Source organism: Labrus bergylta, chromosome 9 (genome assembly GCF_963930695.1).
Source record: "Labrus bergylta chromosome 9, fLabBer1.1, whole genome shotgun sequence".
Taxonomy (NCBI): Eukaryota; Metazoa; Chordata; class Actinopteri; order Labriformes; family Labridae; genus Labrus; species Labrus bergylta.
In genome coordinates, this window is record NC_089203.1 from 15,098,440 (window position 1) to 15,163,984 (window position 65,545).

At 39.2% G+C, this 65,545-nt stretch overlaps 3 protein-coding genes across 3 annotated transcripts; 1 reads left to right on the forward strand and 2 right to left on the reverse strand.

Annotated features, from left to right (window-relative positions):
* Positions 1 to 4,173: 4,173 nt before the first annotated feature.
* Positions 4,174 to 41,466, reverse strand: chrna8 (cholinergic receptor, nicotinic, alpha 8). Its single transcript, XM_020637127.2, has 9 exons — positions 41,215 to 41,466; positions 24,806 to 24,945; positions 21,059 to 21,103; positions 20,538 to 20,647; positions 12,732 to 12,979; positions 11,507 to 11,701; positions 10,621 to 10,707; positions 8,085 to 8,194; positions 4,174 to 7,973 (listed from the first exon to the last, which is right to left on the reverse strand). The coding sequence occupies exons 1-9, from the start codon at positions 41,282 to 41,284 to the stop codon at positions 7,350 to 7,352; spliced, it is 1,629 nt and encodes a 542-aa protein (XP_020492783.1). The 5' UTR covers positions 41,285 to 41,466; the 3' UTR covers positions 4,174 to 7,349.
* Positions 41,467 to 47,142: 5,676 nt separating this feature from the next.
* On the forward strand, positions 47,143 to 48,921 carry LOC136179957 (uncharacterized protein C3orf85-like). Its single transcript, XM_065958854.1, has 5 exons — positions 47,143 to 47,271; positions 47,456 to 47,491; positions 47,685 to 47,809; positions 47,896 to 47,981; positions 48,304 to 48,921. The coding sequence occupies exons 2-5, from the start codon at positions 47,458 to 47,460 to the stop codon at positions 48,377 to 48,379; spliced, it is 321 nt and encodes a 106-aa protein (XP_065814926.1). The 5' UTR covers positions 47,143 to 47,271; positions 47,456 to 47,457; the 3' UTR covers positions 48,380 to 48,921.
* A 139-nt stretch (positions 48,922 to 49,060) lies between these two features.
* On the reverse strand, positions 49,061 to 56,150 carry LOC109986466 (neuronal acetylcholine receptor subunit non-alpha-2). Its single transcript, XM_065958853.1, has 6 exons — positions 55,804 to 56,150; positions 54,317 to 54,468; positions 52,488 to 52,532; positions 51,855 to 51,964; positions 50,580 to 51,495; positions 49,061 to 50,493 (listed from the first exon to the last, which is right to left on the reverse strand). Exons 1-6 carry the CDS (start codon positions 55,907 to 55,909, stop codon positions 50,329 to 50,331), a joined length of 1,494 nt encoding a protein of 497 aa, XP_065814925.1. The 5' UTR covers positions 55,910 to 56,150; the 3' UTR covers positions 49,061 to 50,328.
* Positions 56,151 to 65,545: the final 9,395 nt, after the last annotated feature.

Consider the following 65,545-nt stretch of genomic DNA (forward strand, 5'->3'; position numbering starts at 1 on the left):
GCAGTATATAACCATGCTTCGGTTGCAATATTAACCATCAAACGCTGCAGAAAAGGAAAGTGTATCTGTTTGGCTCATAACTTTTTGATTCCCTGTGAGGCATACATCAGCCCCACGCTGAGCTCAGCAATCTGACCGTTTGACACTCTCTGAATGTGCAATCTGGTGTCGCTCAGGCCCCCGCTATGCACAGTGTGCGTGAACGTGTTTATGTTGATTAGCGTGCAAGCATGTTTTTGTTGTGTGACTTGCAACTTTATACATGTGAGGAATCAACACACAGCGTGTTGCGCTTCGTCTTGTCAACACCATATCATCAAATCTACACATTGGAGCTGGCATTAGAACAACAAAAACAACTACTACAACAACAACAAACACAACAACAACAACAACACTTGTTCACATGTTGTCATTCCATAAGTCTCTTGACTGCCGATGTCTGGCTGAATATTTCTAGCCATCGAAGATTAGCAGTTGCGTCTGGCAGCAGAGCTGTCTTACCTCACAGGGGGTTTGTTATGTATACCAGGCAGTGTTGATGAGATTGGGGTACACACATCTGTTCCAGTGGTTTGTTTTCCCCAAGACTCTTCTAATCTAATTTTCATAATGCAAAACATAAAACAAGACGTGCAAGGAAAAGTGCAGGAAGATTAAAACTTGCCAAATTATGTAAGAATGAAACCATTAAGGTCAAAGGGAAACAGTTTGATCCCGATAACATGTTTCTTCAGGAGTTCTCTGAATTCTACCGTCATTCTGCCTCAAACCTTCACCTTCCTGACCTCACAAAGAATAAAAGGTCATCCATGCATATCATGCTCACCACCAATCAAGAATGGAATTAAAGCAGTACATACACATATATTTTACTGTGCTATATTTTTGGAATCAAAATTTTAGATTCTTATTTTGAAGTTGACATTTTTGTTGTTGAAGATTTTAAGTGTGTCAACCCGTATTAAACATTATCAGCATAAAATAAAGCAAAATATAACTTATTGTTGTGATGTTTTCTGTTTTTCTTCTGCATAGAAATTTGTACTCTATATGTTTAAGTCCTTTCTTTCAAGTGCTTCTACCTTCTCAGCACTGCTGTGCTCTGCTCCCTGATGAAATTCTCACATAAGTCCCAGAGGAATATTAGAGTGAGCAGATTTCTAATTAAACTGTGTGTAATGTGATGAGTGACTGATGTGTAATCCCCAAATTGCTGCACGATTGGACGGTTCAAAAGCAAGATGTGCAACATCTGGCTCCTCCCTTGTGACAAACACAATGTGTTCAGGTTTACTGCAGTCATACATAAGCATGTTTTTACATCCTTTACCCTATTCTGTTTTTGGTCAATAGCTGCTTTTTATAACTGCAGCTCTCAGAAAAGGCTGCGGTGCAAAATGTGGATTAATATTAAAATAAATCAGTAAACAACTGTAGACCAATGTTGAGGGTGTGCTAATGCTGTACTTATCTGAGACTTCTCAAAGCATTTTTATTTCTCTTTGGGTTTATTGTAGGGGGTATTGTGTAACGTTTGTATGCATTGAAGTCAGTTGGTTCGGTATATATCATGTGTATATTCTTTCCAGATGCTACTCTTTCATATTGAAGCAAACATGAATCCATAGAGGGCTGAAAAACAAATAGGTGACACAGATGCACTAGCAGCTGAGCTCAAACACACACACACACACACACACACACACACACACACACACACACACACACACACACACACACACAGTTTCAAACATACCATCCCTCACTTTGTTTTTGTCTCTTTCCCCCTCTCCCTTCTTTATCTTCTGCTTTAAAAAATCATCCCAGATGTAATCTAAGTGTGTCGGTGCTTGTACTGATATACAGCAGATTTTATCATGTTTTACAAAATCTAACATTCTGTAACCCTTAGGCATATAAAGTGCAAAAACAAAACTGAATGGCACATAGAGTTTCTTAATCATGGCTCCAATCTTTGGTATTAATCCCAAGCATAAAACATAAAAGACCATTTCATTTAGTCACTCTTTAAGAATTTCCAGTGATTCTGTGTAATGAGAGAAAGTTCTGTGCAGCTTAGGTTCAGGATATTTTTAAGATATTTTACAATGCTCTTCAATGCTTTGACAAAGTTTGTTTCTCTTCACAAACACACATGCACACACATAGATGCTAACACACAAAAAAAACTCAAGGGTGTAGCAAAGGCATGCAGAGAAATCAGAAGGTGCATGCAGATACACTGAGAGGAATGGATTAACCCTCGGATAACTCAAGAGCTACACACACACACACACACACACACACACACACACACACACACACACACACACACACACACACACACACACACACACACAGTTATGAACATATGGACTGCCAGAGACGACCCTCAATCACAAACTCTCTTTCCTATCCTTAAACTGTAATCTATCTTTAAAGCTGGCAATCTCTGATTATCCCCACTTAATATTCTTTACGGGTTGACGGTTTCAACCAGTGAGAGGTGGGGGGACCTCTGCTTCTTTCCACTTCAACATACAATTGAAAGTGTACACAATTAATCTAAATGATGTATTTAACCATTCCTTCTCAATCAATCAATCAATCAATCAATCTTTATTTGTATAGCACCAAATCATAACAAATGTTATCTCACTTTACAAAAGAGCAAGTAAAAGACCTTACTCATTGTTAAATTATTTACAAATATACCAAATACCCAACATGAATCCATCATGAGCACTAAGCATAACAGTTAACAAAGTTACAGTGGCAGGACAAAAACTTACTTTTAACAGGCAAAAACTTCAAGCAGAACCTAGACTCAACAGCCATCTGCAGAAACTGTGCTGGGGTTAGAAAGTGGGATAGAGGGAGATGAAGGAGAAGGACAAGGACAAGGATAGAGACAAACAGAGCAACAACTACAGCAATGAATGAAAAGATATATTTTTAGCTACAATGTCAGTAATAATAGTAAAAGAATGTGTGCTTTTAAGTCTGATTATGACAGTAGCAACTGTAATGATGAAGAAACAGGAAGAACTGATTATGTTAATTATAGAGGTTGAAGTTGAGCAGCTTTAAGATTCACTTTAATAATTATATTAATGTCAATATATGTAAATCTGATAGATGTAAGGCTTTTATTAGTAGTTGTGGCTTCACTTACTAATGCTCATTGATTCATCAGTCCAAATCACAGTTTGAATAACTATATAATAAGTTCTACACAGTTTTTGTTTGGTTGGTTCTGGTAGTATCACTGTTAGCCATGTAATTTAACCCCTTTTATCAGGGTTGTGTATAGTACCCCACTCTGCAGACCTACTGATATTGAAAACATATTTCTCTTGAAGAAATAAATGCATCAAACGCTTTGCCTGAAAGGTGGTCCCTGTCTTACTGGTTGGAGCTCATCCACCAAACATCAAACAACAGGAAGTTGAGTGGGAGCCTTGTTGGCCACACAAAAGACATCAGAGCTGTATCGTAGAGCACAGAAGAGAAACATGTCCCACATTCTCCATCTAGTACAGTTGTTGTTGCTTTTTGGGCATATTCCAGCTCAGATTTCTCACATTATTATTTCCCTTCTTCGTTTGACACACAAAAAATGTGTTAAGAAAAAGCTCCACTAAATCATTTGCAAGTTTCTACTTGTATTTGTCCTATCCTGACCATTTGTCCTATTTATCCTGATTCTTTTACTTTTTGACCTGTCTAAAAGGTTTTAGCCCCCCAACCCCCATGTCGAGGTTAGCAAATGATGTCCCATTAAACATGATAGCTTTATGAACATCAGTTATAAAAGTCGAAGATTAAGAGCCTTCTGTGACACACAAACCAGACACTTCAATGTCTCATTACTCTTCCAAATTACCGTCGAGGACACTGAAGCTGACACTGTTTGTGAATGTGCTAATCTTTAAAAACGACATACAATCTTGGAAGCCATCAGCTTTCGTCTAACAATGATTAATTTGCAGACTTCTGTTTATACGGATTTGGCTAATATTACCAGTCATATTACTTATTCCCACTTTCCTTTGTATTTTTGCTGAGATATTTGGCTTGCAAAAATCACAGATTTCTTCTGAGACGGAACAAAGCAAATCCCCTCCCATCTCATTGTATTCCCAAAGATCAAACCAGAGTCTGTTATACAGAGAATAAATAAACCTTTATTAACATAGAGCAAAAAAACCCATACTTAATAGAAAAAGAGATACAAAGACCAATGGCCACTAACACAAAGAGTTGGCTTGAAGGTGGAACGAAACGCTCTAAAGACTTGGTTGTGATAAACACCTGGCAGAAATTACAAACACAGACAAAACTCACTGACACAAGGACAATTTTAAATCTACAGTATATTCTCCAGTGATACAGTGGCAGATGGGACAGTGTAGATTTCCAAGGTTCAAAAGTCTAAACGCTCAGCAACGTCAATGGCCATCTATGTTTAGTGAATTCCAACAAGTAAATGAATGCGAATTATTTTAAACTTCATAAATATAAACCATTTAAAGTAGATAAATAACTTTTATTTGACTTGCTTCATCAGTGAAACTTACAGTGTTTTAATGTACCATAGATGGACATGTGTATATTTTTGTTAGTGGTCAACACCAGTAAATACCAGTCAACACAGTTCAATTGAATACAACATAGTGGATGTTTCATCATTTCATAAAAACAAACTGTTCAAACATGACGGATTGTATTGCAGCTATAAAATAATACAAACAACCCAAAGTTATCCTAATTTAGCATTTCTAATCTCATTAATAAAAATACATATACCTCTACATTTGTGTCAAAATAATCCAGTTATATTTCATTCTCTGTGAAAAAAAGTGAAAAAAAAAGGTAGAAACATCTCATTTGACCACACAATGAGGAGTTCTTCTCTTCAGTTATGACTGATGCCTCTATATGACACACAATAGCAAACCAGACGATTTCACAGTCAGTAGTAAGTTAACCAGGTAAAACAAAGCGGGGGGGGGGGGATCGTAACTAGAGACTAGTACCCACATCTGTAGCTACAGAGCAGGTTCAGCAGTGATGAAAAGTGGAGAATTGACGGTTTTCTTCTGAGGTCATTATCAGATCTGGAAGCTCAAATGTTCTTGTTGTGCTGCTGTTGTCTAGGCTGCATGTCGTATACCTCTAGAGAATCTGACAATAAGTTCATCATTACACTGCTTTGAAAATGAAACGGGAGAATCTGGCCAATTCAAAAATAAACAACAGATTTTAAACCAATAAGCTACATTGAGGTAACATCTAATGTTAGCATCTAGTGACTTGTTAGCTAATGTTAATGCTAGCTTAGAAGTAGCTGAACCTTCTTGAATTCCATATCCAATTGAAAATCTATATTTTCTTTGCCCGTGTGACGTTAGCAAGGATATTAAATCCTAGCTTATTGTATTGTTAGCAAGGAAGTGGTTGAATGCTAACATTAACTGCTGTAAAACGGTAGCTAATTCGTTATCAAATTAGTTGTTATCCTGAAATAGCCTTATCTCTCTCTCTCTCTCTCTCTCTCTCTCTCTCTCTCTCTCTCTCTGGATTTTTAATATCCATTTCTATTAAGTTGCTCATTATCTGGAAGTAGTAGAAATATATTGATAGTCAAATACACTTTATTCATACAACAACATATAACCTGGAACACAACATGATGACTTATAGCATCATTTGAGCTTGCCAGACTTAGCATGGCATCACAGTAAAATGGCTGCCGTGTAAACAGTGAATAGACCAAAGAACAAAAAAGGTCAAATGGACAGACTTAGAAAACAGCAAAAAGGAATCCAAATTTGCTCTCCTTCTCTTATTTAATAAGTGAAGACGGAGCTGAACGGTGTACAGACCTTTTTCCTTTAGGCCTATCTAATATTTAATAAGTAACATTGCAATTTATCTATATTAATCTGTTGGCTTATATTATAATAAAGACTTAAATTACAGGGGCTTGCTGATGCAAACAAATCTGTTTGCTGTTGGCTTTGTGTTTGAAAAGTAATAAAAAAAGGTTTACAAAATGTCATCATAATTATTTCTTAGTTAGCATACTAATTACATAGCTACACATAGATTAATCACTTTGCATCTTGCTAACAACTGTGTTAAAAAAAAGGAAAAAGAATTAAAAAGAGGATGTGTCTTTCGTTCCTTTGCTTCCAAGACAAAAAGAGATGCTAGCAGGATCAAGATCTCAAACATGACAAGTCGGCTACTGCTTTTGTCCAAAGGGCCACAAATATCAGCAGAAAATAAATGTTCCTCAGAGCTGTTTTTTGACAAAAAGTGGAGATGATCATCTGAAAAGTCTGTGAAGTCGGATTTTGGGTTCAGAAGATATACAGCTGGTGTATGAACTGGTGTTGATTTACACATTAACAGTACAAGACAGCGACAGCTTGGATGACTTAAATGCACTGGAGAGAAGAGTGGTATTTGTAGGACAAAAAAAGCAAGTTTTTAAAACAAATAAAGCTGATAAAACAATGATAATCCATCCAAGCCCTAGCCCCTCAGTACCTCTCCAACCTCCTACACCCACACACCATGTCCCGAAACCCCCAGTCCTCAGACCCTGGCCTGCTCTCCACACCACACTCTGCACCTGTGGAGACAGGGCCTTCAGTGTCACAGCCCCCACCCTCTGGAACACCCTTCCCTCAGACATCCGCAATGCCCCATCATTGACTCATTCAAATACCTTCTAAAACTATATCTATTCTCCACAGCCTACAACCACCCCTTTACTCTGCCTCTCACCAGTTTTGTTTTGTTCTTTGTCTGGTCCCTCCACCATGTAAAGCGTCCTGGAAGGCGCTATATAAATTCAATCAATTGTTATAATTACTATGAATATCATTATTATCATTATACTCATACTGTTGTCAGGGTAAAGACAATATGCAGCAAACACTATATAATACTCCTTATTAATATTTTGACAACAATTTAGAAAAGGAAATCTATTTTACACTCTACTGCCTCTGTGATTTCCAACTCCAGCCTGAGGGCTCATTTGTCTGCAAACCCAACCTGTTTTCCTTCTGAAGACAATAAAAATTGGTCACTGATGTAAATACAGTTTCATTAAGAATTTACAAATATAACACTAAAATGTGTCTAATCACAACTTGTTTATCACTAATAGATGTTATTGGCCAATAGCTTTGATTACCTCTTTGACATCAGGTACAGGACCACATATTGCATTCTTTATAACTTCCCTCCCCCCATCCACTTTCTCTTATTCTCTTCTCTATCTCTAATATTTGAATGGTCCTTCGCCCCTCTCTAGCTGCTGAAACCAGCTATGTGAAGTCCTTGGAGACAGCCTCAATGAAGTTGGGTGCTGACATGAGGATGGTGAAGGTGCAAATGATGGAGAAGAGAGAGAAGGCCACCAGACACAGCCGGTCCACCACCGCCGCTGCAAACTTCCACTCGCTGCAGATAGCCTCAGCCACATCCTGGTCCCGGAAACGCTGAGCAATGTATGAAACCTCCTCCAAGATGTGCTGGATCTCTGGTGGGGGGATGCCAACACCCATCCCAGCTCCAACTCCCATCCCCAGACCTCCAACACCACTGCCAACCCCTCCAGGTGGCTCAGCCTCATCACTGGGCGAGCCATGGGCACGTCCTCCTAGTGCAACCCCAGAGTCGCTAGAAGGTGGGCAGTGTGGGCTCTCTATGGGGTGGTAGTTACTGAAGTAAAGGCTCATGGAACCGTTGGAGGTGCCTGTGGGGCATGGTGGGCAGGAAGTCTGTGAAAGGGGCACGCTGAGGCTTGGTACAGCACCCATCTCTATGGAGCCGGTGCTAGAGTGGTGCTGGGTCGGGTGACGGTATTTGTAGCCAGGCCGCTTGCGCTCTTCACCAGGCTGTTTCATCCGGAGAAACCAGGCGCACCAGTTCAATAGAACCACACGAACCTGAGAAAGAGGAAGAAGGTCAGTGGTTCACACATATGATGACACACAGTTGTGCTAAGTGGTACTGACAATAGGCATGATTATCTGATTAGATCAGTTTCTGTCACTCACCAACTTGGGCATCTTGCCTCCCTGTGGGTCATGGTGGTGGAACTGCAGGACGATAACAGTCACCACCACAGACATCCCCACAATCATCATGGTGCTGGCAAAGTACTGAGCTGCAGAGTACAAAAGGAACATCAAGAATGATTTCAGACGTACATTGTCAGGCAGTTTATTACTTGTTTTTGCAGTTCTCCCTTGACCTTCCCTTAAGGTCACATTCAACAGCATTCAGTAAAAGATAAAACATTGAGCTTGAAATAACTAAAATAAGTTGATTTCACACCTAAACATAAAAGGAAAGTAAAGCTGATCAGCCAATGAAAAGACATATTGCCAGAGGGAAAGGATGCATGGGGGGAAATATAATTCAGACAGAAAAAAAGGAAAACAGTAGAGATCTTTTTACCCTCACAAGGGAAGAGTAAGACAGGATAGGAGCATAAACTGAACGCTGTGCTCTCTTTACACTTGCGCACACACAAACATATATCTGAGGGTCTGCCCTCATTTCACTTGTTTGCTTGTGACTGTAAACAGAAAAGGGCTTATAGCTTGACATGACTACACAACTGCTGCAGTGCCAGAAAAGTCAAACTCCATGTGATAGTGGCAAAAGAGTTGTGACCTTATTTGTTATGATATAAAAAAGAGAGATGGTAAAAGGCAGGGTTGTTTTGGAGGGAGAGAGATGGGAATTCATTATTTGTTTATTTATTTTATATAGGGAGAAGTAAACCGAGGCCCACAAATAAGAGATATTTGTGTATCATTATTGTTTGAAGCTCAGTCATTTATGACAAATATGTCCTTCTATATGGAAAAAGAGGAATCCAATCTAATCAAATCCAACTTTGTTTGTTTAGCTCTTTAACAAAAAAAACAACCTTAGTTAACCAAAGTGCTGTACAAAGTAATGTCAATTTAAAGACATAAAACATGAGTAAGGCACGCACAAATGAAATCAAATAAATAAATGAAGTCGACTTCCTACTAAGTGGGAAGGCCAGGGAAAAGAGATGTCTTAAGAAGAGATTTAAAAACAGACAGAGAAGAGGCCTGTTTAACGTGCTGAGGCAGATCATTCCATAATTTTGGAGCTGCAAACGCACGGTCCCCTCTGAGCTTCCGCTTGGTTTTAGGCACCCTCAGGAGCAGCTGATCAGCTGACCTGAGAGAGCGGGTGGGCGTATACGGGTTTAGAAGCTCAAAGAGGTATGGTGGGGCAAGAACAGGAAGCGTACAATAACTCAAACCATGATGGGGACCATGGCTGAACTAAATGTAAATACATTTGAACTGAACTGAAATAAAATAAACACTTCAAATGATCTTAAAACAGATAAGCTATGTCTTCAAAAGCCAACAGAAATAAAAGGAGCATTTTATGCTAATATGGAGATAAAGGGCTGATAATAAAAGACATATGGCCTGACTCTGGTAGCAGTGTTGAACTTGCTTTCCACATTTACAGCTGAATGCATGCAGCTACTTTACAACAACTCACATCAACATTCAGCCACTGTGCTGTGCATAAGTCATTTTAACACGGCTACTAAACGTGTCCTGGTCGGCCTTGTGTTGAGGTCACGAGAATGAAAAAAGATTTACAGATTTATCACGTCACTGATGATGCATTTATCAAGCTTTTCTCAGTGCGGACAGCTATCATACATTGATGTAGTGGTAACCACGTTCAGCTTGAACGCTACATCACTTACAATGACATAATGTACAGTTGATATGTATGATACATTTTCACTTTGACACATTACATACAGGGATCCAGTTGTACTTGAAAGCATGTAACACACTCTCACAACCACATGCCAACATATCTGCCTGCTCACTTGCTTCAAAAACCTTTTTAACTCTTTTTAGGGAGAACTGTGGCCTAAAGGTTACCCTTCTCTTCCCTTCTTCATCCATTATTTCTTTGCTACCTTTCTTTCCTCTCTTGCCCAGCGGAGACTCATTTCATAGCCTATTAATGTTACTGACAGCTTTAGTTCTGGCCACCAAACGTACCTCTCACACCGCCAGGGGAAGTGTGAATGATGTATATAGGTGCCCTCGGACTGTCGTCCACCAACATGGGAGTTTATTTATTATTTTTTGAAGAGACCATATACAGCATGTACAGCACAGGCAGGCTTATGCTCCGGCTTTCAAAGCAACAACTAATGCATGTTTTATATGATTGTTTACTCAAAGTGCAAGAATTACTCAGAGGGACACTTGAGTTGTTACTGTGGAGAGGTCAGTAATGCCTTTGTGCTGATTCTGATCGATATTACTGTCACTGTAGTTTTCTAAGGACATTTGTAACCTTTGCTTTTTCACAAGAGGCGCACATGCATTAGCAGTATGCAGTGTCAGGAATCTAAGAAGAGATGTACTGCTAATGTTCTAATCCTAATATCCTATCTGCAACGATGCCTTCTCTCCTGAGGCGTGCCCACTGCAACTTCCTCTAGGATATTCAAATATTATGTTGCACACTTAAATATGATGCATGTAAACACATAACATATATACCCACCGATGAGAGGGACAGAGTCAGACGTGGCAGGCATGATCTCTGCCACCAGAAGCATGAAGACAGTTAGCGAGAGGAGCACGGTGATGCCTTGAGACAGAGATAGAGAGAGAACACGAGCATTTACATAACGATGTGATCAGGGTCACTGGACTATGAAATTATTTTTGTAATTACTTATGTATGTAATCAGTTAGCTTCTCATGACTGCAGCTATTTATCAGCTGCTGGCTCCTCTGACTCGTCTGAAGGTAGGTAACATCTCCAGAAATCTCTCAAACAGTCTTGGCTCTGTAACTCGTGACTGCTTGTGCACAGGTAGCTATTCATCAGAACTGGTGGAATTCCTGGTGGTTTAGTAGCAAGCCTCTTATTTTGTCATTCAATTTTTTCAAGGTGATTTTTACAAACGTATAGTATTCATGGCTTCTTACATGATTGATAAGGACATGCATGAACAAACACTTGTGTTTATGTGATGGTGTACAGTTGAGTCTAGATAAGCTTGAACAACTTCAATGTTTTTTTATGCAAAACAGTTTCTGTGCTTTTTAGTGAACTCTCCTTCAAGGTGTCTTTCATTTGTAAAATTTGTCTCGTGTTTTTTTGAGCAACTGCCTTAGGACTACAGCTGAAATTTCGCTATTGTGCTAATTCTAGCATATTTATAAAGATGCATATTGTTGATAAGTTGATTATTGTGAACTGTCCTAATTTATTAAATACAATATTGTTATGGTGTTTAAAAACCTTTCAAAATGTATCTTTCATTTTGTTTACACTTACCAAAGGCTGGGGAACCAAAATATTAAACCAATCTTCAATGGTTTCTAATTCATTTCATGCCAGGAGTCTATGTGTTTGTGTTTGTGTTTTAAGGCTCCCTCACCTAAAGAAATCTTTTCTCCAGAGTCAGCAGGCAACAGAAAGACCAGCAGGGCCAAGCCGGAGATCAGCACACAGGGGATGAGCAAATTGAGGCCATAATAAAGTGTCCTGCGGCGCATTGTGACCGTGAATGTCACGTCTGGGTAGGGCTCCTTACAGCAATCGTAATACAGCTCGTTGCGCTTGGCTGGCACACCTGAGGGAAGAGAACACACACGTACAGATCAAGTAGATCTTTGTGGACCAACAAAGGGATTCAAGCGGAAGATTTAAATAACTGGGAAACTGTTGTTATTATTAGTCTACTTACTTATCAGAATTGACTCTAGATCTTATTCCATAAGCTCTTGACTTTGATTTCTTTGTCGCAGTATTTTTTTTTCTCCAAGTACAAATCTCTCAAAACAAACCTACCCTAGTAGGACGATTCTTTAAATTAAATGAGGTGTCCCTGTCTTTGGGTAGATAATTGATGAATTAACTCAACCCCAAGAAATGATTGCATATGAGTTTGAGTACTTTTTTTATTTTCATGTTTAGCATTTTGGATTTTTTAAACCAAACATTCTCTGTTTAGACTGTAACTGGAGGGCTTGGACTTGCTCTTCTAACACATGGTCTGGCTACACACCTGCCAGTTAGTCAAAAATTTATATTACATGCCATATGGTGCCGTCTGACACTCATTTCTTGTTAAATGCCAAAGGCAAACATGCTATAACTGCAAAGTCTGGGTTTGGTAGATTTATTTCTTTATAAAATGTAGCACAGACGGTTTTAGCTGATGTTTAGTCCTTGCTGGGAACCTCCCACTGGGGAGCTCTTCTAATCCCGCTACAACCGTCCAAAAGATGTCCCATCATGGAATTATTTACACAACTGGAATTCAAGTCCATTTTGTACAGAGGATGGTGGCAAAGCCAGATCCCCTTACAATGAGCAATGTTCCTTAACAGACTTTGAAGCATTGTATAGGTTGGTTATGCCTGAATATTGAGCTTTTTCAAATAATTAAAGCTGTAACTACAGATTAAAGGAGACTGAGGTTAAACTCACTTTGAGGGAAGACCAAGCAGCAATTGATTGTACCGTATAATTATTAGCCTGCAGAGGATAATTTTCTCCAAAGTTAGCTTTCATTTCCTCTTAGCATTTAGATGTAAAAATCATAGGAGACTCTTATGTAAAGCCATATATTCTGAAGAAAAACAATGTGCTTCTCTTACCCACAAGGTCCCACTCCCCATTGGATATGTAGGTGGATATGTCCACATCCAACATCTGGAGGTCCAGCAGCCAGCCGTTGTGCGTCCAGGAGCCAAACTTCAAGTCGCACTTTTGCACGTCGAAGGGGAACCAACGCACATCGATGTAGCAGGTGCTCTTGAGGATACCAGGAGGGATGTACTGGCAGTAACCTGATGCATTCACCAGTACATTGGTGTGGAAGGTGGCGTCAAAGCGCTCGTCCGCACTGAGGAAAGAAAACAGAGGAATGGTCGTGCAACTTTAAAACATTTCATCTTAGTTTAAATTAGAGTGAACATGATGTGAAGGTAAGCAAGAAAAAAGTTTGAAATTAGTTTGTTACTTGAACATTTTACACCGCGAGAGAGAGACTCGTTAAAAATAATGCGAATAAATGTGAAAGATGAATGGAGGAAGTCACAGGAAGGTAATTGTGTAACCATGAACCCTTGAACAAAAAGGCAAATTAGTCAGCTCATTAATACTTATTAAAGTGTAAAAGACTCTTTTCTTTTACTCTGAACTGTTGCAGCAGTTAACGGTGAATACATATATTCATAAACCCATTATTGGACCATCCAGCCTTCCACTCTTCTACTTAAGCTGCATATTTAAATTTAAAACCCAGGTGAAATCCATTAAATATTCAATTCCATTGTCAAGTAAAATCAGTTGAACAAAATAACACCACACCTTTCAAGGATCTAAAACTTAGAGCCCGTTTGAATGATATAAGGTCGGGCATGGACAGGTTTTGAATACCGTAAGTTAGGCTCAAATATTTAAATCGTGAGGGTCTTGCAAGTGAAGCCAAATTCATCTCACCCAGCACAGGGACAACAAAAACAAAAGAATTTGTATTCTATGAAAGTCTTGGGGTAGCAAACATGTCTTCCGGGGACTGATAGCTATAGCAAAGTAAATGCCTAGAGCAGCTAACCTTCAGCTCTTGCACTTCAGTTGAACTCTAATTAAGTATTAAAGAGTTGTTCCTCTGGTGTCATTTTGAGTGTGAACTCTAAAAAGAAGTGCCAGTGGCAAATCCCAACTAAGAGACTTTAGGCAGTGCTTCACAGTTTGTTTTCAGTACAGTTTATGGCTCAAAATGTTCCCTTTTTCCTGGATTATAGTAATTTATTTGTAAGAGATTATCCTTTCCCCATTCACAGAGAAACTAATGTTATTTTAATGGTTGTCTTAGATAAAATGTGTCTGGATTTACTGGCCTCCTTTTACAGTAACATAATCATTTTCTCCTTATTTTATTTAGCCAGCCGATTCTTCCTCAGTCAGACAACAGTGTTCCCAACCTGCTGCCTGCTTGGAAGAAATGCAATAAAAACCATTTGGTCAATTGTGTTTGAATGGGATGGAAAACCTATCATGGGGAGCTATAAACAGGCTGAATGCAATGACCAAGGCTTGAAAGAAGAAATCTTTCCCTGTTTGTAATAAGGACATCGCCTGGCTAAATTGTCGTCAGATGACAGCCTAAGGGATGTGAGATTGATGTATGACTCACAGTTATTTGTGAATGAAGCTAACTTGTTGGTCAAATACATCCATAGTAGTAGAGAGAAATGCCAACCCCATCCAGACACTGGGTACAGAAAATAGAGAAGGATAATGAAACTCAATAATGAAGAAGGGGAAATGATAACAAAAATGCATGGAGCCCCTCTCTCTGGTCTAGTGACAGAATTCAGTAGTCAGAAAAAAATAACAAATATCAGAGTACTGTAGAGTTTTTATTCATTGCATGAAATGATCCCAAAATACACACATGTACTCAAATGTCTCTCCGCCAAGTTCTAAGCCCAAAGCTTTAGGACTCAAACCCACATACTGAACTCAGCACATAAACACATTTACAGTATCACAGGCACACACAATACACCTATTCGTGTACACAAATCAAAACCACCACAATGGCAATTCCTGCAAGAGAGATAACGTCAGTGTGTCTGAAACGAGCTGGAGCCCCATTCAGCCTCTCCAAAGAATGCTGCTCCCATCTTAACAGAATTTGTGGATAGACCCATTTAGGCTGTCCCTGCCTTTGCTCACATTGAAGATTGATCTTTTGTCCCGGGGTTAAGTGTTGTAATTTATTTTTCCTCTGTTAAGAGTGTGTTGCTATCAGCTGTGGTTTGGAGTACTTGGGCAGGGAAGTGTGTGTGTGTGTGTGTGTGTGTGTGTGTGTGTGTGTGTGTGTGTGTGTGTGGGGGGGGGGGGGGGGTTGGCCAAGGCAGAGTTATTTGATGAATTATTCAAGGTTTCGTCTTATTTAATCCGAAGGTGTGCACTTTCTTGCATTCAGCGCTTATATACATCACAACAGATTAAGTTCTGGACTCTGGGTTTGTACTGTAGGGAACATACTGTGCTTATTCAATATACTATAATATATATAGTACTGAAAAATACAATATTTTTTGGATACAGCTATCATAACACGTGCAAACAACTGGATAAGTGATAGCCCTGGGAGAATGGGAAAAAGTTGTGATTGTACAACACATCCTCTCATTCTTTCTCTCTTGAACACACACACACACACACATATAGAAGAAAGAGCACTGTGGATATGTGAGAAGGGAGCAAGGTGGAAACAGGGACTGACCATCAGAATGACAAAGGTGGCAGTGACAGGTTCCTGCACCATGGGACATTAGTCACAAAGCTTCCTCTCACTCACTCAACACCTTCTGCTGTCCACACACACACACACGCACACGCACACGCACACTTCACTGACAATAAGAAGGCAGCTTCAAAGTAAGGAGAGTTCCTGAGGCAGAAAGAGATCCATGTAGTGGAGAATAAAACATCACATGCTGTTATAAGTGACATTTTAAAGTTCAAAATCATACTGTCATAAAAACATTTAGTTTAGCTTTAATGGCATTATTGAACTGATATGCTTGTTTTTGAAAGATGAAAGAGCATCAAGGAGGTTTACAGAATACATCTTTATTTGAAGCTTTTATATTCCTTCACACAAAGTATTAAATTCTTAATTAGTCAAATCAGAAGTATAAAAGAGCTAGTATGTGTATCAGAGAAGACTTGTGTCTTTCACTGAAGCTTTCAGCCTTTTACAGTCAAAAGCTACATACATGTTCAGCGCCTACTTTGACTACATTAAGATCAGACCTATCCAGCCGTGTACCATATCTCAGAAGCATAGCTTCAACTTTACAGCCTTGGGCCTTTTGTCTGATTACAGCTGTGTGGTTAACATGCTGGTCAGCAACGCTGCAGGCAAACAGTGCACAACATTTCCCATGTACAGATGGATGTTTATTTCTATAGTGGGCTAAGCTCATTCCCAGTGTACATCACCCATGACAAACGGATGTCTTCCAAACATCCTCTGTAAGCCAACAGAAGGCTTGGAAGCATAACGCTAAGAATATGAGTTGTTTTTTTAAACTCGTGCATGTGCATTTCTTGTGCATCATGGAGCTTCCTCTGGTTGTTCTCCTTCTCTAGATTTAGTATCAGATATGCAAACACTGCAGGCTTCTGCTAATCATTCTGTCGTTGACTTAGCCATTTGTTTCCTATTTGAGCTGGGGGTTTTTTTTGTCGGAAAAGATTTAACCTGAGAATGTCACAATTTTACAGATACATGTTTTTACAAACTTACACAATGCTTACATATCATTCAATTACATTCTGAACATACAGTAAACTTTCCATTATTTTCTTTGTTTAAGTGACCACAGAAAGGTCATCCAGTTTTTCCATCTGTCCATTCATTTAACCATCCCTCCATCCAGAGATGCAAAAAAACAAAATGCCTCCCAGTATCCATTTATCTGATTAATTCCCTTTTCATCTTCATGGCCTGTCAAAGTGCTCTGGCTGTTTTGAAAGTCTCCCTACCTTTCAGGCAGAATTATGATTCTGTCTGTGGCTTTACCTGAGTTGAACGACCTTCATGTGCTTCATTGATCCCCAGTCAAGTGAGACTGTTGACTTTTCCCTCTAACGAGAGAGGAGGTCAAGGGCTCACAGAGCAGTTTTTAATCTGGATATTCTTTGGACAAACATAATTACACACACCAATTCTGCTTCTCTAACACACACAAGCAAAAAAAAAAAGGCATATGGCCTGCGCCCAGGCTTTTATGGCAGACAAACTGGAGCCAATATAAAGATTACAGTTTGTTCTCATCAGGGAAGTGGGAGAACTTCATTTTTTATCATGCTTGTCAATCTAAGCCAATGTCATATACTACTTATATTTAGTTTTGACCTTTTTCTTCCTTCTTGTTAAACTTCTCTGAATTTCATTAAATAAAAATACAAATATGAAATTGATAACCAGAGCTGGGTTTTAAAAATGTTTAAGTGTTACTGCAGTGCTGGCAGCACGTTAAGCTCTTTGATGTTGTTTATCATCCAAAAGGAAAACCTTCAAATATATATGGTAGACATGTTTTCCCCTGTGGGCAGTATACTGTACATCTGATGGGCGAGATAGTAAATCCTTGACTCAAGGTATAGACTACCCATGCGTGAAGTATCATTATTGGACAGAGTGAGTCAGTGCGAGCACAATGATCTGAAAATATGAAAGATGATTTGAGAGAGATATCAAAGATTTCACACTGGGATAATATGAGCTGAGTGACTCATCACCTACAATATCTGATGTTTTTTCTCCTTTGCGCTCATGTTCTGATGGCATCCGACTTCAGCACTTCTAAACATCATTAACTTGATATTAAACAACAGAAGCGAATGGATGCATTTTTGGTGAGCTCTCATCTGAGCACTGTGCAAATAAACCTGAATGTATCTGCTATTCAACACAGTAAGACTAGCATGTTATTGGCTGTGCACTGATGGCCCACTGTGTAATGGTGTGTGTGGAGCCATTATGGTCTGTAATTGCGTGACAGAGTAAGTGTGTGTAAGGAAGGCCAGAGAGGAGCGAGTTGAATGTATAGTTATTTTTGTGCATGTACACATGTACTGACTGTAAAACAATGAGAAGAGCACTCAGAGGCGTGTGTGTGTCATTATTTAGGTGTGCTGTGTGTGTTTCCAGCAGCCTCTGCATTATTATTGAAAACTGTAATATTCCATCTCTCCTCAAGGGGGATATTAATCCTCTAGCTCAGATGTAAACAAAAATCTTTACCTTCAGCTGTACTTTACCGAACTTCATATTCAACTTCAACAAGTAAGCAACCTCGGCAGTGTTTTTAATTTGTGATAACACAGTCACACCAAAAACATACAGCTGTTTCCTATAGGTTACAATTAATACTTTTTTTTCCAACCAGTCAAAGGGGTTTATGGTTCTTTACAAATAATTTGCATTTCAAACAGGGAATTAAGAAACCAAGTATATTTAATTCTGCAAACTGTTTGCAGATCAGTTGTCCTGATTTGTTTCCCTACAAGCATAAAGTTTTTTTTTCCCAGGTAATATTAAGTCAACTCGGAGCAATTGGTTAAGGTACAGAAAGGCATGGCACAAGATGTAATGACATGACTTTGAAGTTGCACTCTACTGTTCGGGTGTGTCAATGTAGGTAAATCGATCTGTACACGACTTTGGTCTACACTTATACACTACATATTATTAATGATCTCAAGAAGATTCATCCTTGTGGTTTTGTTGATCACCAAATCTAAGTAGTTAACTGGAGAAATATCTCAAAATCTGGAGAAAGATTTTTGCCTCAGGATTAACTGGGATATCTTTGGTGATTCTCTAACTTTTCAGCTATATTCATAGTATGCTCTTTATCATTAGCTGTCATAAATATTAAGTTTTAACATGCTAACAGACTTAACTAATAAGGGTAACGTGGAAAACAGACATGCTGGCTTTCTCATTGTAAGCTTTTGGGCTAATGTATGCAATTAGCTCAAAAGACTTTAGCATAGCTGTAGAAACCTGATTATGTGCCGAATTAACCTGACAAACAATGTCAATCCATTACCAAAGTGCTTTTAACACCAAATTTGGTGCTTAAATATTCAAATTTTCAAAACACATTTTATCTCTCCGGAAAACAGTTTTAATGTGTTCATGTGAGAACAGATTTGCGCAGGTATCCGAGTAATACAAGCACAGGAGAGCTCAGAAGAAAAAGAAGAATTATATCAAACAGATATACTGTGAGAAGAAGGGCAGGGTAACATGCTGACACCTTGACAGACAGAGACAGGTGGATGGGATGATTTATAAAGAGGGGTTGGTGAAGGCAGAAACAATAAAATATGGAGGGAAAGGGTTGATTGAATAGAGTGAATTACAGAAAGACAGTGAGTTATGAAAGAGAGACAGAGGGAGACACAAATAGAATGAGATGAGAGGAGAGATGGTAAGGCGGGGTGGGGGAGTGGAGGTAGAGGGTAAAAGGCAGAGACGGGTAAAAAGAGGGGTGAGAGCAGGGAGATTAGGATGGGTAATCCGGGCAGGTCTGAGAGCTGAGCTTTTAAAATTTGGGTTAATACCCCCAAACCTTTGTCCTTGTGTACATGCATGTGTGTGTAAGCGTGTGTATTCAAGGGTAATATGTGGGCAGGAAGCAAAACATCCTAGGCTCCACCCTCCAATCACACAATAACATCACTTAAAATAGACTTAAAAGATGTCTTTCTCTCTAATCCAAATTCGTGTTCAAAGCGTGTGCTTTGCATTATTGCCCAACATTCTAACTGTGTCATTGTTATCCTCTTTGTGATTAAATCTATCCATCTTTTTGTCTCTCTTTCCTTGCAGTCTCAGACCAGATCATCCGTCTGTAGCCCAAGCATGCACACGCAATGCAATTAGTTGTTTCAGGGAGAAAAAAAAATGGCCTACATTTCTAATTGACTTGCAAAAGCCTTGCAGAAAAGTGTGAAGAAAAGTGAATAAGCAAACAGCAGCAGCCTGACCTGAATCAAGAAATGCAATGAGCTCGCTCAACCTCGTTTATTTTAATCAGGGCCTCCGCCTTTACGTCTCTTAATTGTTACAAGACAGTAGTAACTTTATTGCTAACACACTAGTCCAAATCAAATCACAACAGAGATGAACAGCCTTTTTCTGCATTTTAACACGACTAATGGAAGGTTTGAACTGAGACAGAGACGATGATGCCAAAGTGAGATAGAGGACGTGGTACAACACCTCTTCCAACACCCTTAAGAGTGTCATGGCTTGTGAAGATTAAAATCAGAATTTAATAAAACAACGCTGCATCAGAGGGATTACACTGGTATTTCAATCACCTCTTACTCAAAAACAAAAAAAAAGTAAGAAGGCATGCTGTCCCAGGAGGATTTGCAAAGGTGGATTAAAACACTTTGTTTGACAGAATCAACAAAGTATACTAAACTAAAAAAAAAAAAAAATACATAAAAAGAAGAGAAAATGCCGACAAACCTTAAATGTTCAATATTGACTCTCATTTAGTTCTGTATTCCTCTAACTCCAGAGTGAAAGATTTGGCTCTGTAGCATATAAATGCTCCTCTTTATTTACTAGTTAGTTGCTTACTGTGTCAGTCTGCTGTTTGGTGCCGAGCAAGTTGTGTGGAATTGTTTTTTTAAATATTTTATTTGCTAACAGCTGCACTGTGCAGATTAAACTACTCTTACATCAGTGACTATCCTGAAGTTGTCGGCCACACAGCTCAACAGTGAGCCTAAACTCCCTATGAGGCTCCATTGACCTTTAAGGAGCTCAAAAATGTTTGTTGTTGTTGTTTCATCACTAGTACAACCTCTGTCACATTGTGACACTGTTTTGCATTGTCAGGAGAACTGACCTGTTGTAAAGAAGGATGTCAGGGGTCCAGATCTGGTCTGAAGGGAATCTCAGGTTCTGGACACCAGGGAAGTTTTCTGGATTCCAGCTCAGGTATATGTCGGTCCAGTACTGACACAGAGAGAAGGAGATAATCACTCAAGACTTGCATGGGCAAAACTTGAAAAGTCCCATTAAGAGTACGACCAATCTAACGCAAACTATGGGCAAATCATATGTGAAATAGCCCCCCTCCCCCCCAATACAGGTAAAGCAGTCTTTTTAATCATGAACAGTAACACTTAAAATGTATCTGCATGTTGAAACTCATCTTCTCCCTATATCATCAAGTCAAGATGAGTGATGTTACTTCTTTGAAGTCAGCAAAAAGCAACTCTTTCCTTCTTGAAAATTCTAAGGCCTTTAACAGTAGACCCATTAATGATCAAGTCTTCAGCCATCTTCTGCACTCCCTCCCTTTCTCATCGCGCTCCCGCGTAGAATAAATTGATGATAATGCATCGTTCTTAAAGTTAGGCTCACCAGCTGCAGCCAGGCGTTGGTCATCAGCACTTGGTTCTTCTCATCCTGAAAAACAGAAAACAAGAGTTGGCATTTTTCTTTTACATTAGAGAAGACAGCTAGCCAGACCAATACTTAATAAATAAGTAAAGAGGGCCTTTTCTCTCCACCAAGTCAGTGAAGATGGTTTGCATATTTAAAGTGTAGTTCAGCTGAATGGTTTCACAAATTACACAACACACACAATAAAAACAGCTAAAATGTTATGACCTAGTGGATTGAAACAGCTGCACATAACTGTGAAATGCTTTGCTAGAACCGATACAGATATGAGACATAATATTAAGTACAGCAAATAAAAGTGGAAAGAAATACTTTTAAACAACCAAGGATGAAGGCTATAAACCTTACATATAAAGTTGTTGCATTTAGAAGAGGGAAATTATCATTTATCTAGGCATCAAAAGTCTGCTCCAAGTGCACAGTGGAAAAAGTCGAAGCAGGAAGAATGCACAAGTCCTCTGGTAGAGAGGAGAGGAGGAACTGCATCTGTTTACAAGTGTTTTTCAAAAACCTTGTTATCCCTCTTCTAAGCTTGGGGTTGATAATACTTGAACATATGGTACACCCTTCTATAATGTCTCCTCCCAGTGCAGATGACCCAGATGATTGAGCAAAGGTCACAGCTGACAGTAATTATAGTCTCTTCAGGGATTTCAAACACCCAAGTGGTTTGTGACTGTGCACCTGTTTGTGTGTGTCTCTGGTTGTGTATTTGATATTTTGGCAAATTTGATATTTGTAGAAAGATAAATTCAGGATAGATGTTATCAAATGTATAACCTGTAAATAATAACCTCACTCAAGGTTCAATTCAAGGTCAGAACACTGGAATGCCTGCAGCATCATCTGGACAGTGAGCAAACATTCAACATATAGACACTGAAGCAGGCTTCACCTTGTTTTTATTGTATATTCTTAAGTACTCTTTAAAGATTTTGAGTCATACTAAAGCCAAAAGGTCACATCTCTAGCAGTTGAATATTAAAATGTGTTTAATTTTCCTATTGATTTAGGCCTAATGCGAGTCATCCTCAGTGGACAGCACAAATAATGTACCAACCATTTTTCTGAGTTGTCAAACATGTTTAAACTTTAATCTTCAGTCTCAGTCGTTTGAGGGTAAACTTGATTTAAAAAAAGAAAATAACCACAACAATTGTCGGGTTAAACCAAAAAGTTGGCACTTGGTCTATTTGCAACCGTTTACTGTCATTTCAATATGATGAGAACAGGATGATTTTTGGTTGAACTCTTTCATTTGTCAGTGTAACAGTAAATGAACACACCACAGGGTCTAGGCACCTCAGTTATTGCTTCATAATTTCAATCAATCAAAAATAAAATTGACAAAAGATTTTCTTGGGCTTTTGAGAAGTTTTTCAAAAAGATAAAAAGCTATCAATATCATTTCTGAGCAGTATATCAGCAGCTTGCCTCTAGGTTATAGGGAAGAAGCAGGAGTACGCTGCAGGTAAGAGTCAAGCTGGACAGAGAAGAACAACCCCGGCAGGAAGTCAGACAAGAAAACGCACAGAGTGTCTGGTCAATAAAAAAAAAGTAAAACATTATATACGGACTCATGATCGTATTTTCATCCCTTTATCAACATTACGTCAAAACAGGCACAAAACGAAAAACAAATCAACCTCAGAAAGACAAAGACAGAAAGTAGTTCTCTTGTGATGTGTGTACAGCTGCCCATGGCTGCGCTCCACCGCTCATGTTCCAAAAACTAATCCAGTGGGGCAGGGCGTGTTGCTGTCTGACAGAGCAATACCGTAGCGCTGACGGACTGCGGCATGGTGTGGCCCTTTTGGAAGAACACACTCGATCTTGGAAGAGCAGACATCTGATTGGTATGAAACTTAGTGCATCTAACATACTAACACTTCCTTCTTTTCTTTAGGAGGGCTGACTGATTAACGAACTAGCAGATTCCCAAATGTCTCAAGGGTTTTGGTCCTCCGTCGTGGTTAATGAGTCAGGGATCGATGCCAGATGCATCAGAGCAGAATTTTTAAAAATTAAACCTGGAGAGATTTTCAGGTCACCATCTGGAGGGCAGAGGAGGGGATGGTAATTTTCATAAATTGTGAATTTGTCAGGGGTGTCAAAATCAGGCCGACGCAAAACACCATCAAGACAGTTGCCCTTGGAGAGAGTTTGTCACCTCTTATCTTCTGTCCAAACAGGGCGAGGAAATGTGGATTGGGAAAGTAAATAAGCAATATTTAAACCTCCCCTGAGGAGAAAGACACTCGGCAGGTATTCAGATAGAATATGGCAAGGAAGCAGAAAGTCCCAGAGAGGCAACATATTCATCTAAATTGTGATTTTTACAAGCCATGACATGTCTAATGGCAGAAACTGGTTTATCCTTTGTCACAGGAGTTTCAAGAACAGTTGAAATATGTTGTTCACACGGCAAAGAAATCTAATAGGAACATGTGCTTTCGTGTATTTGATTGGCCCCCTCAGTGCCTAGCTGGAGTTTCATTGCAGCAAAATATTGAGCCAGGTTCAATCCCACTCTGCTTCAGTGGAGCAGGAAGCTAACAAACAAACTCAGACAGCGTCCCTTGATGCGTAAAGATAAAAAAAACAATGGAACACTGACAAGACAATATAAAACATACTATGAGTCAGCTGAGGTAAGGGTGCAGCTGTTTTGTTACCTTTAAACACTATTGTATTAGAGTTCTGTTCTGTGTGTGGTTCATGTGAGTTATTAAGCATCAGAGTCTGAAGGGTCTCTAGACTTCTCTGAAGTCAACTAGTAGGAGTGCATTACTTCTTCCATCACCTAACACTGATCCATTGCCACAACACACTCATAGAAACACCCGACTGATATGGGTCATGACTCAATTTTTTGAAAACTATCATGATTTTGAAAATAGCATTCCCTCAGTGCTCCGTCTGCACCCACCCCGTCCCCTTTAAAGCCAAGCCCCTCACTTACATGCACAAGCGCCATTGGTCCAGAAGCGTAGCTCAGCTGAGTGTGGGCTTGTGAACGCATGGGGTAGAGAACGAGCAGGGAGAGAGGGAGGCGTGATTGGTTCATAAAAATGGCACCTCGTGCAGACATTGGTTGACGTTTTTACGTGCTTACAACTGCTACAGATGATGCATTTTCTTAGTTCCTTTTTCATTTTACATTTCTTTCAGGACTTAAAGACAATTTCAATCAAAATCTAAAAAAAAGTGTATCTGGAGAAATTTACCAACCATGCCTTTAACTGGAAAAAAATGAATTTACATTGCCTTAAAAGTGGTACTGGTTACCAGGTATTGGTGATCAGTGGTGACAACACCAGTGTGGGTCTAGCAGAGATTTTGATGCTAGAAAAAAGTAGCAATTCATCAGCAACCAGTCCATCATTGTACATTTTAAAATTGTACATGTAATGGAGGGGTACTCTGTGTCGGCCACTGTTCGAGACGAGGCATGAAAACGGATACCGTGAGTGATAAATGTATTGAAACATCGCACTTGCTTTTATCCAACGTGATTCTGACCCCCAGCACAAGAATTGCTACGCTGCTATGCTATGAACTGTCCTGACTGTGTTGTGGTACTTAAGCTACCTTGTAATCACCACACGCAACAGTCCCCTAATGTGGTACTAAATAATGCAAGTATCCAGGCAGGTTTCCATTTAACATTGCACCGTAATCCCAAGTGAATGCTATCTATCTCACCACATCTATGATCTGCAGTAGTGTGAGGCCCAGCTCCACCAGGATGGGGGCTGAGTCGTTGACCACAGGTCTCTCCAGTCGGTTGTAGTTAGCCATCAGTTCCTTGTACAACCTCCTCTGGTATTCACCCTGCAGGGATCCTGGATGGAAACAACAGAAACAAGAGACAACACAGTTTGTGGCCTGATAGGTTTATAAAACAAGTACTTGAGATTCTTCAAATCCAAGCACCAACATAGGAGGATCTGGGAAAATTAAGTACTGTAACTCTGAGTGAGACAAATGTCATAGGAAGTGGATCTTCAACATTATTCAGTCACAGTATGACTTAAATGAGTAACCACATGTATTTCAAAATGTGAAGGTGTATCCCTCCAGTTACTATTAAGGGTTTCTGAAGGTCACTCCTTGAATTTTAGGCTTAGTGATTGCAGTCATTTTGTCTGCATTTAATCCATAAACTTAACCTTGGATTGATTTTGGTCCAGAGCAGGATTGTTTAAAAATAGTTTCAGCATTTTGGCTTTAGTTCTCCTTTACTTGCAAATTGTACTTGGGGACACATTATTGTGTACTGAGGCTGAATTTTAATCCAAAAAGTAGCTCAAATGGAATTCCTAACCTTTTACCCTTCCTTTGCTGGCACCAGCTTGGAGACCGATTATATTTTACATGGTGGAGATTCAAACACGCTGCTGTGCCATTAACAATGACCTAAACAGTCTGTACAATTGTGCTAAAACAGTAAATGTACAAGAGGAAGGTCTGTTGTTAAGCTGAGAATTTTATGAATAATGTATAAATAATCACATGTGCTGACATCAGCATTTACATCACCCCTACACACACACAAAGAGACACACACACGCAGCCACAAAGCAGCAGGTCTGCGGGTTGGCGTTGTTTTAAGGTCCGGGGTGATTAAAATGTGTTTGCTGGCGCGACTCTCATCACCAATATTGATCCTTTATGCTTCACCTTCCACACATATTTAGCACGGACAGTTTGTCCCAACATAAAGGGAGACAGAGACACACAATCACCCATGCACACGCACACAAACAATCAGAACCTATTTTAAATCACCATTGAGTCACTGCTCTATTTTTCTTTTCTTTTCTCTTTTAAAAACAAAGGACATTGTGCAATAGGGTTAAAACTTCTGCAGAAATGATTTACATGAACAAGTAATTTTCAGTCTTCTCATAGATCCAAGCAAAGTAGTAAAAGGTTCAACATTAATATAGCAGATATCAAATAAATCCTGCACAAACATCTTCATACATGTTCCATTCACGTGAACCCCTCGCTGTCAGCCCTGCCACCATAATATCCGATATACGCTACAGTTATGCATTTTGACAAAGCCGCTCAATTTGGCACAACACACGATCTTTTTCAGACAGCTTCCATTAGCATTAAAACTTTTGGCATATGAGCACCAGTGTGAGTCTAATGCATCATCCTTGTTTGTAGCAAGTAGGAATGCATTTCCTACTCGTTATCAATAAGATGTGCAGTGATTGTCACAAAGGGCTTTGTGGCCGGTGAAGTCTTCAGATGGAGGGTGAGTTCAACTCTCTCTGCTTGCAGGAGTGCATCTTTCACGTTTCCTCTTGTCACAGCATAAAGAGCTGGAGGCACCTTTTTCTGTCTAGATTTTTGTTGGATTTGAAAGTGGCAAACGCATATTTTAAATTATTTTCAGCACTGGCTGAAGCAAGGTGTCTTCTTCTACTCTACACTCCATTCTTGTTCGGCCAATTAACTTCCCATCACGTTACCTTTACTCATGTGCCACTACGAGGAGTCATGAAGTATTGACATGGGTGAAATTGGCTGGGAAATCTGTTAAGACAGCCATATAAAACAACAAAAAAACATTTGGGGCCAGTATAGCGATAGTTGGATCACAAATCAGGACAATATACGTATTGTATGCTATATCAATATTTTGTACCACCCTATGAGTGAGTGTAATGTTAAACCAAACCAACATATAAAATGACTTACCAATCATTGGCCATCATGTGCATGACAAAATCAGTTGAGGAGAATTCCTTTTTTAGACTTTAAGATTTCTCTTATTACACCATTCAAGGGTTTTGAAGGTGTCTTGAATTGGTCAGCAGCATGCATGAACCAGAGGTGTTCAATACAGAGCAAACAGCAAACAGATTTGTAAAACACATGAACCTGTTTGACACTTTATATGCACATATACCATAGACATACAAACATGAAACAATAATCCAATCTGTACCAGTTTCCATACACGACCAGTCAATGATATGAAATGTGTTGAAGTGGTCACCCATCATGCACAGACAGAATAATGGCTCCCTCCTATAAACATACAGCAGACAATACAGGACGTAAAAGTGAAAAACAGACTGTCAGAGATGGCAATGTGTGGTTGAGAAATAAGGGTCGATGATTGGAAAGAAGGTGTTACCAGCATTAAGCTATGAGGAGTAGAGAAGTGTGCCTTTGGCCATGCGCGGTGTTGATTGGCCCATTAAAGCTGTAATGAGGAGAGTTATTGCGGGACTGAGCATGAGGTTGAAGACAGACGAGCCATGAGAAGCTGCTGAGCAGCAGAATCCATCTGACTGCTTGTAATGAGTCACACCAACTGAAAAATACATCCAACCTTATTCTCCCTACACATGCAGCCATCTTTAAATCGATTTTATGTGGAACATGGATTAATGGATGCATGGATTTTACTGAATTATCTTTTGTTCCTTATTGTTTTTCTGTTTATGAAACTGTTTAAATTAACACCCAAGCAAGTGCCCCAAGTGGCTGTTACAGCATTAGCAAGGAAAACACACAAACTCAATCAATCAATACAACAGCATCAGATTCATAAATCTGTCCATCTTTGCACAGTGTAATTTGCATAAACTCATGCACTCAGCTGTAACTACAGCCTCATCAACAGCTTCTGTCCCGTGGACCTCCCTTCTGCATCTCTCCTGTTTCTTATTAATTTGAGTTGTCAACTGAGGCCCAAACAGACAAAATCAAACTAATGGAGTCAGTGAAGAAGAATTGAAAGCTCAGTCTCTGTTACTGCTCGTCTCATAAAACCGTGTTTGGAAGGGATTAAATAATCAAATCAAATAAACCTTTGTGCCAACTTTAATTCGCAGGCACACGTGTGCAGCATACACCAGGGATGATGGGAAACATTCATTAGTGTTTTACAACCTTCTTACTAATGAAGCTGATATGAGAGGCTCGCAGAAAGATATAATTTTCCAGTCACAATGACAGACCTCATCAAAAAAACTCTAACAGAGGGAGGGGATGAGAGCGGGAGATGGGGGAATATTTGTTGTTTGTTGATCACACTTTTCTCTCAATGTTGTCAACCTTCTTTTTAAACAGGACATGATATGAAAGGCGGTCTTTAAAGCAGGGATGACAAAGACTTACATGCACTACTACGGGTGTGGGGAAAAAAAGGGTTCAGATCAGACAGTGAATTATTATTAATTATAGTTTCTACAATATTAGATCAATTCAAAATCAGCAGCCACTTCAAGAATGGAAAATCTGCAAGCTAGTCAGGTGTGCTGTTAACATTAGCTAGCTCTTAGTCTTGGTAATGAATGGTTATTCCGACAAAACTAATGAACTGCCTGAACTGTCTAGGACGCAGCAAGACTTTCAGCTGCTCCTCATTGAAGACAAGCTTGTACAGCTCTGACTTTTAGAGCAGAGCCAAACGGTCCTACAAGCTCACTGACCACAGGGCTCCTCCACCCTGTGTCAGAGCGTCAGTGTGAGTATCAGTGTTTACTATGAAAGGCTATCTGCTGAAACGGCTTGACCCGCTGTCACTTGAGCCCAGTGCTGCACGAATTTGCATCTCCATTACAGCGGGTCTACCTGCTGAAGGTGTGTTTAAACTGACGTCTTGCTACCTTAAGTCTTAGATGATCCAAACAAGCTGGCTGTGGCAGTACTCGTGGTCAGAGAAGAATACCGTTACTGCTGACACTGTTATCGAAAATCACAGAAAAAGTGTAGCTCCTTTAAAGATCAGCTAATTCGATTATAAACACATTCCATTTCTGGCAAGTTCATTACAGTAAAATATTTTGCAACTGCTTACATGACCACAAGTCTAAAGCCTACATGGTTGACGAAGCGGTAGTGGAAAAGGTATGGAATCAAATTTATGTCAAATCTTAGGAGAGCAATTAAACATCCCAACAAGCGGAACAATGGCCAAAAACAGCTGACTTACGCACCCGGCATCACTTCACCAATATGAAAGCGGGCAGATTTGAACGGGCAAAAAATAGCAAGATTCATCATCTGTCTATTCAAAAGATCTGTCTCCTAACGATGTCGTCAACAATGAAGGCTTTCGATCAGTGATCAAATAATTCATTCACCGGCATACTTCTGATAATTACAAGTTAGCTGGTTAAAGCCCACAAATAATACTCATATTTAGTATTTTGCAAGGTAAGCATTAGTAAATGTTATCTTTGTTTATTTTTTCCTCTATGTATTTACATGACTGCAATCAGCTGATACAAAGGTTTCACATAGCTTCTTAGGGCACAGCAGGCTGGTGTAGATCCATGAAATCCTTTGTGACTGATAGTTAGATTGCTATTTAACTGCAGCTAGGTTGACCTTTTATTGTTGCACCCTCACAAACACGGACAAACTTCACCTCTGTTGAGCTTTGATGAAGGAAGTGTTCAGATAAATCAATCGTGGGTGTTTGTGTTAAACTGTCTCCTGTGATGACGAACACAGGGGTCATTATAGTGAAATGTCAGGGGTCAGTGGTGGGTCTTGTTCAGGTCTTTGAGAAGGTCGCTGATAAACAGGGTTATCGAAGTGATTAATTATGAGTAAACAGGCAAAACCACAAACCATTAATTTGTAACACCCTGAAACATTGGTCAAGCCCTTTACAAGAAAAATCATGAAAAGCCTGTAGAATTGGGAAACGCCATTTTGAGTCCAGAAAAGCAAACTACACAAGAAGCTATAGAGAAACTATGAATAAATGAAGAGTCAGACTATGTCAACACAAAGTAAAACTGAAAAAGTAGTCTCGCAGCCCAATCTACAAGGGTAAGATAAATGCCCTTAGAACAAAAGCCATTCTCAACAGTGCTGTTGAACTATTTTGACCACAGTAGCACAAACTGTAAAGTAGTTTGACACAAGTGTCTAGGAAGGTGATAGGAAGGCCAACTCAGCAGATGACGTTTTTTCCAGAGGTGAGTATTTATTTACAGTGAGTATCCCTACATGTGTTAACTAAATAAAACAACAAAAGTTCAACAAAAAATAAGGTAAAGTACTGCATACTTAAATCAGACTAAGGACCGTGTTATGGCAGCACATCCTCACCTCTTCCCCGGCAGGAACAAATGTCTCCTGGTTTTATAGACTGCCCCATTAACAAAATGGCCGCAGCTGGGTTCAGCACAACTCCAACAGGGAGTTTCACTTTTCTCTTACAGCAAAGAAATACAAATAAACCTTTACATTAACATCAGATCTTTTACTAAACTAAATGAACTTAGAATAATTCAATTATATTTTACCCGTAACTTACATATGAAAGAAATGATAAGACAAAAAACATTTCTCAGAAACAAAACCCCTTCAGATGGTCTGCCCCAGTGATATCAGCGATGACATCATCAACCTTATAAATACCCAGGAAGTGCTGGGCCAACCCCTTTAGCTTCATGGGACCACATGGGGAACTGGACAACATAACAAACAAAAGTAAGTATGGATAACAGACAAACAGTGATATTTTGCAATTCCAGAAACAAAAGAAAAATGACTGAACTAAATCAAGACTGTGTGTTTGCTTTAAGTTGATTTATACTTTGTGAACTGTAACTTAATGCTAACACAAACAAACCCGGGATAGTAAGTGCTGCAATGATACACAAGCAAAAAATACATTATAGCAAAATACACAACTGTAAAGAATAACATGATTTGATATTAAATGAAGATTTAAGTGACAAGTGGTGAATAACAAAAGAGCATCTCACCCACTTTTAACTATGCATGAAATGAAGGAGTTGGTGCAACCCCCCCCCCCCCCCCCCCAAAAAAAAAAAAAACCCAAGGGTTTATTGCACAAAATGTTCAGCAACTTGTGGCGGTCTTGTGGCGTATCCTAGAGGCATGTGGTAAAACAATTCACCAGTAAGACATCTGTAAGTATGAGCCAGTGATGTGAAGCCTGAATCAAAGAGCTGACACCTAAACTAAATACACTGATGATGCCTCAAAACATTTATAAAGTCGTAAGTTACCAGCACTTTGATGAAGTTATTATAGTTTGCCTTTCCCGCTTTTTTAACTCTATATAAAGCCTGTAACGTGTTTGCTCTCAGCTCAGGACCAGACAGAGACAAAAGTCGAAGACAAACTAACTTCATTTAAAAGTAGCATTACACTAAATTCTTGATAGCACTTTCAGGATGCAGAGTAGACCGTATATTTTGTAAACATTTTAATCTGTAAATTCTGCACATTAAAAATCGTAGTTATGAGTTGAAGTGCAAAATGTTCCAATGCAAGTGCCTTTGTCAAATTATTCAAATGAAAGTGTAAGACTTAAGGTAACACTAACTCAATATATCAAACCATCCATCCATTTTCTTCCGCCTTTCCAAGGTCGGGTCGTGGTGGTAACCCAGACTTCCCTTTCCCCACGCAATGTTTTCCAGCTCCACCTGGGGGATGCCAGACAGTCAGACGGGATATATAATCCCTCCAGCATAGCAGCATTTCTACTCCGAGCTTCCCCCAAATGTCTGAGCTCCTCACCCTATCTCTAAGGCTGAGCCCAGCCACACCACAGAGGAGATTCATTTCGGCTGCTTGTTTCAACGATCTCATTCTTTCCGACACTACCCATAGCTCATGACCAAAGGTGAGGGTTGGGACGAAGATCGACCAGTAAATCGAGAAACCTCAGGATATAAATATAATAAACCCAGTATACCACAGGATATAGACAGACATGATTGAGAATTGGGTTTTGCCTTTCTTTGACTTCTCTGTGTTAATTTTCCCCTCAGATAAATTAACTTTAAAGCAAGTAACGTGTTTTTGTGGGTTTTTATGTGTCTGTGTTTTTGTATGCACTGGTATGTAGATATAAAACTGCTCAATGATATAGTACCCTGAGGTTCCACCTAAATTCCAGTATTACTGCGTAATGAATTATTTCTGGTAAAATAAGCAGAGCCAGACTGCTTCTGGGCAATTCAGGGACCCTGAGGGCAGCAGCACCCTACGGGATCATTTATTTCAGCTCGGCAGAACCCCTCAAAATATGAATATATTGCAAATATTCACAGTCTCCTTTGAGACCAAACCAGTTTCTCTTGATGGGTTTCCTCGACTTCAACATTTATTGGAAGAACATTGAATGTGAAAGCCTTTGTGCAGTTTATTGTCACCAAGAATCAAGAGGAAATAGAATCCGAGACAAGTAAAGATGTAAATTTGGTGTGTTCATCTTTATGCATTGAGCTAAGTGCCCTAGGTGGAAAGACAACCATGCAGCATCCAAGAATATGTCACCCTGTTTGAATCACTTCATATTTGGAGAGGCTCCAGCCCCTGATGTTAAGGTTTAGAGCTGTCCTATACTTAAGGCATAAAAAAAAATATCGGGTGTGTTTTTGAAATGATACCTACTGTTTCTGATAGGATTAAAATGAAGACATTAAGAATTGACAATATCAGGACAAGGACATGGTTTGGGAAAATTAAGACCGACAACAGCGACTAGTACTTCTCAGGATGAGCTGGTTGGAGCCATGAATCTGTTATGAATAAGAGATAAGGATGATTCTGCTTAACATCAGCAGAAAGAAAGTATTTTAATAGTGTGTGCTAGGCGAGGTATGGGGAATCACATTTCAGACATGTGGCTCATATGTAAAAATGTGATAGATGTGAAGATTAAAGGAAGACTGCTGAAGACTGCTTTTTCGTTCACGGCTGTTGTGTACCATCACCAAGCCTCTTTCTTAAAAAAAAGAAAACTATGTCTGAGATTATCCAGGTTTACAACCCGGATAATCTTGGGATTATCTCCACTGAGTGTTTAAGTTCATTCCATCCAATCCTAAACCATTTAAGATAAACTTTCATGCATTTTTACAGACCTTCTTAAGAACATATCAACATATCAGTTTCTGACTGTTAAATATGGATGTTGAAACTTAATAAAAAGATAATTTAAGTCGTCTCTATTTGTAATCAAATGGACAATCAGGTTGGCCAACATTGTTGTAACAAATACATACATGTCTGTTTGGGTAACAATTTGAAGAACTTCTTTTCTCACACATTAAGGATCAAAAATCCTACTGAATGAGATAATTCTGTACAACCTTCAACATTTTGGCTGCACTGTCCTTTGCTTGGGAGTCTAATCTGCTTTCTGCTAATGGAGTGAATATAAATCTACCAGCCAACAACGCAATGTTTGAACAGATAGATACTGCATGGAGAGACAGACAGATAGACGGATGGACAGTGGGATTGTAAACAGGAGAGGATATTCAGAAATACAGAGGGAGATAGTTTTACTACTTTCATTCTTCTACATTTTGACTGCACAGATCTCTATGAGCAGCTTTATCCCTTTGCAAGCCTTTCCAAATCTTGTGATATCCGTATTTTTAAAACCTCTCTCTATACATCTGTCTTTTTACCTCTATTTCGTCTTTTCAGTCTCTCTCGCCTTGTCCTGAATTTGCATTCACTTTTTCTGCTTTCAGCATTTTTGTTCTTATATATAAATGAGCGCACACTAAAGCTGATTAGGCTGTGAGGAAATAAACAAAAAGCTTGAAAAGCACGGTCATGATCAGTGCTGTCACTGGTATGTTAGCACCACCTGGAAAAACAAAGGGTGGGATTTTTTTTTATAGAAAGTCCTTTAAGGTAGAGGACAAGTGTGAACTGTGATGCCAAAAATGTACGTCATTTTTTTTTCCTGGTAAATAATCAAGCTCATCATTTTTTCTCGCTCAAACACCATCACATTCTCTCTCTCTCTCTCTCTCTCACACACACACACACACACACACACACACACACACACACACACACACACACACACACACACACACACACACACACACACACACTAAAGAAAAACACACACACAACACACATTTTAACATATACTGAGAAATTCAGCTAGGCAATTCTGTCCCATCTGAATATCTTTTTTTGGGTCAATGCGTTCAGATGAGGTTTCCAAACAGCCATCAGACACAGGCTATCTAAACACAGACGGTCTGGGGAACACATTCTCACTCACTCTTCTTTACACACACACAACCAACAGACACAGAACCAAAAAACTAACAGGACTGCTATTTTTGGCGGAGCACTAAATGACCACCTCTTACATCAGGGTGTTTTAGTGCCTCTGATGAGCCCAGCTAAACCCACCCAGGCTAAGCTGCACACACACACACACACACACACACACACACACACACACACACACACACACACACACACACACACACAGAGCTATTAGGATGAAAGCATGTAGAGTAATGATCATGGGTTTGTTCTTCAGTCTCGTTCTGCCATGATAATCTAGCATACTTATGCAGATAAGGTCATCTATTATCATGTAAGAGAGGATTTTATCACTATTATGCTTTCGAGGAATCTAAAAATGATGTCACCAATCAGCTCTTTTTTTTTTAAACAATTAAAAATTACTAGAGACTATTTAATGATTGAAAATTTGCCAGTGGCAGTTTTTTATTCATTTTCTTCATCATTTGAAAAAGCTAAATATAATTTCCATGGCACATAACCTTCACTACTTTAAAGACGTCTTTGATTCACATTAAGTTATTTGTCCATTGTTTGTCCCCCATCCTGCTGGGACCTCAGGTGGGTGCAAAAAGTCTGAACGTCTTTGTTCGCATTGCTTTTTATAGAGTTTCTTTTCTTTAAATGTTCATTTACTACACCATATGACTAACAGAACCAGGGAGCTTATGTACCAATGGCAGTTCTAATGTTCAACATGTGTTTTTTGTGCACATATTGAATGCATTATTGTTTTGTCTGACTCATAAACGCTGCATGCAGCCAGTGCAGACAAACACACCAATTACATGAACTGGGTGTGTGTTACTTTATCAAAACTATCAAAACTCATATGAGAAAAATAGATCACAAAAAAGTTTTCTAAGTGCAAACTTGTCATTCACAGGTTTTGTTTGTAAAGTCAATGTCCCTGATTGGGGTTATAAACACTGTTATTGGAACGATGCAGCTTCTTATTTAATAGTCTGTTGTTCTCAGATTTTCAAAAGCACTTTCTAAATAAAAAGAAAGTTTAGGTTTATCTAACTGCTGTATTACCATTTTCATAGCAAAGAGTTTATAGTGAAAAAAAATTGACCATGTGATTCCCTGTTAATATGCATGGAGATGCATTTTGATTTGAAGTGCTGTTAAAATACACCGATTGACTCATGGCTAGCTGAGAGGAAGAAAAGTTTTACAATAAATATCTTTATCTTTTTTTGCAGATCTAAAAAATCCATTGCCGATCTGCACCTTAAGAATTGAACCCGATCCGCTAGTGGGAGCATTTTTGGTACCCGGTAGAGACAATAAAACACAAACAACATGTGAGCAGTGACATTCATTACAGGATTACTAGTTAAACATATTTCGTCATCAAAGTTTTCTGAGAAATAGTGTTAAACTATCGTCTTGTGAGTGTTCTTAATGTAAATATAACAAATGATCAATAATAGTTTGATGACCTGTAATTACACCACCCAAACACTGGGAAAAGAGGGCGCTAATGCTAATGTGCCTTAAATGCTGGTTGCCACCCGACAGAAAGAGAAGACAAAAAGACATCAAACAGCCAATCATGTGGCAGAGAGATGGGTGGACAGACTTGCAGACCTTTGGAGCGAAATGGAAACACAGTGGAAATGAGCGATGGTGACACTGCTCGAAGCAGCAGAAAACATTGTCGAAAAGACGACAATGAAGGCCCCTCCACTTCAGGAGTTTGGAGATATTTTGGCTTTTTACAGTCCAAAAAACAGAGCAGCTCTGTAAACTGTGTCAAAGACAAGTGCAGCTAAAACGGGCAACACCACAAACCATTTCCACAATTTGAAACAGTATCACCCGTTAGAACAAATCAAAAGAAAGAAATGACCAAACATCCCATTGGACCCTCAGCAAGCACCGGGCCAGGAAGTGTAACACCCCAGCATCGAACTGTTATATCAGCGTTTTCCAGCACCGTGCACTGAGCTTATAGTTTGCCATGCTCTAACAATAAAGAATAATTCAACCACAAATTTATCGTGATAATTATCAATATCAACGGATATGACATTTTTTAGTGGAATAACATTGTTAGTAATATTTCCCAGCACTAGGTGTGTGGCAACATCTGGCTAAAATGGTGTAAAGTACAAAAGTAGTTGTATGAGTGGTCCTGTGTTTGCGTCCACTTTAGTACTTCTATGAATACATATAATTATATTTGTCAGATTACCTTTAAAATTGTTTTTTTCTTGATTAATATTTGTCTCGCCTATCATATTCATGGTGTTTGATGCTTCCCAAAAGTTTCTAATCATAAAATCTAAGATCTACATTTAGCTGGCTCTATTTGAATAGTGTGACAAACCTTCTTGCCAGCTAGACTTCTCTGTAGTCAGGATTAACATGGGGCCTTTAATGTGGCTGAGATCCCTCAGGTCCTCAATGATGTAACATGAAGCCTGAGGAATTAACAGCGAGAGGGCTGCGGGGAAAAAAACTTTCAGGAAGATAAGAATATGGGTAAAACACTTTGATAAAGTAATCCACTTCAGTTCAATTTAACATGAATCTACACGAGACAGCAAGCTCTGTCTTTTGATTCTAATCCCTACGGGGAAAAAAACACAAATCCAAAAATGAAATTCAGATCCATGACACAAAGCCCTGATTACTCATATGATATATGCCTGATATCATATGCTAGCAAACATGCATTTAGTTGCTGAAAAAGTAATGTAAATATCCAAATGTCCTATTTAGTTTAAAACACAACAGGGCTCTGATACCTGAATGCTTTGGGACAGGGTGTCCAGAGTTATGAACCTGAAGCGGGATAGCACTGCACAAAGAAACGGCTGACAGATGCCCGCTCCCTAAGGGTCTGCACAGTCGACACCACCACAAATGCGACACATCTACAGCCATTTCGGTGCAAATATCTTGTGTTTGAGTGTGCAAGGGAAACGGAAAAATTAAAACAAATCGAATTGCCTTCACAAAATCTAATAATGATGTGGAAGGAGCGAGATGTCCAGGCCAAACAATCATGATAACTTGTTCTGTCTATACAGTGGGACTTAATGGCAAGCTACAACAACAGTTATAAACTCAGTGAAAGCAGTTTTGATTCATATCAAACACTTATTTAGTAGTTCTTGCATGAAAAGTGATCTCTGACTAGGATTGTTTTACTTTCTAATTTCTCAATCAGTAGATACAACAAAAAGGTACAACATCTGCCAACAATGCTGTGATTTGGGCGGCAGTAGCTCAGTCTGTAGAGACAGGGAACTGGAGGGTCGCCGGTTCAAGTCCCGGTGCGGACCAAATATGGAAGTTGGTCTGGTAGCTGGAGAGGTGCCAGATCACTTCCTGAGCACTGCTGAGGTGCCCTTGAGCAAGGCACCGAACCCCCTTCCCACCATCAGCTCAGGAGCGCCCTGTGGGCTGCTCCGGCACTCTGGCTTCTCTCCATTACTGCATGTCCATAGGATCCTGTTTCTGCATGTATGTGTATATTTCAGCCTGTGTGTGTGTTCATGACTTACAGAGTGTAAAAACTGAAAATTTAATAAAGTAAATCTTAATCTTAGTTTCATTTGCAATGCATCAAGCAAAAATCCAGCAGATATAAATGGTATAACAAACAACAGCTATAAATCAGACACTCTGGACCATAGGGGACAACCTCTTATTATCAGGTCAAAAAGTCTTTGCCAGATATAAATTGTGCCACTGTCTTTCTCAAACCTGTACACGGGTGTCCACCTCAACAGGGACCATCAATCTACACTGCAGATCATAGTCTAGACCCTGAAACTTGCCATTAAACTGTCAGAAAGAAAAACACCCCAAGAGGAAAAAATAATAAGCCTGGTGGGCTGCATCAAAGATTTTGTCTACAGTATGTGTGTGTGCATACATGTTTTTGTAAAAAAAAAAAAAAAAAAAAGAAGTTTGCTTTGTATTTGTGCTTAAGAGAAACAAGTGTCCTTCAAAAGACAGTAAATCAACCAGGATACTTGTATTAGCTCCAGAGTCACTGTGCATGGATGTGTCAGTGTATGCATCCACCCATTCTGTGTGTGTATCGTTGACACACAGCTTCACCTCTTTACACTAACCCAGTGTGCATTGATTAAAATCAGGGTCATTTCTTCATTGGTTAAGTACCTCATTATTTCACCATCAATCATTTAGAACGAGATGAGTCAGGGGAGGTCAGTAGTGAAGCACCCAGATGTTCAGCAGATATAAAACCTACATCTTAACCAAGGTGGCTGGCTTAAGGCCTAAACTGCTTCAAAACACACATCTAGGTAGTGCTGGAGAGAGGAAGACAGATTCAGCGATGACAGGAGACACAAAAATGAGGGAGACAGGTTGTAAAAGAGGGGCAGGGAGATGTAAGAGAAATGGGTTAGAGGAGGGAAAATTAAGAGAAGGTGGAGAAAAGCTGTGGTCATTCATTTGGCATTAAGGTACCCGAATAAAGCAACAAAGCATCCCTAATACAAAATAAGACGTAAGCTCTACAAATTGTGAGACTCTTCTAAGGATAAGTTGCGAGGAAATAACTGTGAAGCTGAAACCTTTGTATTTCCGTTCATTAAGTTGTGATGATGTAGTGTCAGGTGAGTTGATTTGATTTCTGCATGTTGACTATTGTTTGATGTCAAAACATCTCGTTTTATAATTCTGGGCCCTTTAAAATGGAAATGGAGTGTTATGTGGGCTTTTAGTTGCGTTGTTCATGCTGTGAAGCTTCAAACCCGATTCTAGCTGGCGACACAAAATGTAAATCGGGGCCTCTAAAATCTGCAGCCACTTTAATAGACGAACAAAAGAAAAGAGAAGGGCAGCGTGTTATTGACAGAAAGTAAAATGTAAAATGATGGGAAGGAGAGGTTGTGTGAAGGAGACATGAGGGAGACTGAATAGAGACAGATGAGGGACAGTAAAGAAGACCAGAGGGACATATTTAATACTGAAGCAGTTTTATACGAGCCATTTCAACCCTCTGCACTTTCTCTAACAGATGGTTTTTTTTTTTACTTCTTTCTGCAACTCTGTTTTCAGTGCATTTTACTGAAAGAAGAAAGGTGATGATGTGCATGTACACATGTTCGTTACCACTGTGTGTGTGCGTGCGCGCGCGTGCGTGTACGCGTGTATGCATTAGAGATGCTTATTGAACAGACATGGACCCATCCATCAACCCACCTTTTCCAGCATCTTGTTGACTCGACAGTGGTGAGCAGAGAGCTGAGCGTATGGTGTTGTGTGTTAATGGGGTTTCAGATGTATTGAATCCTATGGGAGAGCTTTATAATCTATGGTAGAGAGTCCAGAGCCCTTAAACCACTGGAATTTTTAATCCTAATCCAGGAGCTAAGACCTTCTCCATCATGCAACACAAACTGCTTGGCCAACACATCTTCTACCATTGTTCACCAATCCACTATGATGTGTGTTGCTTTTGAAAACCTCAAACTGAAGAAAGCTCCACAGGTGAGCAGGAACGGTAAAATGAGAAACTTCAGGCATCAAAGTTCAGCTTCTCAGTTTAAACCTTAAGGTCATTTAAATGTAGCCCAACCGCAGCTAACTCAAATGCTGAACTAGGGCATGAAAAGTCCATTTATACATCAATTTCATGATTAAAGAGCGTAGCGTCTGGGAAGGTTGTAAGTATTGCTGAGCATGAAAAACCAAGAGGCAGGCATCGGGAATGCCTGTAAGAGTAAAAGAAATAGAATAAAATAAATGAGCCATAGAGAACTAGATGAGGCATTGCAATGTAATCAAGCAGATATTATTATAGCATCTGTGCCAAGCTATTTCACTCTGACTATTGTCTCTGATCCTCTGAGTGAAGGTCAGAAATTAAATACACACAAATTGTATTTTTGGTGCACTTAAATATGGGGCTGTTGAGCCTTTTTTTCTTTTTTTTTTTTTTTTATTAAAACCATAACAACATTCTCAATTTCCAGAGGAGATCAGCTTGCCCAGTTACAATTTAGCTAAAATTGCAAATTCTTAATATACTTTTAAAGACTGGCAATGAAATACAGATTTTGCCTTGAATTGGATACAATGCCGTATGCAGCTGCTTCTTCCGGACTTCCCGGGCTCAAAGACTAAGAAGCAAACCTGCTGCAAGTCATTTCAGCCCCCTTCTCCTTGATTCCCAAAAGATAACTGACTAGATTGAGATGAGGACAGTTGAAGGCAGTTTACACAAAAATAAATACACAAAACATAAGAGGGATTGAAAGCAGATCTTCAGCAAAGCTGCTGTGTCACAGACTACACAACCCAGATGTTACAGAAGCTGATGGTAATGTTGATGATGGGATAGAGCTTAAACCAGAGAATTATACTCCTGCATGCGCATCTCATTGCACACAAATAGCAAAAACAATGCCCACTATAAGCAGGCAGAGGTGCACACATGTTTAAAAATAACTATTTAAGGATTAAATCAGCTGTTTACCATGGTACACAAACTGGTTGGTCGTAAAATTAACAGAACTGAAGAGAAGAACATGTTAGAAGATAACTGATGCCGATTAGATTAACTTGCATTTGTCATTTTGAAGGTTCAGGAGCCAGTGATTTTGAATTCTAGTGAAAAAAAAATTATCTGGTGGCAACAGGAAACAAACTACCATGATTCAGTCCACTGAGCAAAACAAAAGCAGCATACATTTCCATCAATTTAATTCAGATTTAAATCTTGCCTTTATATTTCACTTGTTTGAAATGCATAAGAACAAGCTGGATAGTCAAAGGGAAAAAAAGGTTTTACAAAGAAGACAGCAGAGCAAGTTGCTTTCAGAGCAACAGATAAAAAGCCAATAGCTCACTTCTTTTGACAAAACCTCTGCACGAATTTTGGCGTTTTTCATTCAATATCATCCGCATTTTATGGACTTAGGCCAACTTATAGGCTATTGAAAGATCCCTCCACTCCCTGTAGGAAGCTGTTTTTTAAAGAAAATACAACCAACAACCTTATTAGGTTTAGACCTAAAAAGACCTACCTTTGAAAAGCATGGTAGCACAAATATAAAATCCAACCGAACATGGTCCCCAAAACTTGAAGTACCGCATCCTGGGACCGCTGAGTGGACTCTGCCTGCCCCCGGCAGCGAGCTCTCAGTATCGGTTAGACAGGGTATCTGCTCCTGCTTGTCGGTGGTTCGAACATGAGACTGAAGATAGACGAAGAGGCAGACAGTGTGTGTGATAGAGGAAAAGGGGGACTTACGGACCAGAATGAGAGTGGAGTTGAGATTGGCGCGTTCACGTTAATCACATTCCCTCACGCAGAGCTCAGAGCTGAACGAGGACGCGCTTACCGAGCGGGACTTCACACGAAATATGGCTGCGTGCAACTTCACAGGTAAACAGAGTCATGACAATAACGACACAAAAGTTTCCGTAATATATGGGACTTATATGAGGCCTATTCAGTTTATTTTTATTTTTATATAGACCTTGTTCAATTCATGTTTTCAATCCAGTTGCCTGCCAGGCTGTATCATAGCTTACCTTTGTTTGATTTGAATTGTTTTGTCTGAGTTCCAAAGTACTCCAATCACTTTTCCGAAAATGTTCAGTTAAATTTCTTATGATATGACTAAGCAGTAGCCTAATGCCGTATGATTATTAATCTCTAGTAACTTTATAAAGTCAGTAGGTGTGTAACAGACTTAAGGAAGAGCAAACTGTTGGAAAGCTTCCAATAATTCAAAATAAGTGCAGGGCCAAAGTTTTCTACTGAAGGCTGATTCATTATTTAACAAACCTCAAGTTGTTTAAAAATAATTGAGTTTTTCTATTTTTATTCAACGCCTTTAGAATAGCAAGGGCTCACAGAAAAGAAGCCATGAGGCAGGATTTGCTTTTACGTAGCCCAATGATGAATGATGAAAAATGAATCTAGGCTAGTAATCCTCAGCACTGGAAAGCTTTTCATTTTCTTTTAGCTCATTGTTTAGTTTTTAGGCTAAAACTTTTCTCTTTATGCTGTGTACACACCAAATGCTACAAAAGTACATAGAAAGTCAATGGAATGACGTGGATCGCGTGGTGTGGCACAATGGACTCGTCGCGCAACGAAATAGACGCCAAATGTCGCACGAGGTACGCGAAATTCGCCTCCACCGCGGCTTCGCGAGAGTTCAGAATATTCAACTTCAGCAACAAATTCACTTGATGCCTTGACGCCACAGCCAATCATCATTGACAGAAGACGATGACAAGGCTGACGTCAGGAATGGAGGAGAAACTTCTGGAGCTGCACAAGTCTGAGCAGCCGTAATTGCAGTTCCTGAAGAAAACAGTGAGCTGCTCCAAAGTATGTTGTAAACACAGAGATGGTGTTTGAATCTACAACTTGTCTGACTTCGGTCAGCAGGTAAAAGGCAGTGATAACATTTGTGGCTGATTATAGGAGAAGGAGTTCACAAACAAACATGGGTATCTAGGTGACAAGCCCCTCCCCCTCGACTTGCCGCTTCAGGGTCAGGCGGGCGAAAATTCGCTTCAATAAATTTGATCAACACGATGACATTCGCACGATCACGCGACGCGAATATTATTTTTCGCATTTAGTGTAGGTACTCAGCTTTAGGTTCAGTGTCAGCGCTGTTATGGGCTTCTTTTGTAGCACTTAATCTACAGTCCACTGAACTGTACCTGCACTGGGTTGCAGCAACTCGGGGTACATTTAAATGTAGCCTAGTTTGTTTAAGTTAACAAACTGCTAACACTTAAAATGTTGCACCAGCTGAGATAGTTCCAATGTAGGCAGATGTTACAACTTAAACCTTACGCCTATCGATCGACGTGGTAAAGAAGGGCTGAACTAGACGAAACCCAGAAAAAACACTGTAAACAACAACAACAAAAAACGGTTGTTGCCAGAGCTCGACAAACTTTTCCTCTGTCTCATATTCCGTCAGCTTTTTCATTCTTCTTTCGCTTCGCCAAGTTGTTTGTTTTTATGTGTGACTTATGCGTTATGTTGTGTCTCTGATGTCTTTGAATATTGTTCTCCATGAAAATTAATGAAACGTTGATTTTAGGGGCTGAGGGGTCCCGAAACCCTATGTCTGCCCTTTGGGCTATAATCGTGATAATGACATATATTCTGACCTCATCATAGGTAGTTGTGAAGTCTTATGTAAAATAACGGTTGTCATGGTTTAGAAGTTTTTTTAAGGTGTGATAACTTGGGGATGAGGAAGTGTGAAGAGTTTCACTGGCTGTTTGGTGTCAGCAGTGTCCTTAAAACGTATGATGACTTTGATTTGTACTCCCCCTTAATTTCACCAAGAGCGTAGCCGCAGATAATTTCATCCGGCCAATGATATGATGATGTTAAATCACCTTTATTACCTTATGTTGTAGTTCATGATTCCACCGCTTGATATCACTGTTGTTATAATACACTAGCTGTATGTGGAGGGTGTAGACTTTAGTTATCATCTAATCATTATGCTTTGTCATATTTTTCATACATTTTCATTGCTGTTTGTTGACTAAGGGCACTTACTGACAGTTATACAACCAAACAATGTCACATCTTAAGTTTCAACGTAGGGGCAGGTGTGGACTTTACACAGAATTTACAGATAGCTGTCAGACGGACAAAGTGTGTGACTGTTAAACCTGAAGCCTCCAAAAAACAAAAGAAAAAAACAGAGCAATGTAGAATTATGACTTTAATTCATCATGTGGAAGAAGGCACAACTGAAAGTTGTTGAACTTCACCCCACAATCCAATACCGTCTGAGACTGTTTCAGATTAAAACACAAATAGACTCATCTCACAGTTGATCGTAGTCCTTGACTCGACCTGGACAGGAACTCTGCCTCCATAAGTGTGTGCAGATCATTAACCAACCCTCCTTCTTCCACAGCTGTAGACTATCATCCTTGAATATGATGTGTGTACCGCACTGCAATTTCCTACTTCTGGATGTCACAAAGAGGTTCATCAACTGCCTTTTTGTCATATTTGTCACCTTTTTGTGCCAGCATGGCTCATAATCAAATGACCTATTTCTCCCAGTCCATAAATAATTCCAGTAGGAAATAGGATCAGTGGAGCGATGAGAAGGAACACTGCAACAACTCTGCAAATGTTCTCAATTCCTTGCTCCTATTTTCTTCTTCTCTTCCTCTCAATGAAACAGGGTCGTATCACCGAAGAAGTCTTATATTATAAGACCTGGTCTTGCTTTTTTTTAGTACCCCGACATGTCTTGTGGAGCTCCATTTATGCTCTGAGATGTGATTTGATGTAGAATGCCGTATCAGAAGCTCAGTGAATTCTCTGCTCACAACCTTTCCTTGTATCTCCTCTCACTGGGCAAACTTAGCCATTGAGGACTCTGCGACATTATGCTAATCCTTATTTCACCAAGGGAACCATATTGAGCCAGCACTATTCTAAAAACTCAGTTTTCTTAAATCTTGAAACAATTTAAGAGCTGAACCCAACAGCAGCACACATATTAATTATTCAAAGCTATTTAATAAGAAAATGAAAATAAATACTATTTATTTATTTCAACAGTAAAATTAAGAAGACATATCCACCAAATTAAATGTGAATTTGGTTCTTGGTCTTAAAACATCAGTATATTTTATTAACCACACAGACAGGCTATTTCTGTCCAGCAATTTTTTGAATTTCCCTTGGGATCAATAAAGTATCCATCTATCTATTTCTAAACTCTTGGATCTCTCTTTCTTTAGAAGTGTTGGCGAACGTTTCACCCCATTTGACAAAACCAAACCTTTAACAAGACAAAATATCTAAACAGTTTCCAAACTCAAAAAAAGTGTTTAACTAAGTATAAAACTTTGTCGTCATTATCTTGAAAATGATCTCGTTCATTGTTGTTGTATTTAATTATAATCCCTCTAAGATGTATCAATATGCTTACAGTAAGTAAATGTATTGATTCTGTGTTTGCATCTCCTGGTGTCAAACATCAGTGAACTTCTGCAGAAAAAAATGCAGAACCTCACCAACACTGATTTAAAACTGGTTGCTTTAAACTCACTATTTTAAACTTTGAACTCTCAGTCTATTGGATGAAACATCAAAGCAAAAAAATAAAATAATGATTCGGAGGCAGCACAATCGATAAGGTAATGTCAGGAAGTCTTGAGCTGTTGGGTTTGTTAGAATATGAACCTGAAGTTCATCATCCATCTCTGAATAAGGACACAATGAATCTTATACATTGTTAAGTGTGGTTTAATGCAGTGATCCACTGATACGTGGTGATAATTCCATGGAGAAAAGGCTGAGCAGGAGAAATGGTGCGGAGAGCAGAGGGGTGACAGACAAAATAGTGAGTGCTATGATATATTGATCTATGTGAACACAACTTCATCAGTAAAAGCTAAAACAGATCAATTCAGCAATGCCATGCTGACTTTCTTCTTGCTCTGACTGACACTTGTTCAAAAATGACAAAAAAAAGTTGAGTTAGAATATTCAATCCTGTACTTTGTTAAACATCTTCCTCACCCCAAATCCCTGTTTCTGAATCAGATATTTCAAATGTTGACATGTCCCAGCAGGGTGCATATGTGTGTGTGTGTGTGTGTGTGTGTGTTTGCGGGTGCATGCGTGCGTGCGTGCGTGTGATAGAATGGGGTCGGATTAGTTTTAGTTTCTCTGTACCTTTGATGTGTGCATAGCTTTTTGCTGTGGGAGTGAGCACAAAGGTCCCAGAGCTACCCAAGGTTTGTGTGTGTAATTTTGAATCTGTATTTTCATGTGGGCTTGTATTATATGTATTTCGGATGTTGCAGAATTATGTGTGAAAACTGTCCAAAAACAACTATTGACATAGGATTTTCTGTACTCCAGTACTAAACACATTTGAGAATATCTGCCCACATGGTGGAGTACTTCTTGTCCTGAGAAAGCTCTTCCTCTGCTACCCATAACACCAGTTAATAGATGTTCGCTCAAATTTAAAAACATTTTTTACTCTAGTCACACTTTGGATTAATAAATGTTTTCACACTTTTACACCTGATTAAATATCCATGTTTAACGCACCATACTGTACTTACATAATCATGCATCTTTGTTTTTCAAATAGCCTGCTTTCTTCTGCATTCAGTCAATCATGGATTCTCACAGCTTTCTGTAAAAACAAAAACATATTTTTTATAGTCCTTTATGTCTCACACATCTGATGTAGAACTATTGACTACTATTCACCTTGGACCAGATAAACCTATGGTTGGACCCCACCCAGTGGAAGAAATGTGGAAGTACATGAAATGATTGCAAATTCTATCACATCTTCTAATTCCTTGATGACCTCCAAACACATAAAAAATTATAATCAAGATCATGTCTGTTTGACTGCAACATGTTTCTGTGTTTAAACAGTTTAACTATTAAGAGGTTAGCAATATGGTGTCAATGAGTTAGAGGTCATAATTACCACAACAATATAATTTTTGCAGGGAAAGGTTTTCTAGATAGATAAAGATAAAGAAAAGGGCATAGACAAAAAAATCTAATTTTTAAATAAGCATGTTGTGTATACATTAAAAAAATGATACAAACAAACACATTACAACAGAAACTTAAAAAGAAAAGGCCAATAGGAAACTGAAAGAGGATAAAGGCGTATTTGTTTTGAACATCTCTTGCCATATATATATATGCCATATATATTTATTTTATTATAAAAGTTATTTCTGCATGACTTTGACTAAAACCTGCCAAAAAAATATTCACTGGAAAAATTATGCTTGCATTTGTTCATCTTTTTTTTTTTTTTTACATTGAGTCAGTATACAACAAGACAAGGTTGTCTTTGTGCTGAGTCTGAGAGCTTGTGGTGTGAGTGTGTGTGTTTTGACGGTCTGAGAGCTCTGGCTGGAAACAGAAGCTTCTTGAGAAGCTGGCCTGATGCTTGGCTCCTTTCATTCCTCTCCTGGTTCACGGTCAAAATCAGTGAAAAACGCTCTTGTTAACTCCAACATTTGGATGAGAGATTCCAAGCTGTGAAGACATTCAGCTGGTCAACAGTTCACTGCTCACACTGCAGGTGAGTCTCCTTTCTGATACTCTTTATAAACATTACTCATTAACTGAGCTAAAATCAATGCAAATAGCTAGAGCATCAATTGCTTAACCTTTCTATATAAATACACGTGTTTTGTTGCTGTATCATTCATGAATGTGCTTACTATTACAACTTAAAGTCACAACATTCATTTGACCTTTTATAGGCATGCGGTTTGTGATCCTTTTGGCTCTTCTGAGTGGTAAGTCAGACATTTCTCTGAGTCAGTACTGGCTAATGGATGCTTTATTATGTTGATTACTTTAGATCAAGTAACACTGTTTCTGTTAAACACACCAAAACAGAGTAATTCAGTTTGGTTACCTAAAATAAATATACATTTACCCTGCATTTACATCATCTACAAACATCCCATAACAATTGAGTCTGTTCAGGGGTTTTAGCCGCCCCGTTTGTGAAGGAAGAGGATGCAAAGCGTTTCATCAGGCTGAAGAGACAGTCAGGATACTGGGATCCACACCACTCCCAGAATCAGTGGGGCTACACCATTCAGGAGCAGGTAACACTGCACTGTTTGAGCGTTATGTACAGTCAGTGACATTTGATCAGGAGGCATTTTTTTTACCAAATATCTCTCTTCATTAGGCAAACGAGTACTGGACAGCCATACGAACAGATGCTCAGTACTACATGGACATGAGTCACCTGATGTTTGACCGCTCTGTGGCTACGTGAGTGAGAACTTCTGCAGCAAAGCATCTGCCAACTGGTGGACATTTTTTCATTTAAAAAAAACAGTACACCTTTAGTGTATATCGAAAATATATATATATATATATATATATATATATATTACTAAAATATTTAGATTAAAAATTTAAGCTCAATCAATTTAGATTTTTTTTTTTGTTGTTGTAAGGTCCCCTACTGCTGAAACTGCTTTTGTGCCTAAACAGAGAAGTCTTTCTTTACCTGGTGATACAACTTGCTTTCAAAACCTTCATTACGAAGCATTTTTTTATTGATTAACTCTTTGTTGTGGTTATTTTTCAGGGAAAACAACAGACTGTATATGGAGATGCTGCGCAATGCTCAAGCTCACCTGGATAGCCATACGGGGGGGACATAGATAGAAACCTATGAGAGAAAGCAGAGACATTAAGAGATCTCAATCTAGACAGAATACAAACAATGTCTATATTAGAACTCAGACATAGGCATTGTTTTATCAGGAATATATATCCTGCACATATTGCAAACATCAACAATTACCTACTTTTATGAAGGGAGGTGTCAGTTAAATTTCACTTGATCTGTAACAAAACGATATTCACCTTGAAATAACTACTGTTAAGATTGAGACGTGTATACAAATCAGGAATTTGATGAACTAACAATGATTCACATGATTCATATACATCCATTTTAAACACATGTTCAGTTTATGGATAAAGAGCAATGCCTGTAGTAACACCAATTATTCAATAAAGATTGAAATCAAAGCAACATAATTTGTGTTTTCATCATTTGAATTTAAAAATGTTTGTGTGTTTTGGATTATGTTAAAGTACAAAAGTGGAGAAACTGTTCATTTGGTGGAAATTAGGGGGAAAAACCATGTTATTCCTATAAGAGGAAGTTTTCAATATCTTATGGAATTACCACTGGGTGGCGCTGTCACTTCACTTTTTTAATCTAGCTGTTACTTTTCTCCTTGAGCTTTTACTAGTTTGACACTTCATTATAGACTTTGTTTTCATTGAATGGCACAGATATAGATGCACCTTAAATGACAACAATAAAAGCATAATGTATTTAAAACACTTTTATTAGTGTGATAAAATATAAACAATATGAACACTAAGCTGGAAGTGTCTGAAACGTAAAGAAGTTGAGATGCATTACCCTTTAAATACTGCTACTGCAGTTAGGTTAACTAACTGCAGTGACCATAAATATTGCAAAATATGAGGAGGCTAAGAAAGACAAAGACAGAAATGAACAAGACAACAGTTAAGTGTTCACAGACAACAAGGGTACAGTATGGTGGATGTTCTTATGTAAGCTAAACTCAAATAGTTTACAAACCTGTAGATTGTTGTTGAATTTCTTGAGAATGCACACAGCCACTTACAAGCTGTTTGTACTTTTACATTTGAAATAATTAGTATAATTAAACAATACAAAGATGTAACTGTTAGAGGTCATTTGTGCTTCATATATGTGGAAACAAGAACAAACCCAGACCCCCTTTATTACAATGACAGACTGTAAGGAAAAGAGCTGCAGCCTGGTTGAAGAAAGTTGATCACAGAAAGTACAGCGGATAAAAAGAAATGAGAAACATCTAACTGTCATGGAGAAGTCACCTAAGTGCATAAATAAATCCTATAATAAAATCTGTAGTTGTTTTTCTTAAAATCTTTAAAGCCATTTTTCTTATTTCATTTAATTTACGCTGACATGTCTTCTTTACTGGCCAGCAGGTGTGATCCAGTGCACTGATAGCAGCATGCTACTTCAAGCCATTGTGTATACAATATGAAATGTTATAACAGTCTGAAATGCAACACGAGCTGCACCAAGTTCACTAAGATTGTCTTTCTCATTTTATAAACAGAATGAAATGTGGCTGTAATCATTTGAAGTATGCTCAAATGTTCGTGGAAGTTATATACTCATTAAGTTTATGATGTACAGAACATATCAAACATTGGGTCTAGAGAATAAATGAAGCAACTTCAACTGAAGGAGACATTGTTCTATAAAGATCACCTGCAGTGACTTCCTCTTGCTCAGAGGTAACAAATACAGGTATCTGGTATTAGTGAGTACAGCAGTAAATATTTTGACCTGATGCTTATATTTATCAACCCCAGCTTGCAAACATCACCAATCAGTGTTTTTCCTCTATAACATGTTTTTTTATTGCACTGTTATCGGCCAATACTCAAATCGAGGTATTGGAATCGGTAAAGGGAAGGAGAAAAAGGTATTAGAAAGTCTTCATTGACAAATGTTCAGGAGGTTCTTGAAGGAGGATCATTAGTTGTTTGTCAAAGGGATATATTATTGCTACTAGGTTGAAGGGGGCTCCTCACTTGCAGTCGGAGGAGGGATTTTCAAAAAGTTCTGCAGAGCTGGAGTGAAGATGAGGACAGTGCCCAGTATTGACACAGTGAGAAAAGCCCAGAGAAAGATCCTGTCTAACACCTGGGCCACAAACTTCCAGTCCTGTACCACCTGGGAAAATAGGAGAAAACAACATGTTTAAAAATGAAGCATTTCAAGACTTTCAATAATTAGTTAAATCCCTTTCCTAAACCCACCTCACGGATGAAATGTTCCTTGCGGATATGCTTGCTGATGTAACGCACTGAGGAGATAGCCTTGTCCAGCATGGTCGCCCAGGCCTCCTCCTCCTTCCCGTCGGTGGTCGTCTGTGTGTGTGCGCCGCTGTTCCCCCTTTGGCCTCCTCTTTTACCTCCAGAGCGGGACTTCAGCTCAGGGCTCTCAGGGGCCAGCTCTGGGTAGTGGTAGCGATCGGTGTGTCCGCGCATGCACAGCAACCTCGGCAGTTTCTGAAGGAAGAGACTGCGCACCCACGGGGACATGGGGTGATAGGTGGCCGAGGAGCGGTGGTGCACGTTGATGACGAAGACTGTGACGATGATGGAGAGTGTGACAAAGATCATAATGAAGAGGAGGTACTCTCCAATAAGGGGGATCACCTTGGAGGACGAGGGGATGATTTCTTCTATGACCAGCAGGAAGACAGTGAGCGACACGAGGACAGAGGTAGAGAGTGACAGCTTCTCTCCTTCGTCTGAGGGAAGGTAAAACACCAGGACGGTCAGGAAGGACAACCCCAAACATGGGATGATGAGGAAGAGTGTGTAGAACAGAGGCAGCCTCTTCAGAATGAAAGAATATGTGATAAAGGGGTAGGAGTACATGTCGTCCTTCCTGTTCCCTCTGGCACCGGTGGCATTGAGGATCTCCCACTCCCCGTTGTCGAAGAAGTCCTTCCTGTCTACCTGTTTGTCGATCAGAATCAGGTCCACCATGTTACCATCGTACGTCCAGGAGCCAAACTTCATGGTGCAGTTCTGGCGGTCAAAGGGAAAGAAGGTGACGTCCATAGTACAGGCAGATTTGTAACTAGCAGGTGGTGTCCAGGTGATGGCGCCGTTGTACCTGACAATGGCTTTGGTCATTAGAGAGCCCTCAAACCGTCCATCAGCGCTGAAAAAACATGCAGAAAAATCCAAATAAAGTTTCCATTTTTACAATATCCAACAGGTGGTTGTTATGATGTGATGTTAATGCATCCTCCTTGTTTTACTTATATTCAAATATTAAAAACATCGAAGTACTCGAGAAGGGGATATACACAATGCATTTTTAACATTCTTATTGTTATTCTAATTCTTTTTTTATATCTAAAAAAGCTAAAGATAATTTGCCAACTACAACTGATTGGACTAAATAAGAGCATATCCGTATTACATAACCTTTATTTTAGACTGAGAGATAAAGGCTATGTTTAGTGTATTGATATTTGTTAAACAACAGCAGTTTCTTGCTCATTTGAGCAGTCTTACTTCTCATAGAGGACGATGTCTGGGAGCCAGATATTTTCAGAGGGAACTCTGATAGAAGTGATCCCTCCGTATTTCTCTGGATTCCATCGCAGCTTGTAATCAATCCACTCCTGTTCAACAACACAGGACACAGTATGAATATCATTTACGACTCACAAGACAAAATAATACTGAATTCTCTGTATTGTGGATGGAAAGACGTTCAACGTTTCACAAGTTATCTGCCCTTGTAATAATATTATAAAATAAATACTCAAATAAAACCCCCTTTTCTTTCTGGCCCCCTTTTTGGGAGTTATATTTTGGAGGAAATAGCACACAACTGGCTATTGCGCTATTGACTATACAACTCACTACCAACTAGCTGTTTTATTGTCTGTTTATAGAGCAGTTTAAAAATACTTTTCAAAGATTGATCACCATGTTATCAGACAAACAGAAACAAGTGCTTGTCAGGAACTGCTACTGATCTAAAATTACAGAATGTAAAATTAATAATATTATTTATGTGAAACAAATATTCACTGTTTGCAGAATACAAATATGAATTTGTGTCTTTTTTATTTGCCCGTGGGCACAAAATGGTACGATCTGACCATGCACAGTATCCTCAGGTTGCTTCTTTCTTCTCACCTGACAAAGCCAAACATTAGTTGTCATCAGCTGGTTCTTCTCATCCTAAAAGAGATAAAACAACAGACACACGACGTATACTTTAAAAAACAAGTGAAGAAATGAGGTAAATGAGGTTTTTGAGGTTGAAAGTGATGTAACATGTTTACGTCTGATCTCTGATCGTGGTGCCTGCATTATGATGTCAGATCCGATTAGACGACTACATGAGAAGGTTGGCTGACAGTAAAACTAAATCATCCTTTTCCTTTTTCCATGAATTCAGACGGAATCTCATTTACCTGTCAGTGCCATAAACAAGCATCGGAAACATGAAACCAGAGTGGGTGCAGTGAACCGTGCTTGAGCAATATAAATGCAGCAAGAGATAAATAGAAGAGGACAGGCATACAGAGATGAATAGTGGTGAACACAGGTTTATTTCCACATCACTGGAGTAGAGTTTGAAAAATAAGGGAAATGGGACTTGAGAGAAACACAAAGATGTAGCTCTTCAAGACCAGGCCCTAGCTGTCACACTGAGTTGGATGTTTCGGTGATCACGTTAAGCAGAGGTGAACCATAATCTAATACAGAGCCCTGCAACAGCGTCAGACTCAGGGGACATGCATAGTGAAGCTAAGCTGCTGTTATCTCTCTTTCCCGCCCTCTTTTCCAAAATAAGAGGGAGCATCAACCTAAATCTTTCCTCCCTGCAGAGCCTTGAGAGTTCTCATATTTTGTGTTATCAGCCGTGCATGCCTTATAGGTGGAAGGATGAAGAGTTAAAACCAAACTAGATGAATATTTCAAGCTGAGAAGAGCGGCTCTTCCATTAGCTTCCTGCTTTTTCTCCTTTGGAACACCTAAAGCATCCAAACCTATCACAGGCAATCCCTGAAATATTAAAGGAACACTTCAGAGACAGAGAGACTGCATGGTAGGAGTGTTTCTGATCTATTTCAGGACCATGGAAAGCTCCACACTGTAACGCTACAAACAGCTTATTGGGTTTCAGCACCAAGGACAGCAACTCTGTTGAGCACTAACACATACAAAGATTCAACCACAACTAATGTTGGATAATAATTCTGAAAAGGATAAATTCCCTCCAAATAAGTCTGTTCCCTTTAAATGGATAGAGTCCACCTATTAGTTGATTCTCCATTTATAGGAAAATGCAAGTCCAATACTATATTTTTTCCCCATAAAAGAAGCAAAACTAAGCATGATTCAGTTGCTCTATTAATACATTGATTTTTTCTTTGGTCTGCTTCTTATGATCTTAAGCCCACTGTTATACCTTATATCCATTAATATTTAAATAATGGTAACAGATTGTGTACATTGTGTTTATTTGAATAAATAAAGATAAAGGTTAAAGGATTCATCTAACTACTTTGCTTCTTACTTAGTCTGAAACTAAAAGAAGAATACATGCTGACCATGTGACATTTACATTCAACAACCTGAAGCTGCTTGTACTCAGCTAAATGTATTTTTAAGAAAACAATATGACATGATTCACATGAAGCTTTTTATACTTGTATACTTGAGATCAATGATCTATTTGACTGAACCGTTCTGTTCCCTAAACCACTGAGGGTAGGACTTATTTTGTGAAGTTTGAGCGGTTCATGGGAAACTATAGGTAAACTATTTGACAATTGCTTGTGGTGATGGATCAACTAGTGGGGTAGGACATTTTTTAGTCACTGTGAGAGTTTAGTCAAGGTAAAGGCAAAGCTAAATGCTCAGTTGTGTGGGTGCTATCAAAAACAGTTTGGAAATCAATCAAATAAAGAGGGATGTTCAGTGATGTGTGTTTGTGTTTGTAGGTATGTTCTCACCACGTCAACCAGCTGGGAGATCTTGAGCCCGAAGCGTACTCTGATGGTGTCGTTGTTGTGTTGGATGGGTCTGACCCAGCGCTGGTAACCTTGGAAAAGGTTCTTCAAGAGTGCATCCTCCATCTCCGCCAAGGACACAAACTCATTTGGAGCTGAAACAAAAAGGAGGTAAGTGGTCTAACATCAGTTCATCACAAGGATGTTTGCAAACTGTGAATAAATACAGAACAAACAGACCAAAAAATATCTACTACAGCCACTTAGCAGTGACAATCTGAGGCTTACAATTATAACATTCATATAACTAATGTTGATCACCTTCTCCAATAAATGTTCTTAAAAACATCATAAAACATTATAGTACAGTCTAAGACAGCTACCCCAAATATTCATATTAAATTTGCTTTCAATTTCATCTTTTTTGTAAGATGATCTGATGATTAAAACGTTTGAAATGTTTTTACACCATGGGCAATACCCCTAAAAAAGGGGTTAGGGTTAGTGTTAGGGGGTTTTTGTATTCTGATTATTCTACAGACCACTGACTGAGGTATCCTTCATTTCTAGTTTTACAGAGTAAGAGATTCATCTTCTTTAGACTTATCCAACTGACTATACAATATACGGTGCTTAACTGGGTTGTAACTCAACAGAATAACAAAAAAACAAAACAAATGCCTTTAATTGAAGCTTCAATCCATGATAATGTGTGTTAATAAGAAGCCCTCCTCCTGACAACAGTAGTCATAACTTAAGTCCAGCAGCTGAAAGCTGAATGTTTTGTAGATGCGTATGACTACGGGACACGATTAGGAGAGAAATACAGCTGTGCACTTGATGCAGAGATGACAGAGATCCTATCACAGTGTCCAGTAGCTGAGAACACAGCACAGCCTGAGGCAATCTGTTGTCTCTGGAGGTACAGACAGTATTATTGACAATGAGGGACAGGTATCATGTCAGACACGGGAGGCTTTCAAGCGCTAGACTCTATGTTTGTGGTGAGGAAGTGTTTGGACCTTTAACCTGCAGATGGTTTCTTCTCTGGTTGTGCATCTGTCTGACATCATCATGGATGAATACATGTACAAGTACACGCCAACATTACAGCGCCCACTGCAATTAGCTTCAAGACATTTCAATCCCACTGGATCTCTTCTGTCTGTGTTTCAGTGACTCAGTAAGAGGCGCAGAGCTTAAAAGACATCTGACACTCATTAGTGTTCATGTGTGTGTGTCGGTTATTTCTATATAACATTGCTGTTTTGGCGTAAGTAATGAATGTGTAGGTTGTAGTTAGGGGTGGCGAGCACCTCGGAGATGGTGCTGAGGAGCAGATTTAAATCTGTATCCGACATGAGTGTTGCACCACATGGTCTGTCTCTGATGCTCGCGTTGACTTTTCTTTTTTTTTTTTTTTCCAAACAAGACGATACTGTGGCATACACTAAAATATATTTATATCATAAATAAGTCAGTGTTCTTACCGGGAATGGCGGCGAGGGCAAGCGACCAGGACACGGAGCAGACGAGGAAGAGGAAAATCGTTAACTTCATGGTGTTGTTGTCCTCGAGCTCCGACTGAGCGCGCATGCAGCCTCCTGCTACTGTGGGCTGTTACTCTGGAGAGGACACTGCATCGAGATTCGCATCAGTGGGAACGCTATAAAAATGCGGAAAACAAGCCCCTTTGTAGTTTCAAAATGGACCGGGACACGTTTTGACGGCGCATGTGGCCGGTTTTCAATGCATTTGCTCCGGTCAAGGCGTCACGGGGAGCGCTGGTCAGCGGAGCGGTGCCGCGGTGGAAGAGGAAGAGCAGGAAGAGGAGGAGGAGGAGGAGAGAGGGGGAGGGTTGTCCGGGAGGGGCTGAGGCGTGGTGCAAGTTGAATTCTTACCTCTACGGTTCATGCGTAGGAATTGAAGTATTACATATCATAACGGCTATTTGAAAAAAGCCTGTCATAATATTCCTGATCTTGGTATGAAAATACTCTGTAAGTTATGACAAATTATTTTTTAAATGTTGACAGTACATGCCCTTTTTTTTTTGTTTGTTTTTTTGTACAAGTCCTAGAGAATATTGGCTATCATTAAATATTCCCACCGTTTAATTGTTTTCGCTTAAGGATTAAAGAAACCGTATGTGTGAACAAATCCATCTCATTCCCAGCGGTGCATTAAGACGTCATTGTCGCAGCTTGTCCGCTGGAGGGCGCTAATGGAAGCAGCAGCCCCGGACGTCATTTTAAGAGGAGATCATCCGTTTTGACAGAAAGGCCTTTTCTTCTATTATTTTTAAGACACCCTGCGGACATGTTTTAAGGCGTTATCTCCATGATACAATCATAGAAAACCCATATCATTCCATTATGGCAGCTTAATGGAAACAGATTACTGGAACAAAACATGAGAAAATTAGGTTCCGCTGTACAATGACGTACATTTTCAGGCAGGATTTGAAGAAATTCTATCATTCAACCATAAAATTGCTCTTGTTGAAAAGATTGGGCACACTTAGATGATTTAAAGAGAGGTTTGAGTCACATGTAGAACTCAATCACTTCAAACACTTCAAAAAAGAAATTGACCTTGAACGTGCCCGTACAGAGGAACCCCACTCAAGCAAACACAAATACCACTTCTGTGTATGTTTCTGTGTAGTGCACCGTGTCACTTCCTAACAATTACAAGCTGCAATTACAAAGAGTTTCTCCGTCCGAAAGGATTCAAGGACACTGAAACAGTACGCACTCTACAATGCGCCATGCCATGTTTCCAGCATCAGTCAGCCATGCCAGCATTGACTTTCCAAGGATGTTTGTGATCACGTGTTGCTCCTTAATGAAGAGTACATGTGAGAGCAGTGACCAGCAGTTTGCAAAGACTTGTGGGGACATCATCAATGACCGGTGTGAGCTTATTTGTGAGCTGCTGCTGTCAGTGCAGCAGGTTGAGCAACAATATCATTAACTGGGTCAAACTTTAATCATGTTTTTTACAAGCTAAACGCTACATGGAATACTTTAAGAGTTCTTGTCATAAAGGCAACAACTAAAGGAAAGAGAAGACACAGAGAAAATCAAAGAGTCAACAAGTAATGTGTACAAAAGACAAGACAAACACTACAGGAGGTCTGACTCACACAAAAATAAGACAGATAGACAGAATAAGAGCAAGAACATGAGGGCTGAGAGGAACATAAACTCATTAACATCCCACCAAACAAACACACACTGATGGCCATGGCAGCGCTGTCTTATAAATCACAGCTGAGAACAACAACACTTTAGATGAGAGCTGTGCGTCGTGTGCTGCCAACTGACTTCTTATAATGTGTGGAAAATTTTGTTGAGGTGAGAAACAAGCTGTTGGTGGAAGGTTTGAACAGTTTCGTGTCTTCAAGCTTGGCACCCTGTATGAATTTAAAGATAATGGCGCTCAGAATTGTTTTTAACAAGGTCACAAGAAAACACACGTACTGTACGTGCTAAGAGGTTCAATATCAGGAGCATAGAAACAATATAACCTGTTGTTTCTCAAGGTTTTTGTCCAATGTAAACATGAATCATGCTTGGTGTTGATGTTTTTGCTCCCTATCACCAATATTGCATGTAGCCAAAAGTATGTGGACGACAACACTTGTACAAACGCTAAAACTCCATGTAATTTCAAAACCATGCAGAGGTCAAATATTATTTTCAAAGCCTCAACTCATTTAAAAAGGAGTTCCAATATATTTGCTCCAGTTGAGCTCATTGTCGTTCACCATATTTACACAGCTGCCATTTTCTTCAAGGTATATCAAGGTTAGAAATCTGAATAATAGTTATAATTGTATCACTTCCTGGTTGATCAGCAGCTGAAAAGATATTGAAAGTGAAAATATAAAGTGACATGGGGCTATATTTTATTACCTTAGCGAACCATTAGACAAAAGCTAATGTAGCTCGGTAACATAACTCTTAGCTAGAAATCTACTCTCCTTTGCACATGGCGCAAGACTATCCAACAGTACTGTGAGCATCAGTCACAGAAAGTTAACAGACATATTAGCTACACAGTGGACATTAGCAATGATCTTAAGGTATCAAACGTTTTTGTCAGATATGTTGTTATTTGGCATTGTTCATTTCTTTCTTTGTAAGAAACTTGAACCAGCTCTTTTGATCTGACATGAAGCAATTGCGAGGTTACTCAGGAGGCCTGCATAGTGCTGTTTGCTTAGCCATTCGTTGGTACTTGCCTCCAGTCCTAGCAAAACTGTTGACAACAAGGTCCGTGGATGATCTTAATGGGACACTGTTTATAAGAAAAGAGTTCATGTACAGTTTTCTGAAATTACAGCTTTTGATTGAGGCCCACCCAAGACATGAAACGCTGGTGATCAATAGCAACCTACAGTGTCTATGATTTGGTTGAAACAGCTGTGCTATGGGACTACGTGTAGGTTTTCACAGATATAGAAGCATAAACATGAAAGACACAAACTAAAGACATGCAGACTCCATGCAGCACATGCATATATTCTGCAGCTAACACATCTCCTCTTTTGTAATTTTTTCCCCCGTTTTCTCTCTACTCTCTTCCTCCCTTCTCCTCTGTCAGCCACACACACCCTCTCTCTCTTATCCACTCTTTCCTCCTCCTCCATGAGTTGAAGTGACGGGGATAACGGGAGGCTGATTATCACAATGAAATTATCCTGATTTTCTGCTCCACTTGGAGCCGTGGGGCGGGCAGCTGCTGCCTCTGAGATCGTCCCGTCCGCCTCGCCTCTAATCATTCGGAAACACAAATTCTCGCGGGCTGGAAACCTGCCGGTCCCTTCCCAGACGACAGTGGGCAGCTGCACAGTGTGTGTGCGTGTTTTATGTGTGAGATAATGTGTGTGTAAGTGGAAAAAAAAGTAAAGGGAGAATACATTTTCTGCATCTGTGTGGGTGTGTTTAGGAAATATTGAAGCTTGTTTGTGTGTTAGTGTTGTTTTTGTTTTCTTGAGCTCATAATTAAAGGCTGCATAATTTGGCTTGGTGCAGAAATATTTAATAAATGAGTGGAAACAGGCCTGTCTCCTGTGGGTCTAATCTTAATCTGTTTGTTTTTTTTCGAGGATTAAAAAACTGGTGATGAAGACAGAGGACAGATACAGTCAAAGGAAATAAAATCTCACACACGCTTTGAAAGAAGTCACAAAGTCAGTGGTCCCACACATGCTAGTGCTATTAGCCCACTAATGCTACCACCAGCACTTTAAGTGAAAATCTGTATTCTGTATACTTTGGGGTATCAGCGGGATTCAATGTAGCTTTCAGGGCATGCAAACAAATTTCAAAATTAGTAAAACTTCTAAGTGATCTGATGCAAAAAAAATCCCCACTCATCAATAATGCAAGAATACTTATTAGATATTTCAAACATCAAACATTACCATAGAAGTTCAGAGAGACATAGCTACAGTATAAAGACTAGATCAGAGGACAAATGTCACAACAAATGTCACAGCAAATCTCTCTCTGTTGTCAAAACTTACAACAGAGAGAGATTGACATGGCAATGAGGCAAGTGACTACTTGAGCCCAGTGCATTATGTGATAGATGACGTTGTGGGTCAGATGTCAATGACAGCGGAGTTAAATATCAGCCAGTGCTGTGGAAAGTTTGTAGCAGACGTACTCACAAAATATTTATTGGCCTCAAACATGATACATCACTCTGATTTCTCTTTTGTTTGTTATTGTTTTGTCTTGATGACATGATCTGAAGAGAAAGTCACTGATTGTTTGAAACTCAAGCTCTGAGGGCTGATAATAATCTAACCTGTGTGTGTGTGTGTGTGTGTGTGTGTGTGTGTGTGTGTGTGTGTGTGTGTGTGTGTGTGTGTGTGTGTGTGTGTGTGTGTGTGTGTGTGTGTGTGTGTGTGTGTGTGTGTGTGTGTGTGTGTGTGTGTGTGTGTGTGTGTGTGTGTGTTTTGTTTAACTCATTCATGAAGTGGCATTGGTGGCGAGAGGGGCTGAATAATTGCTTAATTTATTAATACATAACAGTTTCATTTGCAGCTTTACAACAGGATTAATGTTTTTCGTTTCAAAGGACATAGTTCAACTAATGTTGGGTAGATTGCCTTTTCATTGCATATTTTAATTGTGATCTCTGACTCATCTCATCTGACCTCATAATGAGGTTGGATTTTTTTTTTTGCTCATTGTGGAACTGTTACCAATCTCCTGTTTTAATTTGTCGAACTACTGTGGATTAAAGGCAAATACACAACACACTAATGAAATGATCTGCCTCCACTTTACTTTTAGTTCAGATCCAAAAAGAACATTTTAACATGCATTCAGCATGGTTAAATTGTTAAATGGTTCAATTTGGTGACTTCAGCATTTACCTGAAAGTCCAAGTAACTACTAAAAACAACAACTACAAAAAAAATAACAACAACTTGTGTCTAGGCTCCTTGTCTTTTTAAAGGGGGCATTTTCTTAATCAGAATCAGAATCAGCTTTATTGGCCAGGTATGCTTACACACACAAGGAATTTAACTTCGGTGAACTGTGCTCTCCTATGTACAAGTATAACATTAAATATCAACAATAAACACAATACGCAAAGACTAATATGTACAAGACTGAATAATTTCAGTTACAGCCAGTAGAAACCTAAACAACAGAATATTAAAAAAAAAAAAAAACATATCAGCTTTTGTGGAATAAACACAAGAATAAAGGACTGCTCAAACTAGACGCCCCCTGTTAGCAAATGTCTGCTAACTAACTTGGTCACTTTATAATCTTGTTATTTTGTCAGGTAGATATAAAGTATCAGTGTTGATATGTATAATTGTACCCTCTGGCATGTAAAGTATGTATGCACTGGCACACATTATTGATGACATGTCTGTGTATGAATGTATATATGTGTGTGTGTGTGTGTGTGTGTGTGTGTGTGTGCCTGTTTAAGTGTCTTTGTGTGTGCATGTGGGCGTGTGTGTGTCTGTCACAACACTTCAGTTTAGAGCTACGTTGGAGAAAAATGAATGGAATCTGGCACATGGAGGATGTTGTCATCAGATGTGAGTCAGCTGCGCTTTGTGTTTCTCATTTGTATTTGCGCATATATGCATGAGTGTTGCTATGTATGTGTATGAATTTATGAATTTATATGTGCGGTTCTGATGTGCTCATATGCAAAATGATGACTCCACCTGTTTCGGTTAATTAAGAAATGTGTATGCATTTAAATCTGCATTTGCATATTTTTTCTCTATTTGCTTTATCGGCCTGCACATGCTGTGTATTTATAAATATGTCTGCATGTCTATGTGTGGGTGGATATGTATATCTGCTTATAGACGTGTGTATGTGTGCTCAACTGATGTAGTTACTCCTTAGGGATTTTGCACCCTGGGGTGTCAACAGAGAGGATGGCTGGGTCTGCATTACGTCTCTCTGTGTCGGAGCCTGTGAGGAGTTCACAGGGCTTACTGTCCCAGGAGAAACCAGTCTCCGTTTCTCATCTTGAGTCAGAGAAAGTTGTGTAACCTTCAACTGCCTCTGGACAAGACAGGCAGATAATGAGGCACCTTCTGTCACGCACCCACATCACATGCACATAAAGCCTCAGCTTTAGAAAATACTTGAATATTATTTGATATATTATAAATAACCGTTTTCCTTAAATAAGATAATAGAAACCAATGTTATGAGTAAATGTGTGATTGAATGATACCAATTAGTTTTTTTCTGTCCACATTTTCACATTTACAAAAGAACAGGTTTGCCATGTTAAAGGTCACATATTATGCAAAATACACTTTGCCATGTTTTTCAAACCCTAACATGTGTCGCTAGCCTGGCTATATACCCCCCTAATTATGAGAAACGGTCATCCTCTCCTTTTTTGGCCTGCTCCACTTTTCAGAAAATCTGTGCTGAAACAGGCCGTCTAGAGATTTTCCCTTTGTGACATCACAAACATAAGTAATCCCTCTTATGGGTGACACTCCCACAGCTAGTTGTTTGTTCTGCCCTCTGAGTCTGCCTTCACCATGCTCAGCATGGTGCAAGAAAGCCAGAGCCAAGGGGCGTGGTCGAGCACAGCTCACTTGCATTTAAAGCTATCGACCCAGAAGCAGCCTGAGCAGGGCTGGGGTTTATAGGCATGCTAAAATACAGGATTGGAGTAGATTTTTGGCAAAAAAAACTTCACGGATATGATTTGGGGAGTTCTTAGACTTATTTAAACTTGTTGAAAAGGTGGATTAATGTGACCTTTAAGACATTGCTCTTTCTTATGCACATGATCTCGCAGGTTAGAGGGCTCAATTAGGTGTTGTTCAAGCCGAGGTATTTAAACCATCGCAGATTTAGGGAATCTGAGAGTATATATTGTAGAATTCATATTATATATTTACCTGTGTTACTATTTAAAGAAGATGTACTTCAAGAGAGGTTTCTTTTGACATTTCACTGATGTTCTTTAACTGACTTATTTAGAAGATTGTCAACGAGTGCTGAGTGCAAACTGTCAACAACATCTCTTCACACATTCAATTTATTTGGCGTGGGGCATCTTCTGAAATATAAGCTACAACATGTTGAAACACAAGGACTTTGTTGAGACAAAATCGATTGGGTTGTTGCCTGTTGCTTAAGTATATCAGCAGGAGTTGTGAATTTCTCTGTGTCCGTTTTAGTCCATACCTACTGATAGGGAGTGTTTGCGTGTCAGGGCGCACAGGTGATGTGATTTTGCAGGGTTCTGCTCTGTTGCGTTCCAGCTGCTGTCAGAGGTGCTGAAACAGCACCCACAGGGCTGATCTCTGCTGTTGCTGTCCAAGGTGCTGATCCTCAACCTACAGAGCATGTGTCCTAGAGCCTGAGGGGTTGCATGTGTTCCTATAAAGACAATTTACATTAGATATGGTTTTGAAAAAAAAGTTGTACCTAAAAAAGAAAATGCAGTTTTGTTTTGATTTTTTATATTTGTAGTTTATTCTTTTTAGAAAAGAATATTGTAAAATTACCGAGAAAAGGGAGAGACCTCAACATTAAATACAATAAGCTTATTTGCATTCTTTTCAATACTGAGATGTGAAGGTTGATACCACTACCAATAAGTCTTATCACAACTAACATTTTCAATAATGGCAATAATCAAAAGCACATTTTTCATGATCATGCTTACATTCTTCATGGATAAAGTATACAGATGTGTAATGCCCATGAAGGCTGAGGAGGCACATTTGATTTTCGTATATTTTATTTTATTAGTATTAACTTCATAAGTAAAATACTTTTATGAATCACATAAACATAAAATAACTGAAATAAACATACCTCTTGCTTTGGCGCACTGTTTCTACATAAGTTGTGGGGTGAAGTTGGTTCAAATTGAGCAGCAACCTCAGAAGCTGAAACACGAAGCAAACTTGAAAGTGCCAACATGGCAGTACATCCACAACATTATACACACTCTATTTGCTTTTTCTCTCCGATAAATAAACAACTCCAGTCTGCTAAAACCACAAATTCAGTCCCTTTCTGTTGGAAACAAGATGTTCCACAATCTAATCATCAAGCTAATTAATTACCCTTGGGCATTGGACTGTATAACTCTGGTAACTTTGCATTTGCAAGATCCCTCCCTTCTTCCAGCTCCACCCTGCGTCTGATTTTGAAAACTTTGAGCTTAAAGCTGAACACAAAGACACTAAGTTAAACTCTATCAGTGTCCTGCTACTGTGAAAAACAGAGCACCAATCCCTTTTCAAAACATCTAAGATGAAATGAAATTGGCTACAGACATTTGCTTGTACGTGAGAAGTAGGGTAAATGAGTTTGCTGTATAGGAAGTAGGGTAGTTATAATTCAAATGAATAATCATCCTGCAGTCTCTTTTTTTGTATTCTATTTGTGTTTTATGAAACGGGGGGTCAATGAGAAGGTTATATTTCATGCTTTGCTTCAGGGCCCTGCATGATCCTTTGTGTGTTTATCTTGGCTATAAATGCTACTGCTTATCAACATTTCTAACATGTGGACACAACTGTGGAATGGTCACAGTTGGTTGAGTGTTGGTTTTACGGCTGTACGTTGTTCCCTGTTCAATTTGTCCCTTCTCCCCTTCTGTTGCTTTTGAGTCCTGTAGGTGAATTCACTGATTCTACAAGGTTCACCTGGCCCCTTTGTTTAAAGAGCCCAGCGCTGACTTCAGAAGTCAGAGGCTTTAGGAGTGGGGACAGCTTCGTCCTGTTGCCAGTCATTTAGGGATGTGTGTTATGTTGAGTTTTGTTAAGCTGGTCTTCAGTTGATATTTGTTTCATGATTTAGTTCTTTCTCCTGTTAGTTAGGTTTATACAGTTTTTTGCAAGTGTTGTCTATGTCTGTAGGAGCATCATTCTGCTCCAGTGCAGTCATTCAGTGAGTACAGTTACACAGTTGCTGGGCTGGAAGAGAAGTAGAAAAACATTTTGGCTTTAGATGCTATTCTCAGCTCTAGCTTCAATCTCAAACTAGCCTCGAATAATACATTATAACCAGCAAAAAATGTCAACCCAAATTTGAGCACATTTTTAAAAATGGTGGCGCACACTTAGCTTGCCACTGCTTACACCTTACACATCATTGTACTTGTAGGCACTGCCAAGAACAGCCACCAGGAGAAGCCAGCTCTTCAGGCAGCACAAAGTTAGGAATTTATTCCTTTAACTGATTACATTCACCACCATCAACACAAACTGGATATCCACATACTGTATGCATGTTAAAAATTCTCTTAAGCAAGATTACATTACATCGCATCACATACATTTAATTAAATCAAAGTAGATTACCTGTCATTAATATGTATTGCATTATATCAAAATAGATTATTTCACTTAGATTAGACTGAGGTAGATAGATGACATCACATTGAAGTGATTCAATTATATTCAATTAGTTTTCATTATGAAGAGACAAGCTTTGCTGGATAATTGATGTTGCAGGATGAGCTTCCTGTTTATGAGAAGAAGATGTGTGTTTCATGTCATAGGAGATAGAAGTACTGATGGTGAGTTTTTACTGCTGACTCAGCGTTCATACAATAAGCAATAAGTTGAGTCAGCATGCATACTAATAAACAGTGAGAAGCGCAGGTTGTGATTGCTTTCACACAAATAATAAAGATATGAAAAACAATTGCTGCTGGATCAGGATTCTTTCCAATAAGCTTGTGGGCTAT

Excerpts from the sequence above, each read along its gene's own strand:
- chrna8 (XM_020637127.2), bottom strand. The coding sequence starts at position 41,284 with ATGCGGTACTTCAAGTTTTGGGGACCATGTTCGGTTGGATTTTATATT. Across the intron at positions 24,946-41,214 it reads TGCTACCATGCTTTTCAAAG|GATCCCTGCAGGGTGAATAC; the intron begins GTAGGTCTTTTT and ends GTTTCCATCCAG. Across the intron at positions 12,980-20,537 it reads GACATCCTTCTTTACAACAG|TGCGGACGAGCGCTTTGACG; the intron begins GTCAGTTCTCCT and ends TTCTTTCCTCAG.
- LOC109986466 (XM_065958853.1), bottom strand. The coding sequence starts at position 55,909 with ATGCGCGCTCAGTCGGAGCTCGAGGACAACAACACCATGAAGTTAACG. Across the intron at positions 54,469-55,803 it reads TGCCCTCGCCGCCATTCCCG|CTCCAAATGAGTTTGTGTCC; the intron begins GTAAGAACACTG and ends TTTTTGTTTCAG. Across the intron at positions 51,965-52,487 it reads CTAATGTTTGGCTTTGTCAG|GAGTGGATTGATTACAAGCT; the intron begins GTGAGAAGAAAG and ends GTTGTTGAACAG.
- LOC136179957 (XM_065958854.1), top strand. The coding sequence starts at position 47,458 with ATGCGGTTTGTGATCCTTTTGGCTCTTCTGAGTG. Across the intron at positions 47,492-47,684 it reads CCTTTTGGCTCTTCTGAGTG|GGGTTTTAGCCGCCCCGTTT; the intron begins GTAAGTCAGACA and ends GAGTCTGTTCAG. Across the intron at positions 47,982-48,303 it reads TTTGACCGCTCTGTGGCTAC|GGAAAACAACAGACTGTATA; the intron begins GTGAGTGAGAAC and ends GTTATTTTTCAG.